Source organism: Adiantum capillus-veneris, chromosome 13 (genome assembly GCF_014529385.1).
Source record: "Adiantum capillus-veneris isolate H3 chromosome 13, ASM1452938v2, whole genome shotgun sequence".
Taxonomy (NCBI): Eukaryota; Viridiplantae; Streptophyta; class Polypodiopsida; order Polypodiales; family Pteridaceae; genus Adiantum; species Adiantum capillus-veneris.
The window spans coordinates 23,696,749-23,768,837 of record NC_140943.1 but is presented as its reverse complement, the minus strand read 5'-3'; the positions used below and the strand labels follow the sequence as shown (position 1 = coordinate 23,768,837).

General features: G+C 43.4%; 1 protein-coding gene across 1 annotated transcript; it reads left to right on the top strand.

Annotated features, from left to right (window-relative positions):
• The first annotated feature begins 17,085 nt into the window (after nucleotides 1-17,085).
• ATP3 (gamma subunit of Mt ATP synthase) lies at nucleotides 17,086-64,196 on the top strand. The gene is made up of 9 exons (XM_086526512.1): nucleotides 17,086-17,325; nucleotides 29,253-29,296; nucleotides 29,416-29,568; nucleotides 29,674-29,784; nucleotides 29,936-30,063; nucleotides 30,147-30,269; nucleotides 30,346-30,465; nucleotides 63,445-63,566; nucleotides 63,662-64,196. Exons 1-9 carry the CDS (start codon nucleotides 17,204-17,206, stop codon nucleotides 63,735-63,737), a joined length of 999 nt encoding a protein of 332 aa, XP_086382638.1. The 5' UTR covers nucleotides 17,086-17,203; the 3' UTR covers nucleotides 63,738-64,196.
• The last annotated feature ends 7,893 nt before the right edge of the window (nucleotides 64,197-72,089 follow it).

Below are 72,089 nucleotides of genomic sequence, written 5' to 3'. Positions count from 1 at the left end.
TTTGAGAGCTGGACCATGGGCACTGTGTCTTCTTCTGTAATGGTTACCTGAAAATCTTCTTCGCCACTCAGCTCTACTGTGGACTGTGTCTCCATTTCAGAAAATGATACTGAGGGGATCTCTGTTTGAGGCTACTTCAATGTGCCTGCCTCTTCTTGAGTTTTCGTCCTTCCAGTTGGTTAACTCGTTTGAGTTCAGCTATCTCCTTCAGCGGTTCATTTTCTCTTTGGACCCGCGTCAAGGCTAGGTCTCTGCACTGAGATTACTCTAACTTCAGCTCCAGCTCGAGGTCTTTATTTTTCTTTTCTAGTGCCTTGTAGACCTCGTCTGTTCCTTTGATCGAGGCAACGACTGGATTTTCTCGTATTTGCCGCTAGAATATCGCATGATCATTGATTCTTTGTTCTGAGTACTGTAGAGAGGCATTAGCTACATCTAGATGTACCTGGATTTTTTGAGCTGAGAGGGTGGTAGTGAGAAGCTCGTTTGTAACTTCTATCAACTGATCATCCTTGGCTTTGCACGCATCTGACAATTTGGTAAGCAGCTCACCCAACTCTTCCATTTCCTTTTGTTGCTTATCTCTAGCGAGTTGATGTTGTTCAGCTTCTGCTCTCAGTTTTGGCACTTGCCTCTGAAGATCGGTGATGACATTAAGTATGTCATCTAACTCCCCTTGGAGTGCGTCGATCACCATCTCTAACTCTTTGGCCCTTGTGCTACGGCCAAGTGCTGCTGAGTGAAGTCTTTCAGTCATCTCCTGCATTTGCTTAGCATATTTGTTAACCTGCAGGATGACTTCGTCATTCGATTGCTAGTCTTCATGTCGTGCCAATTGGGTTGATGTTTCTGCAGCCTCTTGTGTGTCTTTTGGCCATGTCAAGACGGCTGGTTGCTGTTGTTCTTGTAGCCGTGGCTATTCTTTTTTCGTGGAGGTAGAGGGTGGTGCCTCTACCTCTTGTTGTGCTGCGGTAGAGGGTGGTTCCTCTGCCTTTTTCTCCTTTGGCTACTCAAACTGTGTGGTGTTCTCTTCGGTTGCAGAACTTACTGCCTTTTTAGTCTCTGGCTCCTCCTCTATTGGTTGCTCTTGAGTAGATCCAATTGCTTGTTGTGTAGATTCATCTGCCTTTTGCTGTTCAAGCTCTTGTGTAGATTCAACTGCCTTCTCTTGTTCAGGCTCAGCTTCTTTAGTTGGTTCATTTGTGGTGTCTTTAACTGCTGGTGATGGTGGTGGGCTCGGCATGGGTTGATCTTGGTGTTCAGAGACAGGAGAAGGGATGCGGGGAGACACATCACCTTGGGCATGTTGTGCTTCTCCTTGCGCAGTGGTCTCCTCTACTCTCTTTTGTTCTTCTTCCTCTTTTACCTTCCTTGCCGCTTCTTTGGCTTCCTTTAGCTTTAAAGCTTCTGCTTCTTGGTACATACGGTCCATTTCTTCAACGGGTTCTTCAGCCTCTTTCCTGGTGTGATGCTTGGTCCTTGGTCCCTTAAGTCCACTAGGCACCCATTTTTCCAGGTCCTTTCCTTGTGCTTGTCGGCTGCGTTCGTATGCATGTTTCTCTCTTTCAAACCGGGCTTGCTTTTGCACGGGCTCTTCTTGGTGTGCTCCCACGGTTTTTCTCTTCATTTCCTCTCTTCGTGCTCTCTTTTTCTTCATTATCTGAGCTTTCACTGTTGTGCCTTTTCGGCGAGCTTTCAGTCGACTCTTCATCAGATATGTAGGATCTCTTGGCTGATCTTGTAGCTCGAGGAGATGGTTGAGCTGACAGTATCCAAGTGTTTTGGTCTGGGGCAGGTGGTAGGTTGTCGGCCATGCAGATGGCATGGTATGCAATCCTTGTCAATACCTCTGGTGCACCCAGGTAAGTAAATTTTCCTTCTTTCTTTGTGCCTTTCAGACTGGTCAAGACATATTGTGCATGGTCCTGCAGTTGCCTGGTTGTTGACTTGAGAACTTGCGTGAAAGTGGTGGCAACCTCATGATTTGGCGTGGTATACCTTGGTGGCCTTTTAGCCAGGAAGTGGAAGTGTTGGTGGTATAACCTGGCTGGCTCTTCCACCTGCTTGTGAATTAGGTCTGCAAAGGTGGCTGCGGCGGTTTCTTTGGTGAAAGTACCTGTCGTTTTCCTGTCCCTTGCACTCATTGTCATTCCTTCGGTGGGCAGTCTGAGTGCTTCTGCCACTATTTCCTTGGTTATCACCACTTCAACTTTATTCCCATGAGGGTTAGAAATCTGGGCAGTTCCATCTTCTTTAATCGTGGATAAAAGTTCGTAAGCTTTTTGGAAATCCACACCGCACGGCTCCTGTTCATAGAAATCTTTGAGTCCTAGCCTGCGGCGACGATTGGCTTCTTTGGTCTCAGGCTTCGTGGCGACATCATACACTTCTTTCAGTAGGAGTTGCAACTCTATCTGATGTCCCTCCTCACTCTTGAATTTGCCGGTAAACACTGGCTCTTCTAGCTGTTCTTTTGAAAGATAGGCTGCCTTGGCGGCTTTGACTGAATCTGGATCCAGTTGGTATGTGGGTAGCTTGTGCAACTTTTCTTTCTGGTTGAGCTTCTTCTTGGCCCTCTCTGTTGCTTGCATGGCTCTTGTGCAGTGAATGGAGTGTCAAAGTTAGCAGATTTGATGGATTTTTTCTCTGAATTGTCTTTTAGTCTGAAATGCTGACAATTTTGGTCCAATTTGCTTCAAATCAATTTTTGAACAAGCATAGATGCATAGAAACATGCAAGGAGCAAAATTATAAAGTCCAAACAAATTTTTGCAACCAAAGTAAATAATCGTGATTATTTACAGCTGAGTATGTTTTTCAACATTTTGCAAACTTGGCATCAAATACATGCTCTGAGTGAAATATGGGCTCATTTGGATACATAGGGTGAAAATGGTACCAGATTTTGGCTTTAGGTCTCTAAAACAGTAGATATAATGGAAATTTGAGATTTTGAGCTCCAAATTGGTTCAAACTTGGCTAGTGGGCTTAACACATCATATACTTTGGATGTATGATGGCAAAATATCAAAATTCCCCCATTTTGGCTAGAAAGTAAATAATCGCAATTATTAACATTTCTACCAAAATCAACATTTTTTGGTACAAATTGGTTCTAGGCATTGTATAGACCCTGTGTATGTGATATGAGGTCATTTGGATCAAGAAATGTGGTCCATAACCCAAAAATTGGCTTGCAAAGACTTCTTTGCGTTTTTTGGTAATTTTCCAAGTTATAGGTGCTCATTTTGGCTCATACTTGATTTTTGGCATGTTATAGGTGTGTACACATGATAGGTGAGGTGATAATACAATTTCTAAGCAAAAATAGTGCAAAAGTAAATAATTGCGATTATTTACAACAGTCACAATTTTTTTGTAAAACTTAAAATTTTTGACCTAAACACATTCTATATACTTAAAACAAGTCCTAAATTGAATTTGGTCATGTTTGGTCTTGCCGACATCACTTTGTGCTTTGTTAACTCTGAAATCTCTGATTTCTGTGACTATACTGCCTGTTGAGTTGGTCAGTCAATTTTGAGGCTTTGGACTTGTCCGCAACATAGTTGAAGCAACTCATCTAATTCTGATTTATTTGGAGTCAGTTTGACCCCGTATGTCGAATTTGACGTTTTGTAGCCTTCGAGCCGTTTTTTTGCTTTTCGAGGGCTTTGCTTGATTGATTTCACGAAACCAATCATATACATTGTATATGAACCTCGTAGGCAAGATGTCTGTGGAGTCAGATCCAAAATTTTGGCATCTGCCAAAAACCTAGCTTTTCTATTGGGGACCCCCTCGACCCCTGCCGAATGGTCAACTAATGATATAGAAAGGTTCCATTATGTTAAGGCATGCTACAGTTCAAATCCCATCTGATTTGGTCGAACTGACACGTCGCTATGGTCAGTTTTTGGTTGTAGGTCTTCGTGCACTGCTCGATTTCTAGGGTTTTTTCTAGGAGTTTAGATTAGCTACCGCCGTACAAAATGGATCATTGATGAGTAAAGAACTTACCCCTCATGTCTCGTGTGAGACGGCGCTGAAAACAAGCAACTGTAGACTCCGAAAAAGACGCGCAAAAGAGGTCTAAAAACTCTCTCTGCAAAGGCCACAAGTGGAAATGAGGTGGTTTTAGCCTACCTTGGATATCTATACTCGGACTTTCCGAACCAATTTTTCCCATATTCCCTTGTTAGTCCTACTAGGCCGTGAAATCTATGTTAGACTAAAAAATTTCCTTGATCGGATTCCTGTAGCTCATTCTGCAAGAATTTTGCAAAAGTAGGTCTAGCCGCCTAATTTAGGCTTCTCGCTTCCATCTTGTGATTTCATTGAAAAATTTTGTGCTTGTCTTTCTTATCACCATCGTGTCTTCCGTTTTTCCATTTGAGCTTCCTTGCTATTTATTATTATCTTTTGACATGTTTATTGAAAAATCAAAGAAAATAACAAAATACTCTAAAAAAGTAAAGTGAAAATCCAATAACTAAGAAAATCCATTGAAAAACACAACTTTACTGTTTTTTGTTTGATTTCTCTATTTTTAAGTCTCATTTTTTATAAAAATGATGAAAAATAACCAAAAAAACTATTTTTTGATAATTTTCTGATAGTATATACACTATTTACACTCATCAGAAAGATATTATCGATAAATTTTCCCTTGATGATGAATTATAAGGGTGTTATTAGGTAATTTTATAAAAAATCACACGTTAACATCGAACGTTTTCCTCCCTCTTCAAACATTTCCCTTAATTACTTATTACTTAGTGCCCTTCCACCCCTCCTAGATGGCATACTCCGGGACGACTGTGTTCATGGGTTGAACAATCGTGTCTATGCATAGCCGTGGTTGGCTCTACCATGCTTTGAAGATCAATGCAATTCAAACCACCATGTTGTGCAAGAGCTGGGTCTTGAGGAATTAAATCAAGGGTTTCTGATGTCGAGGTTTGTTGCTGATATCTTCCAAAGAGCAAATCTTGTAGCTTGTGTGCTCTCTATTTGATTATACCATCAGGATGCTTCAGCATGCTTATTGCTTGAGCTGTTGGTAGCACTTTTGACTGTTGTCGAGCTTTTTCTCACCATTGGTAGCTTGGTTTGCTTATTGTTGTATGGTGTGGTGGAGTCTTTTGAGACTCAACTCGCCACTGCTTGATTGGTTTTACGGTTTGTGGAGAAGATAAGTGCTCCTTTTTCTTCCAAATCCATTTCAAGTTAAGTTCCTTGCTCGGAGATGCTCGTCTCTATGTTTTTACCCTTGGAACCTTCTTTTATTTTATTGGTGAAGTTTTGGGCACCCAGATTTGAATCGACTTATCCTTAAGTTGAGCTTTTGGTACCCAAATTTGCCTGACTCCTTGCATGCTACTTGTAGCATTTGGTTGTCGAGGGGATGGAGAAGATTGATTACTTCGTGGTTTGGTCTGCTGATTGCTTTCTTTCCGTTCCTCCTTGCTTGGTGCAATTGGAACAATGAGTTGCCCGTCTTTAGGTGATAGCTTGAGCTGATTTGTATCCCAATCTGGTACTGCTTTGTATGTCCGCATCCAGGGCATTCCAAGAATCATCATCTCATTCATGTGTTCATATGGTAAGCATACAAACTGATGAGGACATGAACATCCATGTACTATCACGTTCAAGTTGACTACTCCCAATGTTGGGGTTGGGTTCTTGTTACATCCCTTGATTGTCGCTATTCCTGCTGTCAATGCTTGACTTGTTGTCTTCTTGTACATGGAATAACTGACTGCATTTACTCTAGCTCCCGTGTCAACCAAAGCATTGGTGCTATGATTGTTGAGCTGTACTTTGATGCGCAGGTCCATTCCGTCTAACCATTCATCATCCATTGAAACTGCATCTTTAGGTAATTCCCATTGTCGGTCATCTATTTCCAGAGTGTTGATGGAAATCGATATCTATTGATTCCTGAGAGCAGCATTCCATTTGAGTACCCAAAGCCGAGCTTCCTCTTGGGCTTCATCAATAACCTGTTGTCGTTTGATCCTCCTCTGCGTGGCTACATGCATTCTTTCTAGCAATTCATTGGTTAGTGGCAAATTGTATTTCTTTAAAAGACATCCACTAATCCAATTAACCATTGGTTCACCATCTAGGGTGGACAATTTTACGGCTCCACTTGGAGATACATCTTCAATGATAAATGGTCTGTTTCCCTTTTTCTTAAACTTGGGAATGTGTTGCTTAAGGGAATAGATTAAAACTGAGTCCCCTTTCTTGAAGACTTTTGTGATAAAGTGGGAATCAAAAAACTGTTTTTGTTTCTGCTTTTGTGCATAGATGTGAGCTGCAGCAGTTATCCTTTGCTCATCTAGCTTTTCCAAATATTCAAGTCTTTCTGACAATTCATGTCCAGTCCACTCAAGATTCCGTGCTACCCTTAACGTCGGCAATAAAAATTCTATTGGCAGTATGGCATCAAGACCATAAACAAGATTAAAGAGTGTAGCATTTAAAGCTGTTTTGAATGAGACTCGATAAGCCCATAGAGGAGCATGGAGATTCATTTCCCAATCTGTCCTTCCTGAACTAACCACTTTAGTCAGCACCGAGCTAAGAATTTTGTTCGTATGCTCAGCATGTCCGTTTGCTTCTGGGTGATAGGGAGCTGATTTGTTATGGATGACCATAAACTCATTAAGCAAATACTTGATTACCTCATTGAGGAAATGAGTTCCCCGATCACTGACAATTTCTATTGGCAGTCCATATCTCGTGAATACATACTCATATAAGAATGCAGTATTGGTTCTGGTATCATTCTTTTGAGTTGCTTTAGCCTCGGTCCACTTGGTCAAATAGTCCATAGCTACAATGATATATTGAGCTTGAGTTCTATAAGCAGGTGGTTGTACTGGCCCAACAAAATCTATACCCCATTTTGCGAAAGCTCTAGCCCCCATCATTGGTCTTAAGGGCATGCTATCTACACGTGTTGGCATTTTTGCTCATTAACAAGCATCACACCTTCGAACATATTCTTTGGCATCTGCAAAAAGTGTTGGCCACCATATGCCTGCCATCAAGATTGCTCTTGCAGTGGTCTCACTAGAAAAGTGACCTCCAGCTAACCCAGCATGTGCTTGTTCTATAATCGGAATATAGTCGTCTTCATTTGCACAAAGACGCAAATGTTGATCTTTACCTCTCCAATACAATTGGTTCCCAATAAGAGCATAGTATTATGCTTCAATTTTAATTGCTCTTTGACGACGTTTACTCATATTCTCAGGAAATGTTCGGCTTGATAAGTAAGTAAATAGATAGTTACTCCACTTAGGAACATGTGACATTTGAAACAATGTTACATGAGGTGTGGGTGTTTTTTTTTGACATTCAGTACAATCCTTTACAAAAGATTGAACATCACTCCTCATAGTCAACCAAAATACTCCAAGTCTCAAGATTCGTTGCATAGTTTGGTCTTCCGCAAAGTGAAGTCCTACTATGGTAACGTGTGCTTGACTTAGATACTGTTTTTTTTCTTCACGATTAATGCATAAGAGCAATATTCCATCTCGATTTCTTTTGTATAGCCTACCAGCTAGTAATTGATACATAGCGGATTGCTCGATTAATCCGATCATAATAGGAAGTGGTATTTGTGAATCCACTTGAGCTATTGTCATCAATGACACCATGTTTTTCGACCATCGAGGTATCATTTCCACGGAGAACAAATAGGTATCTGGTAGATCATCGTCTACCCCTTTAGGTGGTTCTCCTGAAACAATCCTTGATAAATGATCTGCTCGTTGATGTGTAGTGCCCTTTTTTACAACCATAGTGAAATCAAATTCTAGAAGAATGATGAACCATCTCACTATTCTTCTTGTGCTGCATGGCTTGTTGACCAAGTACAACAAAGCTTGGTGGTCCACAAAGAACACAAACTTGTTGGCTAATAGGTAATGTTTATACTTTTTAACGGCATAGATCATTGCTAATCCTTCCCTTTTGGTGGTGGTGTAACTCTTTTCCGCCATGTTCAATTGTCGGCTAGCATAAGAAATAGGAAAGTCAATTTTCTCGTCTCCTAGTTGAGCTAGTATATAACCGATAGCAAAATTGGAAGCATCTACATGTATGTGGAATATCTGATTCCAATCTGGTGCTTTCAATATTGGAGCTGAGGTGAGAGCTTGCTTAAGCTTCATGAAGGATTCTTCACATGCCTCGGTCCACTCAAAGTGTGTAATCAAGCTATACATGGGTTTTGCAATTATAGCGTACATGTAGATGAACTGTCGGTAATATCCAATCAGTAGCTATGCCATTCTTAGACACTATATGTCCAAGAATTTTTCCTTGTCTACCCATGAATGTGCACTTTTTAGGATTTAAGCAAATCCTATAAAGTCTACATTTTTCGAATACCTTTTTGAAATGTTCAAAATGATCAGCTCAGATTGATGAATGTACCTATAGATCATCCATAGATACTTCTAATAATTTTATAAGATATTCTTTAAAAGCATGGCTCATCAACCTATGAAATGTGGTTGGAGCATTAGTTAACCCAAACGGCATAACTCGATACGCAAAAATACCCCATTTGATTGCAAAAGCACTTTTATGCCGATCTTTTGAATCAACCAAAAGTTGATTGTATTCCTGAAAAGCCATCTAAGAAGCTGTAAGCTTCTTTTCTTGCAACTCGTTCTAAAACATGTTCAGTGATTGGAAGGGAAAGTTGTCTCTATGGTAGCTGCATTCACCTTTTTGAGGTTAACACACACTCGTATTTTTCCATTCTTCTTGGGTACTACGACAATTGGAGACACTCAATCTGTGTGTTCAATTTCGTAAATGAATTCGGCTTCCTTTAGTTTTTCAATCTCTTCTTTTATCTTCCTGGCAAATGTTTCATTATACGTGTATGGCCTTTGTCTACTTGGTTTCGCATCATCTCTCATGGGTATGGTATGTTGACAGATTTCTGGATCAACACCCTTGAGATCCTTGTAAAACCAAGCGAAGATATCTCGGTATTCTTTTAGCAAGCTCAGCAAGAGCTCTTCTTCTTTCTCTTTTAGGTCGTTTGCAATGTAAGCAGGTCTAAGCTCTTCTCCTAGTTCAGCCAGGTCTATCTTTTTAGCATTTTCAGGCCCTTCGTAGGACTCGCCTGTTTTCATAGTTCCCTAACAGGTTGTTCGACTATGATTTTTCGATCTTGGAGAGTATACTTTTGTAATGAGATGCAACACTCATTACATCCTTACCATCCTCTTCCGTGGTTTCCATTTCGGTCGTATATATCTCCTTTAGAGCTTTTTTCAACTCTTGATATTTCTTTTTCCGCTCAACTCGGGTCATGAGTGGTTTCTTATCCTGTGAGTTTGCTTGAGAAAGTTTCCTTGTTTTTCTCGATATTAAAGACTTGTTGAGCTTTCATCAAGTCCTTGGGTTCCTAATCTTCGTCTTCAATGTTGAGGGTTGAAATCACTTGGATGGGAATTATGATGTAGCCATCGTCATTGCAAAATTGAGTAGGCATAGACATATTCACACATACATCCATGGTCGCTAAAATTTGAGTCCACTCAAATGGCTCAAACAAATGCTCTGGAAAGGGTTCAGGTACATAGGTTTCATCTATGCAATCCCTTTCTAGAATACATTCTTTTCGTTTTAAGCTTCCGTTTTCTGAAGCTCCACACATACAAATAGGAGTGTCTTTGTTTAACCAGGATGGAAGCTTAGTTTCAACCGAAGAGACTGAATCAAACTCTTGTATGGGTGTTTTCAAGACATCTCTATAAGTGTGATCTTTTAGATTTACTCTTGTTATAGATCCCACTTGTTTCAAGTACAGATAATTGTTTCCCCAATCTTGGATAAGTTTTACATGTCGCATGAAAGGTCTTCCCAATATGATTTCATAATTGGGTTTTTCCCCAAAGTCTACTATGGCAAAAGTGTGTTGATATTCAATTCCACAGGAATTGACTATCACCTTTTCAAGCAGCCTAATGGTCTCTCAATGTGTCCATCAGCCAATTGCAATTTTGTTTGAGTTTTTCTAATGGCTGGTTGTCCCCAGGATTCCCATATTGCTTTTGTGGCTATGGCTATGCCTGCTCCACTATCCAGTATTGCCATGGTTTCAATGTCATTATATTTCACCGGAAGGGTGGTGTTTCCTTCTTCCCCTCGTAATACTCTCCAACTTTGTTCATTGGAACATATCGAATCTCTTTGTTGTCCATTTCATTTTTTAATTTTCCCAATTTTTTGAGATCAGTTCTGTTATCCCCACCTTCTCTAGGGTTTTCTCTAGATCATTCCATAAATAGGGTCTGAGTTTTAACAATTCTCCCAAGGTAAGAGTGCATTAGATGGGTGTAGATATGATTGAATGAATGTTGTCTACTTCTAGGGTCTGTTCAACTCTTTTTACTTGAGTGGTCTTACACACTATGGATTCATCTTCGTTATCTCCCAAGTAAGAGGGTAATGTTTTCAAGGTCAATAATTTTAATATTCCTGAAGATTCAAATCCGCAATCCCCATACAGAGATTGTACATTCATGTTCATATCAGTAGATAGGTTATCCAACCAAACTTCCTCTATAGGATCTGACTTTAGAGTTAGGCTCCCATCATTGATCTCTCTAACTTTTTTCCTTAAGTGTCCTGGCCAGTCTTCCTCTACAAATGGAATCCCGTCTAAGGCATCTTCACTGTCCGGCACTATAAGTTCTTGTTCTTTTGTTTCAAGGTGGGGTTCTGCCACCACATCGGGTTTTTCTTTAGTGTCTCTTACCACAAGCTCCTTAGGTTTTGCGATACTTTCAAGCTTGGGTTTTTGTTTTTCTAGCATTTCTTGCGTGATTCTTACTAAATTTTGATAAGCTTCCAGCTTAGCTGCTTCCATGTCTGGAGAAGGATAGTTTTTCCATTTGTTTTCCATGTTTTGGCCTGCTGTAAGTCCTGCTTGGTAGGCTTCCAAGGCGGCATTAATAGACTCAAAAATTTTATCAACCAAAATGGGTCCTCCAGATTTCACGGTTGTTTCCTTGATTTCACTTCTAGTTTCTTTCACCTTTTCCTGGAATAGCTTTTTTGCTTTCTCCTTGATTTCAACCCGTTGTTTTTGTTTTCTCATCTCATACCTTTTGCTTCTGCTTCTTTTGATCCTTTGAGAGGATACTTTTGTATTTTCCAAATCATCAGAGGAGTTGTGTTTCTTTTTCTTGGCTTGGGCTCTAGTGATTACCTTGATTGGAATAATCGGTCCACTCTCTGATGAGCTACTAGGTATCACTTGGACTAAGTTTACTACTGTTTTACCCTTGTTTAAAGGATTTTTAGGACAAAGTGTCCTCCCTTTTTGCAACATTGTATGCAATAGGCTTCAACTGGTTTAAGGTTTTTGTCAGGCTCTGGACATTCATTTTTCCAATGATCATCTGCACCACAGTTGTGACAGTTTCCCGTTCTTGGCTTAATCATGGGTCTTACCATGGGAGGTCTGACACCTTGATTAGCTACATAATACATTGGTGCGAGTTCTGGTGGAGCATAAGTCACGGTTTCTTCCATTGGTGCTAGATGTGAATTATACCATTCTCCTTCTACCATTACTATAGATGGACTAGGCTTCGCATAGGGTGTAACAGGCACTAATGCTTGTTCATCTATGACGCCTTCGGAGTGCATGTACTTTACAGGCACTGCATTATGTCCTGGGTACGGAGGTTGTTGACCCAACACAGGTTGAGGTCTTTCCATACCCATTGGTGGTCTTTGAGCTTGGGCCATATTAGGCTGATATCTATACATGGGTTGTCCTTGTGGCCTCATAGGCACGTACTGAACATTCCCATCATACTTTGGTCTGAAGTAGCACTCGTGGGTCTCATGGTTGGTCCATTTACCCTCAATCGCACACCATTTTTGTGGCCTAATTGGTTGTCCCTGTTGAGGTATCCCTTGTCTTGGTCCCCTCATAGGTGCTTTTTGCATGTTGTTCATCATGTCGTTCATCCTTTTGAGCATATCTTCTATGGCTGAAAGTGGTGCTGCAGCAGCCGTTCCCACTTTGTGCTGGTTTAGTGGATGTTGTTTTCTCGCTTTGGTTATCCTTAGGGACATCTTCTTCGTTAAAAATATCACAATTGTCTCCTAAGTCAATAGCATCTGATACACACACTCTTCTAGGGTAGTATGCTTTTTACTATAGAGTATAGCATGAAGTTCTTTGTTTAGCGGTCCCTCTAGAAACAAAGATACGAGTCGTTATTCTGCAGGTATCTCTAGCCCTGGGCATCTGGCAATGTATTGTTTCATTCAAGTTGCACAATCCCTAATAGACTCACCATGTTTCTGTTTAAAGCTGTAGATTTGAGCTATTGTATTATATTTGATCCCCGTGTTGGAACAAGCAACTACAAATCCTTGAGCTAATGTGTTCAAGTCCATGATTGACCTTGGTAGAATGTTTTGGAACCATGTCAATGCTTTTCCTTCTAATATCATTCCAAACTCCTCGGATTGAGTATGGAAATCTAATATACGTTCTGCTCTTAGCACTTTCTTAAAGCTTGCTAAGTGGTCGTATGGATCCCCTGATCCACTGTATTTTCTCACCCATTTTTGAAAATCAGCAGGTATGATGCGTCTATTTGGTTCAACTCCCAGTCTCCTGGCAGTTGGTCCAGTTCCGAGTCCTTCAAACCAGTTTGTTGGAAATAGTGACTCGTGTAGCCCTGGATTGGCCTTAGTGTCACCAGGTTTTCTACGCGATGAGGTGGTTTCTGGTTTCTTAACATTACTCTCAGATGATCTCTCGCGGTGTTCATCTCTTGGAATTGTTTCTGGTCCTTGTCCCAATATCCAATCCCTTATGGAATACCCTTGGTATTTGGTTTGTTCTACCTCCTCAGGAGTCATCATAACAAAGTTGTTGTTACAACGATCCCTAAACGAGTAAGTTGGTAGGTCTGCTGATCCCTTATCTTTGATCTTGAAGATATAGCTGATCTTCATGGCCGTTAGTTGCCCTAATTTGGCATGCGAAGTCCACAGAAGATCTTTTATGTTTCTATCCTCCCAGCAATAGACTCCGATCCTAGGATTATCCGTACTAAGCCATTTCAAAGGCTTCAAATCTACTTGATCGTATCCCTCGAATTCTAAAGTTGGTGGTTCTTCTTTTGCCGACATATCTGGGATTGTGGTGTACCCCCATTTGTCTATCACATCAGGGTTTTCAACTTGTACATACTGAGTTTCGTTTTAGTCCATGTACATTTTTCCTTGTTTGTTTGCCAAAATCTCTTCTTCGAACTCAATACCATGGTCATCAATGCGAATAGTATACTCCTCGTTAGGGTTCAGATAAACCTGAGCTCCATGGCGGATAGTCTTATAAAAAGAGAGTATATGCTTATAGCGCATTGTCGTTCTGATTTTCGAGTGAGTCGAGTAAGAAGACATTTCAGATGTTGAATCTGAAAAAGTGTCTAAGACTTCTTTAAGGATTGTGTGCAAGGAATTGCCTTGATTCACGCTTTCTTCGGTGGATACTCTACTGGAGGTTTCTCCGTGTATGCCCCTGATTTCCTAGTACACGACCAGATCTAAGGTTCATAAAGACTGGTGAAGCCCTGGATAGAGTACTTACTTTTAGATTGACTTGTCGTCAATTTCCACTTGACTTGATTGTAACCTCTGCTGAATTACCGATTCCTTGTCTGCAACCTGATTCCTGTACAAATTTGATCAAGTTAGCTATTCTTTTATAAAGACAATAGAGTTTTTGCTAACTGTCATGATTGGTCTATGTGTACCACTTCAAATCGAGCTATGGGAGTCAGCAATTGACTTTCAGATTCAACTTTAGCAAAAAATCAAAGGATTAATCTACAACCTGGAAACTGAGTGAACATGCACCAATTTGGATCCGATTGATTCCAAAATTGTCCAGTGGCTTTATATTATGATGGTCTAACACTTTACAAGTTCAAAAGTCAAAACTGATGTCCCTGGGTAGTAGTAGTAAATAATCGTGATTATTTACTTTTGCTAGTTTTTTGCACTTTTTGGATTGGTTTGGCAATTATACAACCTGTTAAAGTCCCTTGACAAGTTTCAACAAGCTTGGACAAAATCTGATCAAGTTTATCAACTGTTTTGTGTCCGCAAACTCTGATTTCAAGAATCTGGCTTAAGTCTCACTTTTGTGATCTAATTTTCACCAAAATTGATTTGTGAGATCTACTTGATATGCTTGACCTTGTGGTATACTCACATTTGCAAAATTTTCAAATTTTGAAGCAAATGTAAATAATTGCGATTATTTACTCCAACTAAATTTTTGGAAATTTTTGTCCCAGCTTTGACATAGATTTGTTAAGCACCTCAAGTTAAGGTCACTAGCCAAGTTTCATCAAGTTTGGACAATTTTTTGTCAAATGGTCATCAATTTTCTGTCCACAGACTAACTTTGCAAATTTGGTCACAATTTTCAATCCAGTGATCCAATTCTTACCAAATTTGGTGTGTGGGCTTATTACAACATGGTAAAACTAGTGGTATGTTGGCTTGGTCAAAAAAGTTGAAAAGTGGGACAAATATAAATAATCGCGATTATTTACAATTAATATCTTTTTGAATCTTTTTGGTCGACTGAGCATGTACACATGTTTATCACATCAATATTAAGCCTATGAATCAAATTTCAACAAGTTTGGACAAAATTTTCCCCAATTTACACTCAAGATTCAAAAAGCCAGTACAAATTTTAGTTTTTACCCAATTTTTTGTCAGTTTGGTGATCCAAATCTTTTGGTCCTTTACAAAAGTTGTTTGTATACATGCAATGAGTCAATGATATGAACCTTGGTCAAATATGAGCTGAAAGTTAATAATTACGATTATTAACTTCAGGCTTGAAATGAACATTTTTTTGCAATTTTTTCAAAAATAGTCTTTACATGAGCTATTTTAAGCCTATGGATCAAGTCAAAACTTAATTTGGTTTAAAATATCAAGAAAAAGTATATAATCTGAGTTTTGGCTAACTCTTGAAATTTTTACCTCAAAGTGTCCTCGAGCTTATCAACTAGTTCAAACAACTTTTAAGCTTACTCTTTAGTCGGATTAAGTGGTTTTGAGTCTTTTCGTGCTATTTCTAGCCGTAAACCTGAAATTCTGCAACTTCCAATAACAACTCACAATGATTCTTTCAGAGAGAGCAATGTTCTGAATTCCACGTCGGATACTACTTACCCTGCTCCTAGATTCTCATGCAATGGAGTTGTGGAAAGTGTCCACATACACTCGTTTTCTTGTCTTTTATGGTTTTCTGAGCATTGATCTTAAGACTTGTCTCGTCTACCAATCATCCTCAAAATCCTAATTTATTTCTACAATACTACAATCCTAAAGGCACTCAGTAAGTACGATTACTTCCAAGCTACCTCTACACAGCAAAAGACGACAATCTTAGGCTATGCGGTTTCTGAAAGAAAGTTTTGAACTCTAAGCGATTTTAAAGGGATAACTTCTTAAGACGCTCATGTTTTTTCTTAGTTTAAGTCTCTTCGATCCCCGGCAACGGCGCCAAATGTGGGACGCATGTCTAACTTCACCATCCTATCTTATTGCAGTATTAGCGAGAACCATGATTAAATTGTCAATCCATGGTATGAAGCTGTTTCGACTAGTTCATAGAGACTACAAGAGGTTGTCAATCTCTCAGAAAAAAACTAACAACTCGCATCTAACTCAAGCTACACTCAAGTGATTGAAATCACTAAAAGCAATCGCTCATCGGTAAACAAATCACATTCGTTACAACATCAAATGACATCCAAACGTAACGAAACTTCTATAACATGTTTATAAGACCTAAGCACACATGCTTATGGTCTCAATCTCCACTTTAGGTCAAGTTTCAAAATCGCGATTATTAACAGCAGTGGATTTTTGACCTAGTCGTTTTCGACCCAGAATGCATTTAAATGCTTAGCAATGATGCCCCAATATCCCACCTATGCTTAGTTTTGATTTGAAAGTGTAAATTCCTAGTTATGATGAAATTAAGCCGCGGGTCGGCGGCGCCAAAAGCTACGAAATACCATGATGGTTTTTAGTGGGGGAGGACCTCCAAAGAACCAAACTCAAGCAAACACGTCTTTTCATACACTAAGAAATATGCACAATCCATTATTTTTGAGTACTCGATATATGCCTCCTCTTTCCTAATACTCAAGTAAACAAGCAATACTGGAAACCAAGTACATTTTCAAAAGGTATGGAAACTTACCCTAGCACTTTATCACTTAATCTCGCTTCTCAACTGCTTGAGGCCTTGAGAAGTTCTCTCATTATTTAATAAACATGTTTTTCAAAGAAGTGTTGTAATTGTTTGACGATGTTGTGTAGGTTGTTTATAGATTGCTGCAGCGCTTTCATCACAAGATGTGGCCAAAATGAAGAGGGGGTGGGGGGCGGGGGGTGGTGAAAAGAGACTTGATTGTTTTCAAAGAAAGGTGTATGAAGGTCTCTTTCATGATGTAGCGAGCTACATTTGCATCATCAAAGTTGCACGTAGAATGATGGTTATGGTTCCATGACAATAAAGGTATGGTTGCGAGCTAATGTACCTTTCTAACTTGGATTTTGTTGACGTCGAGCAACTATACAACTGGCCTAGTTTTTGTCCTAGGCTGCCAAGCCCGTTTCTTGAGTCTCTGAATTGTGTCCATATTGCATGCAAGTTTAAAAAGGTTGATTTGCTCCTTGAGTGGGGATAGAAAAAGCTCCTAAGGCCTTACAGCACAAAGATTTAGGTACATATGGTATGGCATGCTATCTGCTTACTTATCACAACATCTGGTTCAATACAATTAGAGTATGAAAAAACGACCATTCATGAGACTAGTGTCACGTTTTTCATGCCTCTAATTTCGTGCACCATGTCTAAAACTTTTGTACATCTGTCATTATCTACTTCCCCTCCCACTCATTTGCAAGCAAGAAAAATCAAAGCATTTCAGTTTTAATCATGGTTTGCTAGGAGTGGCACACATTCGTTAATTTTCTTAGTGGGGAATTAGGGAAGGTACACAGGGCTACAATCACATTTCTGCAAGCAGCGAAAGCAGAGCGAAGCGAAGAATCAAAACATTGCAGAGCAACCTTGGGTGCTGTCGCCATGGCCTCCTCATCTGCGCGCAACGGCGTTTCTCGCCTTTCGCACCTTCTCAGTAAGGCCGCACCTGTCGCCGCCCCCTCCCTGCAGTCCCCGTCCTGGCAATGCCCCGGCCTCGCTCCCGGGTCAGTCCTTGTTATCCTCTCTGCGTACATTTCTTCAATCTTATGTTTCTATATGATTGGAACATGTTCGGGGAGATGGATCAGTATTGATTTCCTGATCACCTCGTTATTCGGACAAGTAGATTTGATGTAGCTCAGGCCATGCAACACATGCACGGCTGCTGAGAGAGAGAGAGAGAGAGAGAGAGAGAGAGAGAGAGAGAGAGAGAGAGAGAGACCCTGCACTGATGTGATGCCTGCGTGCGGAGGTGCCTCCTGATAAGGCGAAAACATGCAGCTGCCCCTGCTTCTCCTTATGGTTATGGTGTTGCCCGTAGCAGGCCCCTTCACACACTCACACGTATCTGATTTCTTTCGATGTATGTTTCTTTCTCATTGTTGTTTCTGGGGGCTCTTTCATTTTTAGCCTGTGCACCTCTTCTTCTCATTTTGTAGTGTCTAAAGGACTGAAGGGAGAGAGAGAGAGAGAGAGAGAGAGAGAGAGAGAGAGAGAGAGAGATTTTCTTATCGTCCTCGGTCAAATATGACCTATGGGACCAAAGTTACATGTGATGTAGTATGTGTGTGGTTGATGAGTGACTCTCGATGCTCCAAAATCAAGTCAAGCCAATCACGAATAGTCTCAATTTTCGTCGGGTCCATCTTTACCTATTGATGAGACGACGTGCCCCAAGAAATTATAGGCAAGAAAAATTCGCTCTTTTTTGCGCTTATAACCAATTTATACTTCCGCAATGGCTTTATTCTTGGAGAAAACAATGATATCGTCAAAGAAAGTGCCCACAGATGATCGATACTCTTTGAAAAGTCTATCTTGTTGGAGCATTTGTAAGACCAAAAGGCATAACCAAATATTCGTACAAACCAAAAGTTGTTTGGAAAGCTATCTTGTAGACGTTCCCTTGAGCAATTTGGATCTGATGATATCCACTCTTCATATCAATTTTGCTAAAACAAGAGAACTTCTGAAGTCTGTCGAGTTTATCATTGATCCTTGAAATAGGGAATCTATTCTTGATGGTGATTTTATTGAGAGCTCTATAGTCGATGCACATCCTCCGAGATCCATCGTTCTTTAGTACTAGCAACATTGGAAAACAGAAAGGTAAAGTGCTAGGTTGGATAAGACCTTTTTTCAAGAAGTTATTTTACTTGGTTCATTATTTCTTCATTTTGGGCTCGACTAACTCGGTAAGGTGGCCGGTTTGGTGGTGTACTCCCAGGAAGCAAATCAATCACGTGATCCTCAAGACGAGAAGGAGGTAACTCGCTTGGTAGGCCTTCAGAGAAATGGGTTCAGATTCAAAGGATTTTTTCAAATTTGTAGAAATTCTCGTCGTTCCTTTTCCAATTCAGACATATTAGATCATTGTTCATCATTTAGTTCTTTCAAGAAGATCGAGTAAACAAAAAGTCTCTAAAACCTAAAAAGGCACTTATCAAGTTGCAGATATGATCAGTTTTCAGTTTGGAAAAATAGTCTTGGTCAATAACAGTGCCATGACATGGGACTTAACAGAAAGAGCTTTGGATGCAGAAGCACTACAACAATACATTTCCTTCTCTCGGAGTTTTCTTCAACTACCTTGGGTTTTATTTAAAGAGGGAGGGAATGTCACGATTATGACTATGTTAACAACATTACATCTACTTCTAGTTGCAGATACGCGGAGTGCCATGCCAAGGAGGGCCCCTGCGCTTGGATGGTCACACCCCTTCGCCCAAGACACGTGCCTCTTCGCCAAAAGCCACACTCCTTCGACGAGTGGTCACACCCCTTAAAGTCATGTCTCTTCACCAAGAGACGTGTCTTTTCATTTGTGTCTCTTCGTCTCCTATATAAGGAGCCTATTGTATTCAGTTTCAAGCAGTCATTCATTCAATCAATCAAACATAGAGTCTGCTAAGTCTTGTCTCGAGTACAGTTCAAGTTTCTTAAGTCTTAATCATGAGTTTAAGTACTTAATAAAGGATTAGTACCTAGAATCCTCATTGAAAAAGCAACCTTGGTATGAGCGCAAGGCCGCCAAGGGGTGCGCCCGCGGAAAAGAGAAAAACTCGGGTGAAGAGATCCTTCTCTAACATAGATTGCAAGCTAAAGATGAGCCTCAAGAACTCAAGAACCAAGACCCACAACAACCCAAGTTCCTCGTGAACTTAAGAACCCACGACTTCAGTGTATGGTCCTCAACCGAAGTGGAATGAATACTTCGCATGGAGGTGATGGGCATGACAGTAGCGAAGAAGAATCTCACCATCAAGGAGGTTTTTCGGACCCTCCTCCTTCCCCATCTACGCCACGGATTGTACCAAATCCCTACTGTTGGGCACTGACGACGGGAGTAGGGATGTCATAGCTGTTGTCCAAGCTATGCATGATAAAGGTGATAATCTTATTCTTCTTGTTTGGACAAGAAGCGAAGTTAAGATCACATATTGTCAAGTTTGGTTCTTTGCTCTTCGTAGGTTTGTAGTAGTATTCATTTTTCAATTTTGTATTTAGCTTACGTGAGGACTTAAGAATGTGTTCCTTTAGAAGTTCTTTTGTGAAGTTTGATTTCTAGGATTAAGTTTTTAAGATGTCTTATCCTTCTTTGCTTAAAGTTGAGTACTTGTTTTAAGCCAAGTAAGTTGCGTCAATTTATTTTACCTTTTCTAAAAACATTTTTAAGTTAATAATGTTTTGTTTTATCTAGTTTTGTTTCGTAGCAAACTAAGTGATTTAGTTTGTTTGTTTTTGTTTTTTTTTTTCCTCTTTTCTTTTCTTGTGTCCCTTGCTTTTATAGTTTAATGAGTGCTTTATTCCCTCTTATAATTCGTGAGTTCAGACTATTCTGAACTTATGAAGGTTTATATATTAAATTTTATTGCTTGTCCACCCTCCTTGAATTCTTTGGTCTTCTTGTTCTCATCTTCGAGAAAATCATATTGATTGGCTCTCTAAAAGTGCTTCCTCTTTGAATAAAGCATATGGTCCTCAGAGTCCGAACTCTCAGAAGAGGACACATTTTCCTCATAATTGTCAGAAAATTGTCGGGATATTTGATGGGACATGCTTTTCTTGGTCTTCTTCTTGTTCTTTCTGTAATAGACTTGGACACTCCAAGTCAAGAATCAATCACGACAACACCAAATAACCACTTCAAAACAGTTCACAGTTCACAATAGATTTGCACTGGCCCGACGGAGTTCCGTGCCTAGAGATATTGGCCCCAAAGACTGGCACCCCTTTCGGTATTTCTTTATGTATTAATCAATGATCAAAGTACAAGAGAGCGGTTAGGGTTTCACTCTCAAACTCTGCGTCCAGATGCTCTGCAAAGTGAACCCAAAACCACTTATTTAAAGTTTTTACAAGGGATGCAAAAAGCAGAGCCCCAAAAGCTGCAGATCAAAAGCAAAGTATTCTCTCTCTATCTCACACAAGCTCTCTTGAGCTTTCAATAAAGCAATCCAATTCTCTCTATCTCTTCAACTCAATTTGCGTAGAAAAATAAAAGCAAAAGCTGCAGTTTTTCAGCGCCGCAAAATCCGGAGATTTCCGTACGATGCCACGTCATCATGCCAGTGCATTTCACGGAAAAATCATATGTTGCTAGGGTTAGGGTTAGGGTTAGGATTTAGGACAGGTTTTAGGATTAGGGTTAGGGTTACGGTTTATGGCAGATTTTAGAGTCGTCATCACTTTGTGACATACCCCCCTCTTAAAAGCATTGTATTCTAGGTACTAATCCTTATTAAGTACTTAAACTCATGATTAAGACTTCAGAAACTGAAATTGAACTCAAAGAAAGACTCAGATTTGTGTTTGATTGATTGAAAGTGTGATACAAGGGCTCCTTTTATAGGAGACGAACAGGTACAAATGAAAAGGTATGACACTTTGCGAATAATCCTTTAGGCGAATGGACACATCCATTCGATTAAGAGCCGCAACCATTGGTCGAAGGGACATGACTTAGTCGTCGAATGAGTGTGGCTTTTGGCGAAGAGGCACGTCTCTTGAGCGAAGGGTCGCGACCATCCAAGCGGAGGGATTCTGTTTGGCATGGCACTTCGCATATCTGCATCAATGAGTAAGTATTGTAATGTAGTTAAGTCACAAACGTGACATTCCCTCCCTCTTAAAATAAAACCCATGTGTCAAATGAAAGTCTGCCGTTTGTCGAAGAATTCTTGGAGGAGGTGAGGGTATTGTTGCATTTCTTCATCAGTTTGCCAAGTAGAATCTGACTCATCTAAGTCAATCCACTTAACAAGAAATTCAGTTATGATCTTTTGTCTAGTTTCTTTTTGACGAACGTTGAGAATCTTTTCTGGGACAAGAATAATAATGTGTTCATCTTCAATTTCTGGCACATAGAAAGATAAGTCTGCAACATGCGAATCTCCTTGAATATACTGTTTGAGCAAGGAAATGTGAAAAGTTGGATGAATTTTTCCCATGAAGGCGGAAGTTCCAACTTGTAGTTGAGAACTGAATTCTTCTTGATGATCTTGAAAGGTCCATAGAAGCGAGGTCGCAATTTTTGGGAAGACTGACTTCACTGTTTTGTAGCGATGAGGTGCCACATACAATAAAACCAAGTCACCTTCTTTAAATTCTGCATATCGACGATGCTTATTTGCTTGCTTCTGATAACTTTGTTGAACATGAACCAATTTATCTCGAATCTGTAGAAGGACATCTTGCATTTGCTGAAGCAATTGATCTGCTAACGCTACTTTGTGTTGTAGAACAAAGTTCGTAGGCACAAGAGGAGTATGTCGATATGCTGCTTGAAATGGTGTCATTCGAGTTACCGAATGAGGAGAGTTATTATAAGCAAGCTCCACAAGTGGCAAATAATCCTCCCAAGATGCTAATCGAGTCTGAATGTAATGTCGAAGCATCTCTTTTAAAATTTGGTTCACTCTTTCTGTTTGACCATCTATTTGAGGATGGTAGGATGAACTGAACAATAGATTGGTGCCAAGAGACTTGAATAGTGATGTCCAGAAATGTCCTGTAAACTTTGGATCTCTATCGGATATGATGGATTTTGGTAATCCATGCAATTTGAAAATATTTTGTACGAACAATGTTGCAACATCCGGGGCAGAAACTGTTTTCTTGCAAGATATAAAATGCGCCATTTTGGAAAATCGATCAACTACCACAAGAATTTGAGCATTGCCTTTAGGTGAGCGAGGCAAAGTGGTAATAAAATCCATGCTGATACTTTCCCATCTTTTGTTAGGTACGGGTAAAGATTGAAGTAAACCCTGAGGTAACTGTCGAGAAGCTTTCATGATCTGACATGAGTGACAAGCTTTTACAAACTTAATAACACCAGCTTGCATGCGGCCAAAAATATGTTGCTGACAAAAGCCGATATGTTTTGTTAACTCCAGGATGTGCAACAAAAGGTACTTCATGATGTTCCTGTATCAAAATCTTTTTCAAAGATCCTTTGTGTGGAACACAAATACTATCCTTATAGTAGAGTAACTCATCCACAATTGTATATGCTTCAAACATATTCATCTCTGAAGGAGTGGGACTTAGAGATTTGAGGGCTCGAAAAACATCTCCAAAGTCTTTATCTGTCAAATATCCATTCCTGAAACGCGCAAGAATTTCCATCTGCACAATTTTTATGGCAAAATTGGTTGCTTGAGGCATGCGGCTCACAGCATCTGCTACCACATTTTGTAGACCAGGCATGTACTGAATCACCATGTGAAAATTTGCCAAAAATTCAACCCATCTTCCTTGACGAGGATTCATCACTGGTTGAGTAAAAATATACGTCAAAGACTGATGATTTGTTTTAACCACTGAATCTGCGCCAAGAAGGTAATGTTTCCAAGTGCGGTAAGCATGTACGATAGCCAAAAATTCCTTATCATAGACTGGGTATCGCATTTATATTGCTGAAAATTTTCGACTGTCAAAAGCAATGACACGATCATTTTGCATGAGAACACCACCTGATGCTTGATCAGAAGCATCGGTCATCACATCAAATGGTTGAGTAGGATCTGCAATTGCTAAAACAGGTGCTGTCGTCAAAGCATGCTTGAGTTCATTGAAAGACTTTTCTGCTTCAGGAGTCCAATGTAGCTTATCCTTCTTTGTCAATTCCGTCAGAGAAGCAATATCTGAGAACTTATGGACTTTGGTGTGATAAAAATTAGCAAGACCCAAGAAAGATCGCACATCTATAATAGTGAGAGGTAAAGGCCAGTCAACAATGACCTTAATCTTCTTTGGATCCACAACAAACCTTGTAGCAGAAATCACATGTCCAAGGTATTCCACGTGATCCTTGAAAAACTCGCTTTTCTTCTTGTTGCTGTACAAGACATTTGTACGTAATGTCTCAAAGACAATCTGTAAGTGTTCTTTGTGATCTGCCATGGTTTTATTGAAGACAAGGATGTCGTCGAGGTATCCGATCACAAATTTATCCAAATAAGGGTCAAAAATTTCATTCATCAAGGTCATAAAGGTTGCTGGGGCATTGGTTAACCCAAAAGGAATGACTAGAAATTCATAATGACCATACTTTGTCCGAAAAGCTGTTCTGTATTCATCGCCAATTCTAATGCGAATCTGGTGATAACCTGACTTTAGATCGATCTTGGAATAAACTCTTGAACCCAATAGTTGATCAAAGAGTTCATCGATGCGAGGCAAAGGAAATTTGTTTTTGATCGTCAGCTTATTGAGAGCACGATAATCAATGCAAAGACGCATGGAGCCATCCTTCTTTTTGACCAATAGGATAGGAGCACCAAAAGGACTTTTGCTGGGACGGATATGACCTTTATCCAATAAATCTTCCAATTCTCGCTGAATTTCTTGAGATTCTGAATATGAAACGCGATAAGGAGCTCGAACTGGAGGAGGTTGTTTGGGAATCAAATCGATTGTATGATCCACAGGACGACAAGGAGGTAATGTAGTTGGGAGCTCATCAAGAAATAAGTCCATGAATTGTAGAAAGAAGGGCTGTTGCAAGTAAGCAGTAGGTAATGTTGATGTCTCGTCCGTTTCTGCTTCTTGTTCTTGCAACATAACCAAGGCTTTTGCACAATCACGCCTGCGAACCAAGTGCTTAACTTGTTAAGCTAAGACCAAGGTGATAGGCTTTGCATTAAAAAGACCACGGAGTTCCACTTCATCATGATAAAGCCGAATAGAATGATCTCTGAAGCTGATGACTGGATCTTACTGGTACAGCCAAGATTGACCAAGAATCATGTCTTAGTGTGATAATGGCATTACGGCAAAGCTTAATTGATCTTGGTAATCCTGAATCTAAAACTGTAATTGTTGAAGTTTCTTGTTGCAGTTCAAAAATGAACCATCTGCAAGTTCCACTTGAAAAGCTTCCAAACTCTGGTGGGTTGGTAGGTGAGGCTTGCTGACTAAAGAAGTGCTGACAAAATTTGTGGAACATCCACTATCCACGAGCACATTGATTGGATGTTGACCAATGAAACCAAGAAGGTTGAGAACCTGGTTAGAAAGATTAATAGGAATTGAGGTGCGATTGTGGGCATTTAGCATGAAGGCGCTAACCACTTTGGATACTCGAATCGCACGAACTACCTGTTTGCCTTTGTCCAGTACAGGAGGTGGACACTATGCTGTATCTGTGCATGACTCCATATTTTGACTTTTCGGGCATTCATACCACTTGTGTGATCCACCACAAATTGTGCACAATCCTGTGCGGTTGGGATGAGAGGTGGAAGAATCCGAGGAAGAGGCTTGCTGCTCTGCTCGACCATTACGACCGCCATTACGTCGGCGGTCGGACCAAAACTGTCCATGATTGCGATTGTTGTTGTTGGAAGAGTAGCCAAGGCCGAAAAGACTGCTGTCTGGAAAATTGTTGTCCAGAAGATTGAGGCTGCTATAGTGAGTGCCGATTAGGATTAAAGTTGCTTGGGCGACCACTGGTTGAAGATTGATTGCCCGAAAATGAGGTCCGGGTTTGACGGCGATTGTCTCCAAGCCGTTCAACATAAGCAATACTAGCATCTAGTGTGGTTGGGTTAAACTTTTGCACATCGTCCTTCAGGTTGGGTTCTAGTCCGTCGATAAAACTGTGTAGTTTCTCCAAGGAACTGAGGGTCTCTATCTCCAGAGTTAGTCTTTGAACTCTGTGATTTACGCGGCTAAGGAACCTGTCTGGTTCAAGCGGCGGAGAGCAGACTGGGCATGAAAATCTGCATTCGCAAGCTCAAAGGCTTTGCGAATGGAGCGCCGGAATTTGTCCCATGAAGGGGTGCGTTCACCGTCAGCAAGTCTATGTTGGAACCACAGGAACGCTATACTTTTAACAAAGAACTGGCCAATGCAACCTTTTTGCTTTCCACCAAGTCCGTATTGGATAGGTAGATAACCATCTTAAATAGCCATTGGTCTAGCACACGCTTGTCGCGGCGACCATTCTACGGGTCTGGCAGCTTAACATCGACTTTCTTTTTCTGTGCGGCATTAAATTATTTATAAAGAAGCTGAAGTTCATTATTGTCTACCTCTGGTGTAGGATCTGGTTCGTCTTCGTGTGCGTCCACTGAAGCTTCTGAAGAAGAGGGTGTAGCAGTAGAAGGGTTTGCTCGAGAAGAAGTGTGTGTGTGCTGCATTTGCTCCAAACGAGTGTTGAGGGAAGCAAGACTTGTTGTAAAAGTCTGTTGTAAAGCTTCCATTTGTTCCTTGAGGAGAGCAAGCATCAGTGCTTGCTGGCCATCTTCTTCTGCTTGGGACGTCGACATAGTTCTGCCTCAGAGAGAGTACCGAGGAGAAGCTGGAGAAGTATGGGGCATGTAGACAGGAGAAGCTGTTACTGACGATTCGCCAAGCTCTGCTAGGAAGTCGGAATCGAAGTCCGAATCCCAAGATCCTCGATCTCTTCCATTGGAGGTGTCTCTGCTGGAGCGGGCAACAGAGGTGTGTACTCCGGAAGGCGTAACTCGTGAACACGTACCAGGGGCTGGAGGGATATAATATTGTTGACAACGTCCACTCTGCACTCTGCCAGTGAGTAGGCAAGATGGGGGTAGCGCCCAATTATAAACTCGTAATGCTGAAGGTGTTGAGAGTTGCAGGTGAGAAAAATATGCCACACCACCCAAGTCTGGAACTGTGTCTTGTGACGGTGGGTGACGTAAAGTAAATATTCCCGTTGAACCGGCACAGCATGTGGCGCGGGAACAGGTGTAGGTTTTGGAATGGATCGTGGAGAATCCGGAATAATAATGACCTTTGGTGCGGGTGCGGCCAATTGTTCGGGCTCTGGAGTATCGGAAAGAAGGATTACTTCGAGTGTCGGGATCGGGTACGTCGGCAAAACTGCGTTGGGAATCTCGTCTGTATATGAGAGAAAAGGCATTGGAACGTCGAAGGCGTCGTCTGTCATGTTGGCGAAGAAACCCGCACGCACAAGGAACCCCTAGAGCCAGTGCATAACAGCAGTGCAGAGAGTAGCGTTGGGTGATTAAATCGCTGGCTGATGGGCATTTTTGCACGCTGGGTAGAATGGTACGTATGATGAGAAGAGGCCAAGAGGTGTAATCCCAAAAGGGGCAACACACTTGAGTTAAAAAATTTGGGGCCATGGGCAGCCACTTAGAGGTAATGTGAGGCTAAGTTCTTTAACGTAAGGAGTAATTGGTTGTAGCGTAAAAATGTCATAGCGTATGAAAATGAAGCAGCCAGCGCGTGGAAAAAGAAAGGCCAGCGAAGAGGCACTCGAAGGGGCAATCAACGCTGAGAAGCAACGCTTGGGAGAGGTGCCTCTTGGGAAAAGGTGTGATGCGGGAGGACACCAACGAAAGGGTGCAAGGCAACCCGTATGCAACTCAGCCCGGATGTGTAGAAATTCCGCCAAAGGGTACTCACACCAAGGGGTACTCACATGAACAGGTACACCTTGTAGCTTGAAAAGGCACACACTTTCGCTCTTATCCATGCAACAGCACAAGCATCACGCGTGCTCATAGCGATGCTGCTGTCTTCGGTGGGTTGTAATATGTTTTATACGAGAACATAAGTAAATTATGTCACCTCATGTGGAGATGTGTGCGTAGGCCACCGTTCTTCAGATTCCATACAACGCCAGGAAAGGGGTAGAGTGTAGCGTCAAGGGTGAGAGGCTCACAACCGTAGGGTCCCGGGATTTTTTTTTTGCTCTGATACCACTGTGAGGATTCTAGGTACTAATCCTTTATTAAGTACTTAAAACTCATGATTAAGACTTAAGAAACTGAAACTGAACTCAAAGAAAGACTCAGAAGACTCTGTGTTTGATTGATTGAAAGTGTGATACAAGGGCTCCTTGTATAGGAGACGAACAGGGACAAATGAAAAGGTATGACACTTCGTGAATAGACACATCCTTTAGGCGAATAGACATGTCTTTAGGCGAATGGACACATCCATTCGATGAAGAGCCGCAACCATTGATCGAAGGGACATGACTAGTCGTCGAATGAGTGTGGCTTTGGCCGAAGAGGCACGTCTCTTGAGCGAAGGGTCGCGACCATCCAAGCGTAGGGGTTCTACTTCGCATGGCACTTCGCATATCTGCATCAATGAGTTAAGTATTGTAATGTAGTTAAGTCACAAACGTGACACAGGGCCCCATCGAACGAGACCCTATAAGTTGGAAGTTGTTCCAACTTATAATATGTAGATGTCTCTGGGCAGACATGCCACGTTATAATTTTGTGACAGTAGGAGTGTCTAGAATCCTAGGAGGATTAGGATCGACAATTTCATGAGCTTGTTCGCAGGGCCTGCATGTTCGGACGAGTCCATTAGATTAGGTTTTCCAGTTTAGGAACCCTCTTGCATAAATGGATTGTACAAGCGTTTTGATAGATGTTACACTACGGTGGGCATCTGGCATGACATACATGTAGTTTTAGGTTAGAGGAATCCGATGAGCCATTCCTCACGTCAATTTGATTCCCGGATCAACAAATGTGCGACAGTTTCACCTGAAACTTAGCCCTTGTCAAAACTTATAAATTAAATAATTTAATGATTTAATTTGTTGGGTTGGTGAACAGTTTGCCCTACCTTACCTAAGGAGTTTATAACTAGCAGATTGGGCCTATAAAGGGAGCATCAAGCCTAGCATTTACATGCATTGCAGCAATTGGCAGATCAGCCCAGCGACAGCAGTTTTCAGCCCAGCGCCATCTTCATCTACAGATCAGCCCCTAGTGTTTTCAGTTTTCAGCCCTTCCCTCGCCGGATCGGCTCGGGTCTGCTGTTGCTAGCCGTCCCCGTTGCGGTCCGGTATTTTGGCTGCCATCGAGCCTCTCCTCGGCCATTCCCTCGCCGGCATCGAGTGCCTCCATTGCTGTCCATCATTGGCATCATCGAGATCTGCGTTTTCAGCTCTTCATTCCTCACATCTGGAGTGCAATTCAGCCCCAGATCTACCCCTTGGTGGCCATGCGCAATCCCACATGGAGAAGGATCCAAAGGTGCATATTGAGGAACCTTTGGTTGTAGTCTTCCATGGTTTGTGGCAAGCATTTTCATGTAGTTGTACACACAGCTTGAGAGCTTAATAAAAAGTACTGCAAATGGTGCCTACATTAGGGGCCAGTGCATCTGGTCTCCGTCCGACTGCGTCTCTTCTAAGTGTTCAGTTCTATTTCAAGCTCAAGTATTCTGTTTTCAGTTCAGTTTGTGGTGGTGGCGTTGTCTTACCACCTTGTTAGGTGACTTTCTGGTTACACTAGGCCCGATGATTAACAAAAACATCGAGCCAAACAGTATATGGGAAGTAATTATAGCTTTTTATAATTGTCGTTTTTGAGGTTTTCTCTTCCTGATAGTGAGAACTTGTATTGATTTGAGAAGGCATGCTGTTCAGGGTTTTAACAAGTATAACTTTATTGCTTGTTTTTCCCAGTGAATTGGCACCCTTTGGAACCAGAATGGCATCTTCTCAAATTGGTAAGTACTTGTTTGAACTCACAATGCTTCTTAAGGAGGGTAAAATTTTATCTTCCTTAGTGTAGTTTTAAAAGTTGCCTCAGGTCTCAAGCAATTGAAATTGCTGACCATTTTTGCAGTAAGAAACAGAATGAAGAGTGTAAAAAGTATTCAGAAGATTACCAAGGCCATGAAGATGGTTGCAGCATCTAAGCTTAGAGGAGTCCAAACCAAGACAGAAAATTCCAGAGGGTTTTGGCAGCCTTTTGTAGCTTTAATGGGTGATCATCCTGGTATAGTGAGTGATGTTTAATATCTTGTTTGAGCTTGTTGTACCATGTTAATGTCGAGTCCATCTCACATGCATTTACTATGTTTTCATTGGGAGCCATGAACAGACATAGATACCAAAAAGAACATAGTGCTTACCATTTCAAGCGACAGGGGGCTTTGTGGTGGCATCAACTCAACGGTCGTGAAACTAAGCAAAGGAATATTCAAACTGCTTGGTTGGACAATCCTTCTTTCCTCATTTTGGTTTTCTCATGTTTTTGGCTCAGACTACAGTTTTGTCCTGTCTATTTTAGGATTCTTCTAGGTTGTTTCACCTTCAGCAGGTGTAAATCTGAATGAACTACTTTTTGAAACTGGTGTATTCAGAGTCTGAGGAACCGACCAAGTACATTGTCATAGGCGAGAAGGGAAAGGTACAGTTGCAGCGTGATTCCAAGAAGAGCATTCAAATGACAATCCAAGATATTCAGAAGACACCCATTAGCTTCACGCAGGAAAGGGCTATTTCATCTATTTCTGCGAAAAATTAAAGCTATATTTTGTTTTTAAATAATTGATCTTGGTTTGTGCACTGCAGATGTCAATGATTGCTGATGAGATTTTGAAGAATGTTGAATTTGAGGCAATCAGAATGGTTTATAATAAATTTGCTTCCGTTGTTTCTTTCATACCGGCTGTCGCAACGATTATGGCTCCTGAGGTGTGAAATCAAAAGCTTGCATGTCACAAATCTTTCCGGGTTCTGCATTTTGTGATCATTATAATCTGTTCACCAGCTCATAGCAAAGGAGTCAGAGGCAGGTGGCAAGCTTGCTCAGCTAGAGTCTTATGAAATAGAAGGTGGCGATTCCAAAGCGGAGGTTCTTCAAAATCTGAGTGAATTCCAGTTTGCAGCGGTATATATACTTTCTGATCCCATACAATTTGGCATTGCTTGTTTCATTTGAGTGAATATGTAAGATGCAGGCTTCCTTGTAGAAAAGCATGAGAGTGAGGCCAAAGCTCAAAAATCAAGGCTTGTTTGGTTACTAAACCAAAATATTGTCCGTCTTTTCGCTTAATCTGTTATGGATGTCTTTGAAGCTGGATTAGAAGGATGGCATGGTGTTGAGCTTGTTAGGCAAGGAATGACAAGCTAAGATTATAATCTGAATCATTTCTGTAATGGAAGTGCTGTTTGAGGAGAAGCTAATGACGAGATTTAGTGCATCAAGATATCCATGAGCGCGGCTTGGATGTGATAGCTAATTAAGTCATGATGCTCATGGTTCATGTCTAAGATCTGACGGGGATAGTGATGTGAATGTGATTATGATTGTTCGATGACTTGTGTCTTTGTGCTAGTGCTTGGCTTGATTGGTCAAATGCATGTATGTATAGAGGTAGCGTCTACTGAGTATTTTATTGTCCACTATCTGTTTTACAGGTGTAATGGAGTGTAGTTACTCTTCTTTGAAAGAGGTGGGGGGGGGGGGGTTATGTCACAAAGTGATGACGTGGCTACAGAGACCCGAAGAGGAAAGAAAGAGCGAGTCGGCTATGCATAGAAATTTCAGAAAATGTGCCGCGATTCACGGGTGATGATTTGACAGTCCGTATGTATGCTGCTGATGTGGCAATCCGTATGATGATGACATCGGTTCCAGATAAGGCAATTAGTAGCTACTGGTCTTGGTGATGCAAGCTTTTGTACCAGTTGCTTTTGGGCCTAGTGCCTATCAGTGCACTGGGATCACTTCTAATAGACCAGTGCATGGGTGCATAGCTGCATAGTGACTCCCTGGCAGTTGTTCTCCTTGACTCATCAATGTAAAAAGAAGTACCGAAAGGGGCGTTGGACTTTGGGGCCGGTACACCTGGAAGTAAAACTCTGCAACTTCGTGTCTTGGCAACAGATTGTTCAAGTGAATCTATTATCATTTCTTTTCGTGTTTCTGTTGTGGATTTATTGCATCGCTAGTGGCTTGCCGATTACACATGTTCCAAGACTGGTCCAACACATTAAATGTGGCTCTGAGTGTATTCTTGTCCAGTGAATTAATTAACTATGTCTGTGATATATGCATTGCATAGATTTCATCTATGAATTGCATTGAATGTTTGGAAGTATGTCTTTCGTATATTTTACTCGAGAACTTTAGCGCATTTGAGTTCCGTTTGCATGAGATAATCTCATGACCGTAAGTAAATGTGGGTGCTGATCTCCCGATCCACTGTGGGTGATCCACTGTGGGGTGATGTTAAACACCATTACCTTGGTTTTACCAAGGTTGACAGACAAACCATTGTCGTGGGCAAACCTATGTAAAGCATCCAGGTGACACTGCATCCCCACTGGGGAGTCGGAGATCAACACAATATCACCAGCATCTAACAGTAGTGGAATTCATATCCCTGTCAACTATGCTCCTCTATCACCATCTCTCTCAATGTAGTCAGAAACCTCATCCACATACATACCGAATGGTGTAGGAGATAGCGGGCAGCCCTGCTTCACCCCGATAGTGGAGTGAACCAAAGTAGATAACCCTTCTAGAGTGCATACATGCTCCACTACTGACCTGTATAGTGCCATGATCCCCCAAATCAACTTTGTGGGTACTCCTATCTCGTGCAATCTGTGCATCAATCTAACTCTGGGCATTGTGTCAAATGCTTTGCGAAATCCACAAAGCTACAATAGATTCGTCTCCCATGTGATATGCCCTCCTCAATAATGGCTCTGAGTGTCTGAATGTGGTTAAGGGTAGAAATATCCCTCCTGAAATCTGCGTGCCTTGTTGCTCGTATACCCTCCCTCTCTGCCCATCTACTCAACTGCTGCTCGAGAATGGATGCGTACAACTGTGCCAGTGTGTGTGTCCAATCATGATAGTGTGATAATTCCCAAGTTCCATAGGGTCTCCTAACTTGAAGATAGGTACAATAGTAGACAAACTCCAAGTATCAGGTAGGTCCTTACACATGGCACGGTTGAACATCACTGCTAGAAGCTCTGCAAGCAGATCTTTGGCATGTATAAAATGCTCTGCCACTAAGCCATAGTGATCATATGCTCTCCCGGTCCTCATCCTATCAATGATCTTCTTCACCATGTAACATATGTGTGTGGGCATGGTTCTGGAGGGTCGCAAAGAGGTGGCTGCCCAGGAACTGTGTGTTGGGGGTAAATGCCTAGAGGTCACTCCCGATCTCCTCCGAACCATTTCTAGCGTGTAGCTTTGCTCGAGAGCTTCACAGATATATTTTGTAGTATATTTTTAACCCACTGTTTTAGGCTTGTACAGGCATTATACTTCATTTACTGGCCTTTGGGCCACTTAAATTAATTTTAAAGGTTTCACATTGTCCAACTGGCGAAATGACACATTTTAATAAAAGAGTCCCAAAAACCTCATCATTTGAGTTTTTGGACTTCTAAAACTTACGTAGCCTCTTCTTTGCAACTAGCACTACGTCTTTCTGCCTCTCTGCACTCCACCTACGTGCACACACTTCGCTGCCTAAACTCAGCCGACCTGGGTTCGCGAACCTCCTCTTTCAAGTGGTTTGAGAGCCTCGTGCAAATTCCTCGCAAGGAGTTCGTTGCGAACAGCTGAGTATTTCAGCCCTATACCCTTGAGAAGCTCTCTCTCCCATTTTAGGAAGTTTTCATCACGGGAAGTTTCTTCGATAAGGAGATTGTGAAGAGCAAGTGTTTTTTGGACAAACTTTGGCATTTATAGGTCAATTTCAGTAGTGAAATTGGGCGTTTTGATGCACATAGCTGCCCCATGTATTAATTTGCGGTTTGCGCCTTGAAATTGTGAAAAATCCTCAAATTTTTGGGGGAGAAATTTGAAAATTCAGCGTGCTATAATTTTTTGCAAATTTTTTTAGAAATTAATAAAATTTTGAAAAATTTTCAGAATTTTACGAAATTCAAATGGGGAGCTTCTAGAAGTGTTGTATTACCTGCATGACAAACACTGGCTGATCCATGCATAAACGTTGGCTGACCTGTAGGGAAAACGACAGCCTGCCAGCATGTACAAAAACGCTAGCCTGCCCCCTGGGGTGCCCAAGGAAGGGTGCCCCTGAGTCGGGCTTATCTGCACTACTAGGAAGTGATCCCCTTGCCTGACTATATAGCTCTCCCAAGAAGCTGCCCGACCCAAAGATCCCATCCCCACGACCTTGGCAAGAGGGGAAAACTGGAAGAATAAATAGGAGAGGGCACCTAATGCATGGGAAAATAGGGTGAGCTTGAGATAAACTATCCCAGGCCTCCAGGAGCCTATGTGGCCATGGAACAGAGCCAAAATCCGAGCTAAACATGGCTAGATATGACCCGACATGAGTGAAAAACCTCACACTGGCCGGACACAAACAACCACAAAACAGCCCTCACTCCCTAATCTGCTCCTGGGAGATACCGGAGCTACCACCGGACAGGAATATGAACTCTTAACACTTTTGTCCTTGTACATGGACAATCTGGAAGTGAAATTGTGACAAGATGTTAGCCCACCGCAATTGCTTTTCCGAAAGCTGCTTCTGCGACAAGAAGTAGCGTAAACTTTGATGATCAATAAAGACCGTAAAATCGGCTCCGAGTAGGTAATGTCGCCACTGAGTAAGAGCATGGATAACCGCCAAAAGCTCTTTCTCATAAACCTGTGCTGTCAATGCCGGCCTTGAAAACAATCGGCTCTCATAGGCAATGACATGGCCTTCTTGCATTAAGACCGCACCCAGGCTACGACCACAAGCATCACAATATACTTCAAATGACTTTTGCAAATCCGACAAAGTCAAAACTGGTCACGTAGTCAATTTCTCGTTCAAAGTTTGAAAGGTAGTCACCTCTGTGGGTCCCCACGAGGAAGGGACTCCTTTCTGTGTCAGAATATGCAAAGGGGAAGTGACATGTGTAAACTTTCTAATGAACCGCCAGTAGTAAGAATATAAGCCCAAGAAGCTTCTAACTTCATGAACATTCTTCAAATCGGGCCAATCATGTATAGTGTCACCGGGTCCATCTGTACTCTTGCTGCTGAGACGATGTGTCCTAAAAAGTGTATCTCCGGTAAGAAAAATTCACTCTTCTTGGCATTGATTACTAACTTGTGATCTCGCAATGCCTGAAAGACCTGTTGCAGATGGTGTCTATGTTCTGCCTCATCCTTGGAGAAGACTATAATGTCATCAGAGAAAGTGGCAACAAAAGATGTGTACTCTCTGGAAATCCTATCCATCATTCGGTTGAAAGTTGTTGGAGCATTGGTAAGGCCAAAAGGCATCACCAAAAATTCATATAAATCGAAGCTCGTATGAAAAGCTGTCTTGTAGACATCTCCTGGCGTGAGGTTCGAATTTGATGATATCGGCTTTTCAAATCGATTCTGTTGAAACAAGAGGATCCTTGTAATCTGTCAAGAATATCATCGATCCTCGGAATAAAAAATTTGTTCTTGATGGTGATTTTATTGAGAGCTCTATAATCAATGCACATCCTCCAAGATCCGTCTTCTTTAAAACCAACAACACCGGAGAGCAGCAGGGTGAAGTACCCGGCTGGATAAGACCCTTTTCCAAGATGTCTTTTGATTGGTTCATAATCTCTTCATTCTGGGCTCGGCTCACACGATAAGGTGGCCGGTTCGGTGGAGTGCTTCCAAGTATTAGATCAATAGTATGATCCTTAGGACGAGATGGTGGCAACTCGCCTGGCAGGCCCTCAGAAAAGCAATCGACATGAGTGTGGAGAAAATCTTGGCGTTCTTTATTAAGTTCAGACATATTCGTCCTGTGTTCATCATTTAACTCTTTCAAATAGATCTAGTAAACAAACAGGCTGGATTTCATTAATTTGGAAACGGCCGAAGCCGATACAATAGGGAGAGACTCGTCCTTTAGTTTCACATCAAGTATCATTTTTTGGCCCTTTTCATTTGTCAATGTCGCTTTCTTCGCCCGATAATCGACCACGGCGTTGTTCTTATGGTACCAAGGGACTCCAAGGAGGACATCACAACCTTCCAAGGGCATTATGTAAAAGTCCTCGTGCCCCAAATACCCCTGACAATGCAACCAAAGTTTGCCAATGACGTGTAATGGCTATGTCTTGTCCGGGTGCCACTAGAACTATCTCTGCTTGTGGTCCCATCCGATCGGGTGTAATCTCGAGCCGTGCCGCCAATTCAGGTGAAATGAAGTTGGCCTTGGCTCCTCCATCAAAGAAAATCAGGGCTTCTTGATCTTTCACTTTGCCCCAACCTCGGCAAAGTTCTGTACTTTCATCAATCGTGCTTGGGTCAGCACCCATGCAATCGGGAACCGGTCCTGCTTTCATCTTGCCTTTTCTGCCACGTTCTTGAGCTGCTCTCGAACTCTTTGGCCTGTTGTTATGTCTCGCTCATAGGAGAGGGGATCTAGCCCAGATGTCGTCGGGATGTGTGTCCAGTGTTCGGGTGGACGTAGTGTGAACCCAGCCAGTGTGGCCGGCCATTATTATAAAAGGGAGGCCAAGGCCTCATTTGCAGTTATCGACCCCCACTGGCAGAGTGGTAGTGGTTAGCCCGCGAGGCTAGGAGTGCGCGAGGTCACCTCGAGGAGGTGAGGCCGGGTGGTATGGGACGCTCGGTCTTACAAGTGCATGCCTACGTCCTTGGATGCTGGCCCCAGCACGGGGGAGCTGTCGGATGTGGCTATGGTGGGTGGTTTGTCTGATGCATGTCTGTAGGCAGTCCGTGTAGCCGGGAGATCTATTCTCTTTGTCCGTTTCATGGTATCAGAGCCGGCTTGGCTGCACGAAGGACTGTGTGCACACCTATGGGCTGGTTAGAGTTGGATAATCATTGTTTCATGCAAGTTTTGATGAAATAACTGTTTAACTGATTATTTTCTTCTCATGAGCATGTTTGTAGGTAAAATTTAATGTGCTTCTTGCTGATTTTTGATAAAATTCAGCAATTCAGCAGGTGGAAGTGCTGAAAATCAGAGGATATCTATAAATTTTACTGGTCCTTGATGAAAATCAGTGTATTTCTCATTAACTTGCTGATTTTAGATTAAATTCAGCGTATTGTACTTTTCGAAATCTCTCTTTATAATGCCCTCTGCGCGAAGCACACATAGAGAGAGAGAGAGAGAGAGAGAGAGAGAGAGAGAGGTACCTCTCTCGGAGAGAGCATGGGGGCACAAGCCTTGAGGGAGTCCTTGCTGAGCGTGGAATAGTAGCAGAGAGAAAAATCGCAGGCTTTGTGCTGATGTGGAGGCTGCTTCCAACGTGGGCGCTCCCTTCGCGTGTTAGCCACAGGCGGGCATGAGCCTTGACGACCCCTCTTAATCTCCATGCGTCATGAGTTGCACCTGAAGGCCTTCGATTTCTTTTTTTGCTGGCAACTTTGCGTTGGATTTTTTTTTAATGCTGGTGGGATGATTTTTTTTAGTTTATTAAGTGGTCCTTTTGTTTTTAAAGTGGCCAGGACACTTAAGTTTTTTTTTAACGAGTATGAAACGTGTAGTTATTAAAAACTCACTTACAGAGACTGTAAAAACATACAGAGAACTCATTTTCAAGCCCTCTGCTCCTCTCCCTACGCTCCTCTCTCCCATCTACTCGCGCTCCCGCCACCACCTACTCGCCTTCGGATGCTCACGCCGACGCGTAGAGCTCCTCGAGTTCAACTTTTCGCGACCGAAAAGTGCAGAAAAAGCCCCAGTTTTGCGTGAAACCTTTAGTTTTTCACGGATTTCGCCATGGATTTCTCCAGCTCGGATGTGCAGCGTCACGATGCGCCAGGTAAAGTTCAAATTCCGTTCACGCATGCTCTATACACATGGATTATGAGTACTTTCCAGAGCTTCGGCTAGCGTGTTACCACTCTGGAAAACGCGAACGCTCAGACGAATATTTGCTTGGTCTCTCTCTAAGGGGTCGTGCAAGGGCTTAGTTCTCGACTTACTGCTCTGGAAAATATGGCTCAATCGACGACTACGCGTATTTCTGAGGATGAAACCCATCTCCAGCAATTGCGGACGCAGATTGCTGCTTTTGGGCGTTCACAGGGTGGTCCAACTGCCACAGTTCCATATAAAACTACAAATTTCTCAGGAGAGGAGAAAGAATGTACGGAATTGGTTGTAAATAACTGGCTGCATCAGTGGACCACATATTTTGACCTTCATGGGAGCATGATGAACGGAGGATTCAGACGATTCCTCTCTATCTGCGCAGTAAGGCACTTACCTGGTGGCGCGACATGACAGAGAAGCTTACGTGGGCCGACTTCTGTGTGAAATTCAAGAGGGATTTCTCCAAAATGGATCCTTTGAAAGCTTATGCCAAACTACAGAGTCTTTCGATGAAAGCTCTATCTTTTGATAAGTATACAACGACTTTCAAAGAGGCGCTCACCTTTTGAAATGTGGATTCTACGCACGTTGTACACATGTACCTGTTGGGATTGCATGAGGATTACCGTTGGGCCTTAATCAAGGACAAAGCCCCGACTGACGTCGAGGATGCAGTGGCAAAGTCCATGACGTTCTATTTGATAAATGGAGCGAATTATGAGAAGAAAAGAACTGTAGTCCATCAATCCGGTGAGGGCGCTTCGAGGAAGGAACCACGATTCCAGCAAAAGTCCAAATCACCGCCGAGATTTTCTTAGGAAAAGAAGAAAGCCAAGAATGCTTCAGTTGCTGATGCAGTGAAGAAGGGGGCTTGCTTTGGATGTGGCCAGACAGGTCACCAAATCAAGGATTGTCCCAAGAAGAAGACAACACAGAAACCGCAAGGTTGTTCTTCGGTTTAGATTCACGAGATCTCAGGTACTGTGATGTCATTGAAGTTGAAATTTATCATCTAGCGCGCAGTTCATGCACAAATTGTACTTATAGCACCAGAGTGTTTGATAAGCACGATCTTCTCTGTTTCCCCAGGAAGATCAATGGTCACGACGTGACTGTACTCCTTGATATTGTAAGCTCACACAATTTTGTGGATGCAAAATTGGTGCAGAAACTGAGCTTGCCGATGCGGGACAGTGACCATGAGTATCGCGTGAAAATGGCTCGTGGCGAGGACATGGATGTATCTAATCGGATGGTTCTAGATTTGTCGCTCGAGCTAGCTGATTACAAAGAGAACCTGGATTTCCACATCATGCGCCTGGACAAAGCATATGTTATTTTAGGAATTTCATGGTTTTATGATAAACAAAACTCATTGTATATAGACTATGTACATCACTCTCTTGTTTTGTTAAGCAGGAGATGCCTCATGTATTTGTGTTGCTTTGTAATCAGAATTCTGTAAATAATGGTTTTGCAATACCATTGTTACTGCTTTGGAAATGTATAAAGATACGAAGTCTTCTGATGTTGACTTTTATCAATGTGTACCATCTGTTTGGTTTGATTCATTAGTGCTTGGTACTTCTGTCACTGAATTTCGTAAAAATGTTTCATGTTCTTCTATTGAACTTGGGGTTTTCTATGAATCCAACCTTATCCGAGAAATCATGACTGATTTCAAGAATGTTTTTCGTGATGATCTACCTCTTGGCTTGCCGCCTTCGAGAGGAGTAGATCATGGCATTGAGTTGGTGGTTGGTAGTCAGCCCTTCTCAAAGCAACCATATCGGTTTAGTAAAACCGAGGAGGACGAGATTCAGCGGTAGCTGAAAGATTATCTTGACAGGGGTTTTGTTTGTCTAAGTAACCCCGTGGGGAGCACCGGTGTTACTTTCTCGAAAGAAGGATAACACTATACGCTTCTGCGCAAATTACAAAGGGTTTGAATAAACTCACTGTTAAGAACAAGTATCTGCTCCTGCACATGGACGATCTGATAGATCGGCTCCATGGAGCGTTGTATTTTACGAAGATAGACCTACGATGAGGCTATCATCAGATACGAATCAAACTGGAAGATATTCCTAAGACAGGTTTCCATACACGTTATGGTCACTAGTAACTACGAGTTTTGGGTCTTGCCTTTTGGTTTGACCAATGCTCCAGCTGCGTTTCAGCAAATGATGAATGATCTACTGAGACCGTTTCTATGCAACTTCATTGTTGTATTTCTCGATGATATCTTGATCTACGACCGAAGTTTGTCTAAGCACTTAGCGCATATACGCGCTGTTCTCGAAGTACTGAGAACTGAGAAGCTTTATGCTAAGGCTTCAAAGTGTGAATTCTTCAAGAAAGAGCTTTTGTATTTGGGTCACATCATTACTTTCGATGGAATTCGCGTTGACCCTGGAAATTAGATAAAGTGCGAAATTGGCCCATTTTGAAGAATGTGCTCCAAGTAAAGTCCTTTTTAGGCTTTATAGGATTCTTTTGCAAATTTATCAAGGATTACTCTAAAGTTGGTGCTCTGCTTACGCAACTTTTAAAAGGAGGGGTGAAAGGGCCGAAGACTTCGGGTCCTCATCGTAAAGATAATCCCCCTGTTGTCTTGAATGAGGGTCTCGATGAGAGCTTTCGGACACTAAAGCACTTTGTGACTACTGCGCCAATATTGCACATTGTGGACCCTAGCAAACCGTTTGTGGTTGAAATGGATGTTAGTGATTATGCCATTGGTGTGGCATGATACCAGGATGGACGTCTTGTTGCGTTTGAAAGTAAGAAACTTTCTGATGCTGAGATATGTTATCCAACGTATGAGAAGGAGCTTTACGCCGTAGTCCACGCCTTGAGGAAATGACGACACTACTTGTATGGCTCTACGTTTGTTGCATGGATAGATCATCACTCCTTGCGCTGTTTGTGATTAGGGTGATCTCAGAGGCCGGAAGTCTAGATGAGTTGAGCTTATGCAAGAGTTTGACTTTGAGATCCGTTATGGAAAAGGATCCAGCAATCGAGTTGCCGATGCGCTCAACAAGATTCTTGAGGTTAATGCCTTGTCTATGGTTGAAATCTCGACGGACTTCTATCTCTCTCTTCGAGGGCTATGTCGTTTCGATAGCTATTTTGTCAAGATATGGAACGAGGTCGAAACGGGGCATGACTCGCGTACAGGCTTGGGTGGTCCGGAGACCCAAGTGAGTCGTGCCGGAGAAACGAGATAGCGACAATATTCCATTAGAGGTGGGCTATTGTTTAGAAATGGAAAAGTCTGCGTGTCGGAAATTGATGAGGTTCGACAAAGGATTTTGTGCGAATGCCACGATGTTCCTAGCGCTGGGCACCCAGGCATCCAAAGAACTTTGGCTTTGGTCAAGCGACATTTCTATTGGCCAAGAATGCGCTCTTACATAGAGAGCTATGTGAAGAGATGCGCTTAGTGTCAAGTCAATAAGACAGAGCGCCTTAAGAAAGCTGGCTTGCTACATCCATTGGAAATCCTAGATGCCGAGTGGTAGAGTATTTCCATGGACTTCATCGTTGGTTTGCCAAATACTAGTCGGGGCAATGATGCTATTTGGGTTGTGGTCGATAGACTCACAAAGATTGCGAAATTTATACCAACGAAGTCGACAGTAAAAAGCCATGAGTTGGCGGTTTTATTTGTCGATCAGCTTATAAGCTGTATGGTTTGCCAGAGGATATCGTCAGTGATCGAGATACTAAGTTCACTCGCCGATTTTGGCTAGATGTGTTTGCTCATCTTCAAACGAAGTTGAGTATGTCGTCTTCTTACCATCCTGAGTCTGACGGACAAACTGAGAGGATGAATCAGACTTTAGAAGACATGTTGAGAGCTTATGTCTCTCACAGGCAATTTGATCGGAAAAGGTATCTTACACAGTTAGAGTTTGCCTATAATAGTAGCAAGCATTCTGCTACTGGATTTAGCCCGTGTAACAAACTTGGACACTCCCAAGTCAAGAATCAACCGCGACAGCACCAAATAACCACTTCAAAACAATTTACAGATCACAATAGATTTGCACTGGCACGGCGGAGTTCCGTGCCTAGAGATATTGGCCCCAAAGATTGGCGCCCCTTTCGGTATTTCTTTTTGTATTAATCAATCATCAAAGTACAAGAGAGCGGTTAGGGTTTCACTCTCAGACTCTGCGTCCAGATGCTCTGAGAAGTGAGGCCCTCATCACTAATTTAAAGGTTACAAGGGATGCCCAAAAGCAGAGCCCCAAAAGCTTTTAAAATCAAAAGCATCAGTTCTCTCTCTCTCTTAGAGAGTCTTTTCTCTTTTTTTTTATAAAAAAAAAAGCAAAAGCAAAATTCGCGTCGCTCATCATTTTCCAATTTTTTTTTTTTTTAAAATAAAAATAAATAAATAATCCGCCTCCGCGATTTTCGGAATTTAGGGTTTTTGGCAAAAATTAGGGTTTGCAGGAATTTTCGGGTTTCTGGCAGAAATTAGGGTTTCTGTTGTCCGCCACGTCATCACTTTGTGACATACCGCCCTCTTGAAAGCATTGTAATCGACCGCGATTACGCCTGCAAAACCGACAAAAACCATAAACCGTCTTAGCAGACACTGACTGTTAGTACCTACGTACTAGGAACACACATCTAGCACATGTACAAAATCGACAGTCACATCACACGACATCACAGGACATCACCAGACATCACAGGACATCACATGACATTCAACATTCATTCGGATCTTAGACCATGATTTATCGGCAATGTAGCTAGCAATCACATCTAGGTCCAATCGGGACCTCATCGATGTCCGATTGACTAACCCCTATTGCAACCATGTCTATTCGAGATCAATCAGACCAAAATGCTGCAGTCATTTCGGCTATCAGTTCCTGCACTCACAAGAAGTCAAGAACAAATCAGTATCATAATCAGGAATTCCATTTCATAAAGTCATCCAGCAGAATACTGTCAGCTCTCAGTATCCCTGAAGCTCAAAGAGACATCAGTGACTTTAGTATCAAAATCAAGGCATCTGTTGACAAAGGAGCGGAGTAACTCCCCTCTTGTGCATCCCACTGCACCAGATCTTCGGCCAAGCTGAGTTCTGGGTTCCGTTTGGAGTAGACTATGCTAAACCAAAACATCGAGGTAAAGTTTCACAATTCGAGGAGTATCTGCTAGGTCCTCCTCCTCCATCCACTTCGCATCAAATGCAGGAAAGTTCTTGAACTTAACCAAGAACCGCCTTCAGACTTTACCTTTCTTCGTATCATTATGTGCCAAAATCTGTTCAGGAACAAGGATCTCCTCGTTTTCTTCCACTTCGGGTTGCTCATAAGGCTCCCCATCATCAGGCACATCACCCTTAACAGGGTTCAAGAGACTCACATGCAATGCATTATGAATCCTCCAAGTATCTGGCAGGTCCAATCGGAAGGAGACATCATTTATCTTGTCAGTAATCTGGAAAGGTCCGTAGTATCACATACTAAGCTTTGGAAAAAGCCTCTCCTTTCCCTTTTTTTTTTCTTAGGCGTGCCTTCTCAAAAGTAAGAGCACCCAATCATCCTCCTTCAGTTTCCAGTCGCGACGATGGCGATCCGCTGCCTTTTTCTGTCGTTCTTGAGACTCCTGCAAAGTCTCGCGAACCTTGGCAAAAGCTGTATCCAAATCTCGCGAATATACATCCGCTTCAAAATTTCTAATCTTTCGTGCTCAGGAAGGATGGAACCTTCGCAGCAGTTTCAACAATCTCACATGGCATCTTCCCCGTCGAAGAGTGTATCGTGTTATTGTAGGCAAATTCCACCAAAGGTAAGTTCTTTTCCCATTGAGTCTTCTGATGCGAGATACAAGACTTCAATAAATCGAAAATCACTGAATTGGCAATCTCAGATTGCCCGTCAGTTTGCAAGTGGAACGATGACGAGAACTGCAACCGCGTGCCAATGTTCTCCCAAATTGCCTTCCAAAACCAACTCATAAATCTGGGGTCTCTGTCGGAGAGAATCGTCTCAGACGTGCCATGTAATCGAAAAATCATCGTGATCATTCTGTATTCTCGGGAGATCAAAAAAAATGAAATCCATTTCAATATTTTCCCAGGGGCGGGTGGGTGGGTATGGGTAAAGGCTGTAACAATCCCTGTGCCTTATGCCTGTCAAACTTGACCTTCTAGCATACCAAGCAACTGCGCACAAACTCTTCCACATCCTTCTTCAGTCTCCGCCAAAAGAAATCTCTCTCTACCCCTTTCATGGTGGTAGCAATGCTGCGGTGACCCGTAAAAGGTGGACAGTGGCAATCAGTCATAACCTTTTCCCTCAACGGCTGTGTAACGCACAACATAGTCTTTTTCATCAAGTAGCCTTCCCGAAGGGAGTATCCAGCTACTGTCTCCCCATCCCGTATCCGTGTGAAAATATCTGCAAAATCTGTATCTGTGGCACACTGATCGACCATATCCTCGAAGCTCCTATGATGTATCGCGGAAATAGCCAGAACCAACGGTTTCCGAGACAAAGCATCTGCCACCACATTCTTTTGTCCCTGCACATGGACAATCTGGAAGTGAAATTATGACAAGATGTTCGCCCACCGCATCTGCTTTTCCGAAAGCTGCTTCTGTGACAAGAAGTAGCGCAAACTCTGATGGTCTGTAAAGACAATAAAATCCACTCCGAGTAGGTAATGCCGCCACTGAGTAAGAGCATGGATAACCGCCAAAAGCTCTTTCTCATAAATCTGTGCTGTCATCTCCGGCCTAGAGAACAAACGGCTCTCGTAAGCTATGACATGGCCTTCTTGCATCAAGACCGCACCCAGACTACGACCACAAGCATCACAATATACTTCGAATGACTTCTGCAAGTCCGGCAAAGTCAAAATAGGTCCCGTAGTCAATTTCTCTTTCAATGTCTGAAAGGCAGTCACCTCTGTGGGTCCCCACGAAAAAGGTACTCCTTTCTGTGTCAAGATATGCAAAGGGGAAGCAACCTCTGCAAACTTTCGTATGAACCGCCTGTAGTATGAACATAGTCCCAAGAAGCTTCTAACTTCATGGACATTCCTCAAATCGGGCCAATCACGGATAGTCTCTATCTTGGCCGGGTCCATTTGCACTCCTGTTGTGTTGCTGACACAATGTGTCCCAAAAAGTGTATCCATGGAAGGAAAAAATTCACTTTTCTTTGCATTAATCACTAGCGTGTGATCTCGTAATGCCTAAAAGACTTGAAGCAGATGATCTCTGTGTTCTGCCTCATTCTTCGAGAAAACAATGATGTCGTCAAAGAAAGTGCCAACAAATAGCCTGTACTCTCGAAAAATCCTGTCCATCATCCGGTTAAATGTCGCAGGAGCATTGGTTAAGCCAAAAGGCATCACCAAAAACTCAAATAACCCAAAAGTCGTCCGAAAAGCTGTCTTGTAGACATCTCCTGGCGCTATCCTGATCTGATGATATCCACTCTTCAAGGCAATCCTGCTAAAGCACGAGGATCCCTGTAACCTGTCGAGTATATCATCGATCCTAGGAATCGGAAATCTGTTCTTGATGGTGATTTCGTTGAGAGTGCTATAATCGATGCACATTCTCCAAGATCTGTCTTTCTTCAAAATCAACAACACTGGAGAGCAATACGGTGAAGTACTAAGCTGGACAAGACCCTTTTCCAAGAGGTCTTTCACTGAGTTCATAATCTTTTCATTCTGTACTCGGCTCACACAATAAGGTGGCCGATTCCGTGGTGTGCTTCCAGATATCAGATCAATGGTATGATCTTCAGGCCCTCTCAAAAGCAATCGGCATGAGCGTGGAGAAAAAAATCTTGGCGTTCTTTTCTTCAGGTCAAAACATATTCAACTTTTATCCATGGTTCAGTTCTCCCAAAAGAATGAGTAAGAAAACTGAAGTTCATCAAGTACAATCTCTAAGCCCTTCATTTATCAAAGTCGCTTTCTCGGCCCGGTAGTCAACCACGGCGTAGTTCTTGTGGTACCGAGGGATCCCGAGTAGAACGTCACTCACGTGCCCTGAACACCCCTGTCATTGCAAACGAAGTTTGCCAATGCTCGGTGTAATGGCAACATCCCATCCGGGTGCCAGTCGAACTACCTCCGCCAGTGGCGTCAGTCTGTCGGGCGCAGTTCCAAATCGAGCCGCCAATTCCAAGTGAAAAGAAGTTGGCCTTGGCTCCTTCAAAAGAGCTTCTACATCCTTCACTTTGCCCCAAAAAAAAACGGCAAAGTTTGTACTTTCATTCATTTGATTCGGTGGAAGTCCCACGCCATGTGGTACCAGTTCTGCTTTTCTATCTGCCTTTTCTGCCACATTCCTCAGCTGCTCTCGAACTCTCAGACCTGTCGTCGTCTTTATCATTCTGTTCTTTCTGTGGCTTATCAGGGCACTTTGCGGAAATATGTCCATGTTTCCCGCATCCAAAGCACTTCCCCTCTCTGATGAAGCGAGCTCTCTCCTCAGGAGTAAGCTTGGGTCGTGCATCCTTTTTTTTTTCTCTGGGTTGCTCTTTTTCATTCTACTTTCATTCCCAGAAGTCTGTTTGGCTCGTTGTGTCATGGCCTCATCTGTGGGGTAAGTCAGACTGCCAGAGTGAATGGCAAAGCCCCGCTTCGCATGACTCATCAACTCCTGAATAGAAGCTGACTTCTGTTCCAAGCAGTGATCTCGGATCTCTGTAGGTAGACCCAAGGTAAACCGCTCAATTTGTTCTCTGAACGAGATCTTCTTGAATGAAGAGGCGGGTAGAAAAGAGCTCCAGAATCTTTCACAATAAGAATTCACTGTATCGCTCTTGGTCATCCGGAGATGGTTCCAAGCAGCTCGTATATCTCGCTCAAACTCTTGAGTCAACCAAGAAGAAATAAAAAGCCTCTTGAATTTCAGCCATGTAACTGGCACAGTCTCGCTTAATAGAAGCGTGGACCACCAAGTAGGAGCATTCCCCTTAGAGTAAGAGGCAGCTCTCCGAATCTTGGAGTGCTCTGAATAGCGTCCTCCCGCGAAAGCGATGTCAAACTGCTGTATAAGAGACAAAGCCTTCGAAGCATTTGAGTATCCTGAAAAGTATCAAACTTGATCGAGTGGCCACCTTCCTTAAACTCTCGGACTTTCTTGCTGTTATCTTCGAGAAAGTCATACTGGTTTGCTTTGTAAAAATTCTTCTTGTTCGCATAAAACTTTCCGTCATCGGAATCTGAGCTGTCTGTAGACGAGTCCTCAGTAGAACTGTCAGTCTCTGGGCGAGATGTAGCCTTCTTTGCCTTTTTCTTGCCCGTTCCGAAGCTTTGTGACTTGCTTCGCTTTTTGCTTTTTTTTCTGTCTTCTTCGCTCTAATCCGAGGAGCTAGAAGAACTGTCAGAAGAAGAAGAAGAAGAACTGGGTACTCCTTCAAATCGAACACGCTTCTTCCGTTTCTTTGCTTTGTCGAATGTCGACTGACGACCCAAATATCCCGGGAAGTCAGTACCTTTGTTCTGCTTTTTGCCGTGCTTTTTGCCTTTCTTTTGCACGTCGAAAAGCTGAGCAATCCGTGCATCAACCACGTTCTCCAGTTCCTTCTCCGTATATTTCTTGGAGGTAGAAGGTTTCTTGAGAGCGGGTTTCGGGAGTGGTGTTGTGGTTCTCTGCCACTCCATCTGTACCTCTTTCAAAGAGGTCTGGTTCATATATTTTACCATCTTCGGGTCCTTGGCAAAATTGAGCATCATCTTTGTTGCATCGCCAATCAATTGACGACGCTCCATCTCTGTTTGCTCCGCCTGAGTAGGCTGAGGCGGGCCATACTCTCTGTCTGAATCTTCGTTGTGATCCCAGCCCGCATCTCCAGATGCAGAGGGAGTCGACTGATCATTGCCTGAAGCCATAGGTGCCGCGGAAAAAAATTCGGGGATCGTATTTCCCGTAGAAGAGAAATCGGCCGTGCTCTGATACCATTGTAACAAACTTGGACACTCCAAGTCAAGAATCAACCGCGACAGCACCAAATAACCACTTCAAAACAATTTACAGATCACAATAGATTTGCACTGGCACGGCGGAGTTCCGTGCCTAGAGATATTGGCCCCAAAGACTGGCGCCCCTTTCGGTATTTCTTTTTGTATTAATCAATCATCAAAGTACAAGAGAGCGGTTAGGGTTTCACTCTCAGACTCTGCGTCCAGATGCTCTGAGAAGTGAGGCCCTCATCACTAATTTAAAGGTTACAAGGGATGCCCAAAAGCAGAGCCCCAAAAGCTTTTAAAATCAAAAGCATCAGTTCTCTCTCTCTCTTAGAGAGTCTTTTCTCTTTTTTTTTATAAAAAAAAAGCAAAAGCAAAGTTCGCGTCGCTCATCATTTTCCAAAAAAAAAAAATAAAAAAAAATAAAAAAAAGTAAAAAAAATAATCCGCCTCCGCGATTTCCGGAATTTAGGGTTTTTGGCAAAAATTAGGGTTTGCAGGAATTTTAGGGTTTCTGGCAGAAATTAGGGTTTCTGCTGTCCGCCACGTCATCACTTTGTGACAGCCCGTTCATGCTGACGTATGGATTTGAGCCTAAATCCCTAATTGCTATTGGCTTAGAAAAAGTCAAGGAACGCCAAGCTCGTGATTTCTTGTATGACATGCAAGAAATGCTCGAATTGACTAAGGATAGTATAAGAACGGCTCGAGATCGAGTCACTACTTATGCTAATCAAAAGAGATCTCCCAGGACTCTAGAGGTGGGACAATGGGTTTATCTGAAGATACCCAAAGATTCCAAGACTATGCAAACGGGAAAGCATTATAAGCTTTCAACTTGATATTGTCGTCCATTCTTGATCACAAAGAAAATTGGCCAAGTTGTCTCTAAACTGGCTCTTCCTTCGGATGTTAGTGTACATCCAGTGTTCCATGTCAGCCGCCTTAAAGTAAAATTGGGCGAAGCCGACGTTGTTGTGCCTGTCGAGGAAAATGTATGGCAAGATATGCAAATTGAGTATATTCCTCGAGAACCAGAGGCAGTTTTAGATCATCGTACTCGTCATTCGCTCCAAAAGGCTTATGACGAGTATTTAATTAAATGGAAGGGTCAATTTGAAAGGTTTGCTACTTGGGAACCAGTTAGAGCTCTGAAAGCTCAATACCTCCACTTCATTGATGAGGAAATCAATGGTTCTAAAGGGGGGAAGTATGTTATGTCCTGTTCATAGGAGAGGAGATCTAGCCTAGACGCCGTCGGGATGGGCGTCCCGTGTCCGGATGGATGTAGTGTGAATCCGGCCAGTTTGGCCGACCATTATTATAAAAGGGAGGCCAAGGCCATTTGACTTTTGTTTCAAGCAGTAATCTCGGATCTTTGTAGGAAGTCCACAGCAAAACCGCTCAATCTGTTCCTTAAACGAGACCTTCTTAAATGAAGAGGTTGGTAGAAAGAGTTCCAAAATCTCTAAGCGTGCAAAGAATCTCCCTTGGTCATCCGAAGATGATTCCAAGCGGTTTGTATATCTCGTTCGTACTCCCGAGTCAGCCAAGAAGAAATAAAGAGCCTTTTGAATTTCAACCACTTAATTGGAGCTTCCTTCCTTAGAAGAAGGGTGGACCATCATGTTCAAGCATTTCCCTTGAAGAAAGATGTAGCCCTCCTAATCTTGGAGTGCTGTGAGTAATGCCCTCTAGAGAAAGCTATGTCAAACTGCTGTATGAAGGCCAAAGCCCTCGGAGCATCTCGGAATCCATAGAAAGAGTCAAACATAATCGACTGTCCACCTTCTTTGAATTCTTTTACTTTCTTGCTTTTATCTTCGAGGAAGTCATATTGGTTGGCTTTGTAAAAATGCTTCTTCTTTGCATAAAACATGTGTTCGTCGGAGTCGAAATTGTTTGAGGATGACTCCTCTGTAAAACTATCAGAAAGTGGGCGAAATCTAGGCTTCTTTGCCTTTTTCTTGCCCTTTCCGAAGATTTGCTTTTTGCTTTGCTTTTGCCTTTTGTGTTTTCTTCGCTCGAGTCAGAAGAGCTAGAAGAACTGTCAAAAGAAGAAGAAGAAGAAGAAGAACTGGGTAGTCCTTTAAATCGTACACGCTTCTTCTGCTTTCTTGCCGATGCAAAAGAAGATTGACGACCCAAATAACCCGGGAAGTCAGCTCCTTTCTTGTGCTTTTTATCATGCTTTTTGGATTTGTTGTTTGCGTCCAAAAGCTAGCTAATCTGTGTCTGAACCACCTCTTGTAATTCTTGCTCTGGAAACATCCTCGGAGAAGGAGGTTTCTGGATTGTTGGTTTGATGGGTGGTTCTTTGGCCTTCTGCCATTGGGTGTGTACTTCTGCGATCGATTGCTGAGACAAAATTTTTGCAAGTTTCGGATCCTTCGCAATTTTAATCATCTGCTTTGTTGCCTCGTCAACCAATTGTCGACGTTCCATCTCTTCAATCTCGAACTAAGTAGGCCGAGGTGGGCCATACTCTTCCTCTGATTGCTCATGAGAATCTTCTTCATGATCTCCTCCCGCATTTGCAGATGGAGAAGAAGTCGACTGTTTCTTGTTGGAATCCGTAAGTGTAGCGAGAAAAGGATCGGATTTTCCGGTAGAAGAGAAATCGGCCGCGCTCTGATACCACTGTAACAAACTTGGACACCCCAAGTGAAGATTCTACCGCGACACAACCGAGATTCACTTCAAAACAGTTCACAAAGATGACACAGGCCGACGTAGTTCCGTGCCCAGAGGTATTGGCCCCAAAGATTGGCGCCCCTTTCGGTATTTCTTTTATATTAATTTGTGCTCAAAGTACAAGAGAGTTGTCGGGTGCTCACTCTCAGACTCCGCGTCCAGAGCATTCTGAGAAGTGAGGCCCTACCAACTTATTTATTGGTATAAGAGATGCCTAAAAGCAGAGTCCCAAAATCTTTATCTTAAAAAGCTTTTAACTCAAAAGCAATAGGCCCAAAAGCTGCCATAAAAATCAGCCAGCACTTTTTACGCAAATCGGTATGGAATGCCACGTCAGCACTGCCATCGCAATCTGCGTCGTAAATTCCAGGTTGCCACGTGTCAGGCTGTCAGCGCAATCTGCGGCGCATTTTCCGGGCAGTTATCCGCAGGGTGTGTGTGTGTCCGGGGCTAGCCACGTCATCAATTTGTGACAAGTACTTTGAGAAGACTTGTTCTCCTTAGGCTTTCCTTTGTTGTGATTCATCTCCTGCGCGAGAATCGCTACTCCCTTGTTGAGATCTATTGGTTCGAGTACTTCGACATCAAACTTGATATACTCGTCCAATCCATAAAGGAATGCCTCTTTGCGCTCATCATCCGATTTGTGTAATTGGGTGTCGAGCTGCAGAACACGATTAGAGAAAGACATAACTGGGATACCATTTTGCTTGAGACTACACCAATCGTCCCTCAATTGCGCTAGGTACTGAGGTGCGATGAACCGCGCCTTGAGCTTGTCTTGGAAGTCGGCCCAATTGAAAGAAAGGGGCACGCTTTCTTCGGCTTCATCTATGTGCGCGGTCAACTATGACTTTTACCAAATTAATGGCATCACCAGCAAGATACATGGCTGCTGTCAATACCTTGCTATTTCTTGTTTTTTGAGTTGTCGCAAAGTAAGCATTAAATTGATGCAACCAAGAATGAGTAATAGTAGCACCCATCTTACCGTCATACTTACTGAACGTCAACTTCTTAGGGACGGGGTTGTTGGAATCCGCTTCTCGACTTGTGCTACCTGATGATTCGCCCACGTCCTTGAGTGGCTAGGACTTCGAGGTGAGTACCTGTAGGACCAACTCTTGCATGCATTGGTCTCTCTGCACCTCACGTTCTAATTCCAATGCCGCTCGTCTTTCTTCGGCCGCCAAGCACGCTTGCTCACGCTCACGCTCCCAGGCTACCCTTCTTTCGTCGGCTGCCAAGTGCGCTCGCTCACGCTCACGCTCCAAGGCTACCCTTCTTTCTTCGCGCTCGCGATCCAAGTCTGCCTTTCTTTCTTCGCGCCCCCGATCGAAGATCGCCTTTCTTTCTTCTGCCGCCAAGCGCGCTTGATCACGCTCGCGATCCAAGGTGGCACGTTGCGCCTCTTGTTGTAGCATCATGTCCATCATCGACTTGACCAAAGCCTCCATAGGATTTGGTGCAACCCTTGGCGTAGATGGGGAAGGGGGAGGGTCGGAAAAAAATCCTCCTGGTGGGGAAGATTCTTCTTCACCACCTCCATGCTCATCACCTTCACGCAAAGTATCCATTCCGCTTCGGGTGATGACCATACACTGAGATCTCGGGTACCTGAGGAACTTCTTGATGTTCTTGAGTTCCTTAGCTTGCAATCGGTTTTTGAGAAGGCTTTTCTCTTACTTGAGCTCGACTCTTCCCTGCGGGCGCACCCCTTGGCGGCCTTGGCTCACACCTCCTCACATCGTTTGGCCGGCCGCTAACTGCATGGTGCGCTCTCAATGAGTGAAAAGAGGAATAAGGGGAGGTTGTACAAGCCCTTCTTTCTTGGGTTACCTGTCACTCTTCGAAAACACGATTAGGAATTGACACGCCCAAGTGGACTTGGGTTATGTGCGACCGCAACAAGAAAAAAAAATAATTCTTGTGGTTCTTTCCTTGAGTGATACAGAACACTACCAAAGCTCTGATACCAATGTAAGGTGCAGCGGAAGTTATTGTTGATCTTGCTCAAGATGAGTGCTTTGAATTGTGCTCAAGGGTTCCTTTTACTTACGGAAGGGAGAGCCTTCCGTTCCTTTAGTGAGAGAGAGTGCAATGATCACAAACAAAGTGAATGCTACTGTGAATGAAGGTGTGGAGAGAGAGAGAGAGAGAGAGAGAGAGAAGAATACGACACCAGACAGTTCTCAAGCCCTCCTCCAAGGGCCCCTCTGTCAATGGCGAGAGGTCTATGCTGTTGATTGCACAAATCTGGTACAATGGTCTAGATGCAATGGACTTGCCGATGATGTTGACGACAATAACGACGACGACGAGAACGGGCTGAAATCTGAAAACGCTAGGGCTGAAATCTGAAATCTGCTAATTGCTGACTCTTTGCTGAATACCGACACTGTGTCGGCGAGGACGGCGACGGCGACGACGCGAGGACGATTGTTGAAATCGCAGATGCTGAAATCTGCGAACAGCAGGCTGAATGTGAAAACGTTGGCTGATCTGACGGTCGGCGAGGATCTGCTGCGGTTAGGTGAGATTTGCGAGGCTAGGGGCTGTATCTCCTGTGTCTAATTGCTGAAAACTGAAAACGCTGGTGCACTAGGGCTAATCTGTCGCCGGGAATTACAAAACGCTAGGCAAGGTCTGCAACTGAAAAACGTTGGTCTTGATCTCTAGCAAAAACGTTGGTCTTCATCTGTAGCAGAAATGCTAGGTTGAATCTATAGTCAAAAACGCTATCTTCTCTGTTGACTGGAAACGCTAGGCCTCCTTCCAGTCTTGTTGAGAAGGTGCACTGCAAGTTGCTTGAACTTTTTCTGCCTTTTCTGCCTCTTCTGCGAGAAAGTGCTAGCGCTAGGTTCCTTTTATAGTAGCTTAGCAAAATTGCCCTACCCAGTTTTCCAACAAAAGTCACTTATTAAATAATAAGTGAAAAATGGATAAATTTGGAAAATGGGTTCTATGCACTGTAAAATGCTCATGATGGGTACTGAATGTCATGCTGATGATCATGCTGTGTCCAACCAAAGGATATGCAACTACTCTACGTGCCTGGACATGCACGGCCTACGCACAGGCTCATAAAGGTGCCAGAACACTTCCTAAGCTGACCTGAACCCTAGACGTGAAGTAGCTTGTCCAGATGTACATAGGGTTAGATGTGCATGTAACAATTTATGCACGATTGCCGAGGCAAGAGCCTCTTGCATAGGTACCGGATTAGCTAATTGCTAATCCCCTGGAAGTACAGATTGATTCGGAGAGATTTCTCGCGAGAAATCTCGTCCGAATCAAAAGGCAGTAGCCCTATAGGTGTCGGAGCTCGAGGGCTTGCTACAAGTGCGACTGGCACGCAAAACAGAGCCCAAAACAGAGAATTACAAGGTTTTGATCCTTTTTGATCCTTAATAGTCCCAGGAGCTTCGAGGAAGGTAGGGATTTGCGAAATAGGTGATCTGGTGCATTTTAGAGGTGAAAAACAGAGATTTCAGCGTGTTGCATTTTCTCGCCAGGTTTGTGAAAGTGCTTGAAGGCGACCCATATTATAGCATAGTAGATATGGAGATCTTTGTGGGAAAGAGAGAGAGAAGAGTGAGCCTTTTGAAAATCTGGTGATAGCTGATCTGGTTGCTCGTTTGCTGCTGCTCGTCATCCACCTACGCCCCTCCCCCCCCCCCCCCCCCCCCCCCCCCCTCCTTGTTTGGTTCACTGCCATCTTCCCCCCGCGTTCATTGCCATCTTTCCCCCGAAGGCTTCTTTCGACTTGCTCCTTTTCCGCACAACAGCAGACACAACTGGAGGCTCATGCTCCACCCCAAAGGGACTCGTAAGAAGGCCCCTTGCTCGACCCTGCAGAGCCCACCATCCGACTTGCTCTTTCATCGGCAGAGCAAGCGAGCCTTGCAGTAGAGGTGGAACGCCTTCAGGCGACTTTCGTCATCTGCAAGATTCTCGGCACCAGACCCAACAGAGGAGAGCTGCGTGATCTTCTCCATGCCCGCCTTCTCGCAGAGGTAGGCAAGATCTTGGATGTTCAGTTCCTTGGACGCCGCTACTATCAGATAGAGTTCGAGACTTCCGAGATGGCGTCCAAGGTCATTGCGATGAGCCCTTGGCCATACGAGGAGTTCGAGCCCACTCTCAACAGTGGAGGCATGGTTTTGATCCAGCTACAGATGTTTTGATAGTGGAGGCAGACCTTCCCATCTCCGTCTGCTTTCCCGGTTTGAGGAGGGAGTACGTGCCACTCTTGTCCAGGATAGGCTCAGAGATTGGGATTCTCCTAGAGACACCTCGCACGACAGCCTCTGTAGCTGCCAAGGCGATGGACATCCCCTCAGTACGTGTTCAGGTTTGGGACACCCACTCTTCCGAAGGTCATTCTATTACCTCGGGTAAGTGGGGGTTGGTTCCGTCAGAGCATGGAGTATTTGGGCCTCCCGAATCAGTGTTTCATTTGCAGACAGATGGGCCATTTGGCAAAGTCGTGTCCTCACAGGAGACCTCGACCCACAGTGCATGCGCAGCCTCCCAAGACTGAGCAAGCCCGACAGCCAGACACACAGGACACACAGGCTGGTACCTTGACTGAGACCAGCGATCAGATAGCTGACGGTTGGCAGCAGTTTCCTGGCCGCCGTCGGCAGGGGTGGGCTCGCCCCACTGCTCCCTCTGGTGGCCGACCTTCTGCAGCTCAGCAGCACTGGGTTTCGACTAGGAACCGTTTTGACCCCCTTCAGCAAGACCCGCCCAAGGAGGCCTTGTCCACTTCAGTTCCTCCACCACTAGCTTCTCCTCCCTCAAACGCCCCCCCCCCCCCCCCATCTCGCACCTTCTCAAATCCCGATGAGACATACAGCCTCATCTCCCGACTCCTGCTCCACTCCTCCTCATACACAAGGTACTGGACATGCTGCTGCTGCGAGGGGTTCTCTTGGTAGTGCTTTCGCTACGAGCCATGTGGCTCGAGAGGGACAACCCCACCTGAGGCCGCCTTTTTGGTCCATACTTCTCCTTCTGTAGCAGTCCCTAGAGGTTTGACTAGCTTCGACATTCGCAGATGCTGGGACTTCTTCGACTACAGCTTCACTCGGTTTTTGGGTGACTTCTTCCGACCTGGAGGAGACTAGCTTTCGAGTCCACGTCCTCTTTCTTGCAGCTAGAGGCAGTGAGGCTTTGGACACATCGGTGGGTTCCTCCTTGCCGCTGTGTGGTAGGGATCTCACAGAGTGGACCCAGCACACAGTCCTTGACTGGCTCCAGCTTCAGGCTACTGAGTTCTCTCACCACACGGGGGACTTAGGGGTGACAGATCTGGTGCAGACACTTTGGCCTCTTGCCAAGTTCAGCCTGACGCCTCCGGATGCAGCGGGTTGCAAGCACATTGTGGTGCATTTGTTTGCAGACACTCAGAGCCCTTCTTGTTATGTATATGTGCATGAGGATTCTTGGACATAGGAAGTAGCCCTTCGGACTGCACGCTCGGCTTGGGCCTGGGCCGGATAGTCACTTCTTTTGCGCTTGTCTAGAGGTCGTTCGGATGCGGATTACTCCCCATCCAAACCGGCCTCAAAGATAGTGAGGTTGGCTGTTGCGGCAGCATCTGTTTTCGCTCACCGACTCCATGAGGATCATCTCATGGAATGTGCAGGGATTAGGAGGGCCCCAGTTTCGGTGTCAGAGGGGTCGGCTGCGTCAGGAGCTTCAGAGATGCCTTGTGGGTGGTGAGATTGACATTCTTATGCTACAGAAGCATCATCTTTGTGAGAGCCGCATTCGACGGTGTGATCAGATTTCTGAAGCTCACCGACTTCATGAGGATCATCTCATGGAATGTGCAGGGATTAGGATGACCTTTGGAATTGACAAATGCATGGTCACGGTGTTCCACGGCGACCTACAAGACCTCTCTATGAGGATCTTTACTTTGGGTGGTGAGATGGTTCAAGTAGGTGAAACGTACAGATATCTTGGCATCGACGTTGACTCGACCTTTTCCATTGAACGTATCGTTAAAGAGCGAGCGGACAAGGGGAGGAAAAGTCTCTTCGCATGTCAACACCTACTGGCGAACCGAGCCATCCCTATTTGGTCTCGACTGACTGTTTTTAAGGCGTGCGTGTATCCAGTGATTTGTTATGGCGCGGAAATTATGGGGGCCCACGACCAGCGTGTCCTTCACTCTCTGCAGCGCCTTGTCGCCACCGGGATGCGAATGTTACTCGAAAAGGGAGCAAGGTCAACCTTTGTAGGGACGGCAACTCTCCATCACGAGTTTAACATACCACCCGTACTTGCCTTTTGTGGGGGACAACGAGCACGGGCTTTTGATAAGTACCGCTCGGTTTCATCTACTTGGATAGGCTCCTTGGTAAACAAGAAGCCTAAGAACCAACCGTTCAAGAAGTGGACTTGGACGACAAGAACCGAGAATTGGATGAATAAATATATCCCAGCGGTTGACTTCAGCTCAGTATGCTACCACGCATGGGACAAGTGGGACGAGAGGCATTTGTGCCTGGCGTTGGAGCCTTATAAGGAGGCCGGCTATGAACAAACACGTGGATACCTGCTGTAGCTCAATAGGAGCACTGTAGTCACTAGGAAGGAGGAGAGAATGCTGGCTCTCGCGAGAGTAGATGGGGCTCAAACTGGCTGATAGTTATATGTGCGGACACAGCATTTGCACGTTGTGCTCCCAGTTAGAGGGTCGTTCGCTTTCGCATTTGCTGGTGAGGTGTCCGGCGGTAGATGATTCTAGGGGGAGGTGGCTAGACCAATTCAACTCCACCTTCAACGCTCTCGACCCTTCGTTGGACCCTGAAGAAAGGACCGTTATCCTCCTTGGTGGGGAGGCTCGCGGGAAGCGGCTGCCCTTCTGGGTACGCCGTGATCCGCACTCGAGGGACGGAACTGTAGGGCACGTGCCTGTGGCGAAGTTCCTCGATGAAGTTGTACCCCGGTACTTAGGTGCTCTGCATAGGCGGATGGGGAGATAATGCTCCCCTTCGTATGCCGTTATTTGAATCCGATCCCTTCCGGGGGAAATGACGTAATTCTCCCCAAGCGAAGCCAAATGAGCTACGAGAGCATCCAAGTGCCATTCCCCCCCGGGGGGTCAACTTCACCTAAAAGGGGTTGGGAAATGCACAATGGGAGACATTACCAGCCTCAGCGGACGCCACCTGTGAGCCGACGCCCTTCCAAGCGGGTATGGCATTTCCTAGGGGAAAACCGTCAGGTTTCAAAGGCAGTTTATTGAGGTGAGCGATAAGTTACCTGGAGGAGGCAACTCCGAAGGGAAGACCGAAGCAAGTCCCGGAGTACATGGGCATCTGAAAAGAGGTACTTGGTCGTTGTCACGTCCATCAAAATGGGTCTCTCAAGGGAAAGTCATCGCCCTAAGAGTGTAGATAATTCTGGTCTCCCGAGTCTAGAGGAAACTAGTGACAAAAGCGTCTGCCTTCTGTTTCTCGGGGCACAGTCCTGGTCGTTCTTCTTGTCCACTTTTATGGTGGTTAAGGGGAGTGGCCAGGCTTGCCCCACCCGACTCCGAAAACAAAACAAAACAAAATTAGGAGGGCCCCAGTTTCGGCGTCAGAGGGGTCGGCTGCGTCAGGAGCTTCAGAGATGCCTTGTGGGTGGTGAGATTGACATTCTTATGCTACAGAAGCATCATCTTTGTGAGAGCCGCATTCGACGGTGTGGTCAGATTTTGCATGGTCGCTATGAGACGTTTTGGTGAGCTGCATTTGGACCTAGAGGCATCCAGGGTGGGGTATGTATGACTATTGCGGATTCTTTGCAGTAGGCCATTGTGGACAGAGGGATTATTGTGCCAGGCAGGGCTTAGTGGATTACTATGCAGGTTCAGGGTTGCCTCATGGGCTTCCTGAACATCTACGCGCCCAATGTGGCGAGTGCACGTGCAGAGTTTTGGGCTCACATTGTAGAGTCTCTGCCGCCGCAGGCAGAGCAATGGTGCATTGGGGGTGACTTCAACATGTTGGAGGACTCCTCTGACAAGATTGGAGGTAGCCATACTACTGTGCATGGAGTTGAGTTGGCAGCTTCGGAGAGGTTATGTATGACTCTGCGGGTTTCAGATGTGTGGCAGCATTCTAGCTTTGTGAGGCCACCTGACAGCTTGGCCTTCTCTCATTCGGAATGTAGAGTGGGACGGGTGAATCTATCTCTGATAGATCGCTTCTACACTATTGACCACTTCTGTGACTTGGGTGGGTCAGTTTGCATTCTACCTGGGACTTCTTTTTCGGACCATGCACCAATGATCCTCACAGTGACAAATAGACATAGGAGGGCGAGCATGATGGTTCGCATCCCTGAGAGGGTCTTGTTGGCTCTGTGCTCAGAGAGCGAGTGGTGGCTCTTTGGACAGAGGGCTTAGACTTGCTGGACTCTCCTGCTGTCAGAAGTGGCCTCTGGACTTGCTCAGCTTAGTCGGCTATTTCTCCAGGAGTCTACGGCCCTCCTGGCTGCAGCGAGAGAGGAGCAGCAGCATCTCTGACGAGGTGTTGCTTCCCTATAGAGGATGCAGGAGCAGCATCCAGACAGTCCTTGGTTGGAGGAGCAGTTACAGCAGGCTTGCCAGCACAAAGGAGAGGCGCCAGGAGTTTGCTTTTCACCGTCTGGCATCTTAGTGGACCCAGGTGGGTGACAGAGTGACAGGGGCTTTCTTTGAGACGATGGGGCCCTGACAGGCGCATGCCAGGGTCAGCCAGTTGAGGAGGCCTGAGGGTCAGTTGCTTTAGAGCCAGAGGACATGCGTGCAGTTGCCATAGGCTTTTACCGTGACTTGCTGTCAAACAAAGCCTCAGTCAGAGCGTCAGGATGCATGCAAAGAGCAGGTGTGGGCATAGATGCCTTGTCTTGTGACTGAGGAGATGCGCTAGAGTCTTGAGCTGCCTCTACAATTAGAGGAGCTTCATGCGGCCCTCAAAGAACTTCCCCGTGGTAGCTGTCTAGGGGAGGATGGTCTGACTCCCAACTTTTTCTTAGAGTAATGGGACGTGCTTGGCTCATATTTCTGCAGCGCTTTTCAGTACATCCTACACATAGGAGAGATGCTTGACAGCATGAGTGAGGGCATGATCTACCTCATTCCCAAGGAGGGTGGCTCTTTGGATGAGATTCGACAGTGGTGGCCCATCACCATCCTCAACTCAACGTACAAAATTCTTGCCAAGGCTTTGAGTTTGAGGATTCAGCCACTTCTAGAGAGCATCATACATGGGACACAGACATGTTTTGTCAAGGAGTGTAGTATCCTTGACAACATCTTTACTTTCTGGGAGGTGTTTGCCGTCGTGGGCCTCCGTGGTGATGATCTGGTGATACTTCTTCTCAATTTTGAGAAGGCCTACGATAGAGTTGACTGGGACTTTTTGGAGGGCACTCTATGCAGGATGGGCTTCGCAGATGCCTGGATCAGAGGTGTGTCGGCTCTCTATAGACGGGCATACAGTCAGGTACTTTTGTCAGGTGGTAGAGGAGATCGTTTCATACTCACACGTTCGGTCAGACAGGGCTGCCCTCTTGCCCCCTTCCTCTTTCTGCTCTATGCTGAGGCGATGAGCAAGTTTTTGGTTTCACAGCAGGTTGACCTACGTGGCTTAGCGCTCCCTATTCGAGGAGATGAGCTACTAGATGCTGAGTTTGCTGATGACTCAGCCTTGTACTTGGAGGGCCAAGAGGCCAACCTTCACAGGTGTGAGCAGCTCTTGAGACCTTTTGTTGTGCATCAGGCGCACTGATCAACTAGAGAAAGACAGCGGCTTTCTCCGTTGGTAGTGCTCCTACGCCTGATTGGCTGCTGGGTGAGGGTTTCAGATGGATTCTCCCAGGGACTGCAGTTTGTTACTTGGGCTATCAGGTTGGCTTGGACTTGTCTCCGGAGCAGCAGATTGCTCCCCTCCTCCTATCCATCAGGAGGAAGTTGTTACATTGGAGCTCCGCACGACTTTCTCTGGCAAGCAGCGTTGTAGTGGCCAACCAGGTGTCGTTGGCTACTATGTGGTACATCACTTCTTGTTAGATCTTTTCGAGCTCGTGCATCAGCGAGGTAGAGAGGCTGATCAGGAACTTTCTTTGGTCAAGACGTGACACCCAGATAGCCCAGGCCAAAGTGGCCTGGTAGGTCATCACTCTTCCTTGTTCTTAGGGAGGGTTGGGGATCATAGACCAAGCACAACAGAGTCGAGCCCTTCTTGGGAAGTTCGTTGTCTGAGGATTACTTCCAGGGGAGGAGCCTGGAAGTAGTTTTTGCTTCAGCGGCTTAGTGCTAGAGTGCCTCAAGCTGGAGGCCCCTGGCGACCTTCGACCAGATGGATTTTCACAGAGATGTGTAGAGTTGGCCTGAGCACGAGACTGGAGGACCGTTTTGCTGTGAGTCTACTCCGTTCCAGGGAGCAGCTGCGGAGAGGCCTAGAGCAGCATCAGCTCTTGCACGGAGGAGCGCCTGAGACAGCCCCTGGTTTGGAACCCCATGGTTAGCACTCAGAGAGGCCACTTGGTTGGTAGTAGGCCTCGTGTTTCTTGGGGTCCCATGGCAGAGGGTCCAGCACGTAGGCTTGTTAGAGGAGCTTCAAAGCATCCAGCTTTAGGGCATGAGGGGTGCAGAGCATGTGTCAGGGGTACCAGATGAGTGGCTCACGCCTCTCGAGTCTGCAGTGCCGAGATGGATGTGAGCCTTCACGCGACTGGAGGTTCTCATCGTAGTTCGGACTTGCTCGGAGAGTGTCGCCTCCCTGTTTTTCGAGCTACAGGGTGAGGGTTGTTTACACCATGTTTCAGTAGAGGCCCCATAGGTGGCAGAGTGCTGTTTTCAAAGGATCCGTGTTGTGGGCATCTGTGGGAGGACTTGTGTCATAGATCCGGACCCAGCAGCTGTTGAGACTGGCCACTGGAGGCTGTGGGCTTGGGAGTGTTGTCCACTTGCACAAGTGCAGTGGGATCCTGGAGAGTGGTTTTGGAGGGACCATTTCTCCTCAGCCGACCATCCAGGTGTCCCTTTATTTCAGTACACTGTTCATACTTGCAGCACGGAGAGAGGCTCGTCCTACTGCAGCACCTCATTGGCAGGAGGAGGGTCTCACAGCTGAGTTCTTGTCAGCTTTTTGGGCGAGGTTGTGGGACTCCAGATAGCCGCGGCGAGTCACCTTGTTCCAGTGGCTGGTTGCACATCGGGCTACAGCAGTTGGGAGCTGGCTTGTACATAGCGGTCTCTCGGCAGCATGCGCAACTTGTGACCATCCTGTGGAGAGTCAGCACCATTGTCTTTGGGATTGTCCTTCGGCACAACAGATTTGGCTTCGTGTCCTTCGGCTGATGCCAGCTCTTTCCACAGCACAACAGTACACTTGGGGGGCAGCTGCTTGGTCCACTCTCACGGGTCCGGTGCTTCAGTTTGAGCTGTCCTCCACCAGCAAGATGATAGTGATGCAGGGGGGTCGACCTACACCCCAGCCTTCTACAGAGCTTACTCTACAGGAGTGGTGCAATGAGAGAGAGGAGTGTTGGGAGCTCATCTGTGGCCTGATACTCTGGTTCATTTGGCGGGCCCGCTACTCACACATCTATGAGGCTTGCCCTGTACCACCAGCAGAGAATGTTCGAGATCTTTGGCTAGAGCTGGTCCATACTCTCAGAGGACACTTCGAGAGACTCCAGAGCAGCTCCAACCACATGCGGGAGTGTAGAGAGGCTTTCCTTCGACTTTGGCGCCCTTGGTGTGTGGCTTTTCCCTCCTCCCATCTCTTGATTTAGCCTCATTGTACATATCTTGTTTTTTTATTGGGATTCTCCCCCTTATGATTGTTGTAGCCCTCTCTAGTAAAGGTGGTTGTAGCCCTGTGGGCAGTTTCATTAACTAATAGAAGGATCTTTTTCTCGGAAAAAAAAAGAGTGAGCCTTTTGAAGGGAAGAAGCCTTGATCTTTTGTAGGTTTTGATTAGCCTCCTAGGCGGGAGTAATTCACATTTTTCACCAACATTTGCTCCTCTATTTGAAAAGTGTTTAATGCAAAAGTTGTAGATCTTTTTGTTTTTGGTTCAGAACATGAGCAATCTTTAGAGATCGGCTCTCTATCATGAGATTTTTAAAATTATTGTTGTAGGTCTCCTTTTGGTACTTTAACCACGTCTGGACCTTTTTTCTTTTAGTTCTTTACCAACCACTACTTTCCTCTTGACCCACCACTCTTCCTTACAAGGTCTGTGCATGGATAATGACAATCCTCAAGCTTTGTTCAAGCTAGACCACATATCCCTTTTAGATTGAATTCTTATACACTTTTGGAGGCCTTCAAACCCCATTTCTCCGGTTTCAACTACTGTGAGTCTACACCTTACACTTTCCTTTAGAGGTGAATCTGAACTTATCCTGGATTCATATCTAGGTATTTATATGGGCTAGGAACCACTTTCTACAGTTAAAATCTTAAATTTCTGTCACTAGTAAGCTTCTTTAGCCTCGTGAAACAAGAGCCCTAACCCTAAAGACCATCTCAGAATTAGTACAAGATGGGCATTCTCAACCTACCTGCAGAAGTTGCTATGCCAGTAAACAGTGTCATACAGGATGGATTGATAAGTGCAAACGTTGTTTCACGCTTCGTCAAGTCAGCATTCTATGCAATTTAAGGTAGAAGCATGTCTTTTTTGGTGAGTCAATATTAAGCATGATGGGTAGTGTTAAGGACTACCAGGAAATTCCATGTTCAGATTTCCATAAGGTGACCGTGGGCTTTTCCTGGATTTATGTAGATATATATCTTTGCCGAGTCAAGCTCTTTGAGGGTTTAAAATTACATATGCTGCGGGCCATAAATGAGAAAACATGTGCACAAAAAAATCTGTAATGCTATTTGATGAAGTGATGCTTGATTACCTTCAGATCTGTTTTACATGTTTCTTGCACTTGAATAAAATCCCACACCCAAGATAGTAAGGTTTTTCCTGCTTACTGTGTGAGAAGTCCTCAACTGAAAGGCATCTTTCATCTTGCTGATAGTTATACTAGGGAAGATAACACCAAGTAGTGCTGAAATGATTAGAACATTCAAAGCACTTAATCGATGACCGTTGCATATTGCCAAGATCTTCAAGCATAGGCCACATTTTTCATGAACGATGCCACACTAGTCATTTTGGGATGTACTTCCGAGAGGAAGTTTCTACTGTCTTCACAGATATATGGCTATTTTCGCATGAAAGAGTACTGTTTGTGTCATCAATATTTAGATGACCTAGTAGCTTTGTAGTTTTGGCATCCATGTGTTGCGTGAGTTTTATACAGATGTGATCTGCATGCCTTTGTTTGATAACATCTTTCTTGCACTATCTTTTCATATTATGCAGATGCTTTTCAGTGCTTCCTTGGAGAATGCTTGCAGTGAGCAAGGTGCTCGAATGTCCGCAATGGACAGTTCTACGAGGAATGCTTCTGAGATGTTGGAAAAGCTTACCCAGAAATACAACAGGTTCCTGTTTTCGACTTCCCTTCACGAATTTTTAATTTTACATTATTGTACTATCCTTTTTGTTGTTTGATTCTTTGATTTTATGACGACTGCAGATCTCGACAGGCCTCCATCACAACTGAGCTTATTGAGATTATATCAGGTGCTGCAGCTCTGGAGGCTGCATCTTAAACAAGCCTCTGCAGGTTTTTACAATGCAGTTTGTGTTGTACCTTTGATGTTTGTAAATTCCTGGGCTTTGAAGGCAGAATGGACAGAAAGGTGTGTTCAGTACGCTTCACTTTGGTGAGTCGTAGATAAGACTACACGCACTCCTCGCTGCCCAAAATAATGGAGGGGTTGTTTTACAGAGATTCTCAGTGGTCTGCTTGTTGCTTCATCAAATAATATTTGACTGGGCTAGTAAAGTTTTCCATTTGTCCAGTAGAGGGCGCAAGAATGCCTCATGTTTCTGGTAGGTTTCTGGTAGACCTCTTGCCAATTTTTGATAGTTACCCTCTGATTTCTAGTGAAGGGTTACCTCTTTGTTCCATACAATCATGAATTCTGTTGATGTTTCTCCTACTTCTGGCTCTGCTGAGCTATAATACCTTTATTTTCTTTCAGTGTGGTAATCTCTGTTTAGCTGCTCATGAGTTTTATATGGTTGTAGAATAGTGAGGTGGATGGATTATGTATGCGTGCAATATTTTGAAAACAGTGCTCTCTCTCTCTCTCTCTCTCTCTCTCTCTCTCACTACACCCTCAGTCTGGTACTGGATGGAGCTTGTAGTCATTTTCATATCATGGTTATACCACCCTGCGCAAATAGTTTCACATCCATTGCAGTTAGAACTCCATCTCCCTCATCCCTCACACACATACACCCCATGTCGCTCTATTTTGTTGTGTGGCATGCCAGATTCATTACTGTTTCCTTTTTTTCTTTTTTGGGGATACCTAGAGAACACACATGTACACACTGTTCGGTCTCATAGGCCTAGTTTGGCCTCTAGATGACGCTAATAAAGCAAGCTCTCTCTCTCTCTCTCTCTCTCTCTCTCTCTCTCTCTCTCTCTTCCATCAAGTTTTACAGGTGAGGGTAATGATTTAGCTTTGATAAAGTTCGAACCGAGTTCAGGGAAATTGGTGGACAATGTAAACAATCTGTCAGTAGTGTGAATGAGAGTAGGGCTTTAAATTGTGCTTTGTCAAGTGATTGAGCTGCAGGTTTTGGCTCTGTTGTGATATGCTGAGCTCTATGCCTCAGGAAGAAGTAGCCTATAATGGTCATATAACAACCAAAATGCTGTAAAACTTGTAAACTTTCCCGAACCCTTTAAATTTCAGAAATTCCTGGACACCTTTGTACTAATTCTGGATTGTTGTCAATGGTAGACACAGATAGCCTCTATTTGGGAAATATTCCTCATTCTACAAGCTCCCTCGTGCGTTGTAATACTACTCCGAGAGACATTCAGAGAGAGAGAGAGAGAGAGAGAGAGAGAGAGAGAGAGAGGGTTATTGGTTGATGTTTCCGGAGAATGGAAAGCACCCAGGCGATTGCAAGGAAGGCAAACAAAGGACTAGGTTTAACTACTAAAGTAGGGGTAAGGTCGGCCAGCAAGAAAAAGAGACCTTGAAAGCCAATGAAGATTTTGAAGGTCCCAAGGATGAGGAAGATGCAAAGAAGCGTAAAGCTATTTAGATCATGAAGTCCCACAAGTGCATTGAGCTATACGTAGCAAAGCTGCCCTTTTGGCGGCTTGTCAGATCAAACTGTGAGAAGACATTGAAGAGATTAAGGTGAGGTATGATAAACTACTTTTGCCTAATGAATTCATAGAGAAGAAAATGAGGGTGATTTTTCTCGAACCTCTAGCATGCCACAATCACATGTAAAATTGTACAAGTCACCCATGTTGTGAACACCAGAGTCAGAGATGAATAGAAAAACTGCATGCAGAGGAGTCCAATAAAAGAAAGAAAAGGTCGCAGTTGTTGTAGGAGCAGAGAAGAAAAGCTACGACATAGTAACTTGTAGAAAATGAAATCTTATCATCAATGAAAGATGGAATGCTAACAAATAGATCACTAGCAAATGGGTCAAGGAGACTAGCAATTGATTTTATCGATATTAATATATTGCAAGATCTAGATGCACAAATAAGAGATTCTATTGTGTATATATGCTTAAAGTAAGTCACATTCTCTAGCTTTAGCATACTTAGTTGTTGGATGAAATGGAGAATAATTTCCATTAGCTGTTTGTAGTTTGATCAAGAGCCAACTTCCTTAACAAAGTCATTCAGTTTGATCAAGAGCCAACCTCCTCAACAAAGTCATTCAAAATATATATCTTACATCCAAAAATGTTTATGCTTTTCATCTAATGAAGAATACCCCTCATGACACATGTACCCTATGCTACAAGTCACAACAATTACTTTTCCATACAAGAGCAACAATCACTAGAGCCTCATATGCATTGAGTTTAACAAGCCAGTGGTATGGACTCTCAACTCAATTTGAGGAACCCGTACAGAATTAAAGCTATGAGTATTCAGATTTTGAAATTAGTTTTATGGGGGATTAGGTCTGCATGCAGTGATTGTTATGGTTGAACAACAAATTTGTATGTTTGCAGATGCATAAAATGATTATGGCATGCTTATGGCTAGCTACGTGGCAGTTACAAACTATACAAGGTGAACATAAAAGATGTCATAGTGCCAAATCCAATGGATGCAAACTCATGTGGATGGAGATGCCTCTTACATGCTAAGTATATACTACAGAGCTTCTTCGCATTTTGCAAAGCATTAAAAGGCCTAGGAGGAAGAGGAGAAATACCAAGCACATGAAAGGGCTCACGAGAAGAGAGATCATGTAGAGGAGTGGTTGAGCGGGAAGAGATGCATGTTGTCCTGGGATATTCTAATTGGTCTTTATGCAAGTTGCAATGAGACTGAAATTGCATTGCTGCGTATAGAGTTGGAGTCGAAGATTATGCATGCGGAAGATGAGATGGACACTTTCCTTGCTGGTGTCAAGGATATTGATGAGCAACTTATTTCTGTAGGCGAAGTCATTTCTCACAGTTCCCCTTGTGCAGATTGTTCTTGATGCTTTGCCAGATTCTTACTAGACTTTTTCTAGTACTTGGAGACTTATGACTTGAGGAAATCTAGGAGTGGTCAAGTTTGATGCATTATGCACATTGCTGCTGCAAGTGTCACTTTCTAGAAAAAACAGGGCTAAACATTGTGCAGTTGAACATGCCTTTATTATTGCTCAAAGAAAATATGCTAACAACAATGTAGCCACTTCTCATGGTTCTTCTGTGAGTGGTAAATCACTTGTTTCTAATGCTTTTGTTGGTAGCAATTCATTTGGGAATTTTGATGAGAAGGACAAAAAAGAAGATGTCTTGCCATTATTGTAAAGCTAATGATTACTTGATCTAGCAGTGTCCTAAGTTGAAGGCAAAAGCTCGGGGAGTTCACTAAAGTATATGTAACATAGCACGAGTGTTCAACAGAAGGGATTTTAATTTCTTGTAATTTTACAAATACATGTGTACAAGAGGGGTAATTAAAATCCGTTTTGGTGAACGCACGTAATATAAGAAAAATTTTACTTCGTGAATTGTAGGCAAAAGAGGCTAAGAAGAAGGAGGCTAGTTCCACTACAACTGCAGCTATTGTTGAGTCTTCTGTGAAAGGAGGTTGTGATGCTGATGTTGATGCAAGATTGGCTTTTAGTATAGAGTGCACTTACGATCCTTATGTCCATGATGCATATATGTTAGTTGGTTTAGATGCTCATGTGTGGTATTTTGACAGTGATTCTACAAAGCACATTACCTCTCATCGTGAATTGTTTATACCTCTGGAGGATGTGCCTCGTGGGAATTCAGTCACTTGTGCCAACAATGCCTCTTATCCGTTCAAGGGAGCTAGAAAGATTGTGCTGATTGCTGCCAATGGCAACTCTTTTACACTTGTTGATGCACTTTATGTACATGGGATCAAGAAGAACCTTTTGTCTGTATCTGCACTTGCTAGAGTTGGTCTTATTGTGAAATTTGTGGATGAAAGTTGTACAATTCATGATCTCAACTTTGGTGATGAGATTTTTGCATCAGGCATTTTATGTCGTGGGCTATATAAGCTCACTTTGTATGACAAGTGTGGGCAGAATTGCAAATGTAGTTGTGGATCGTAAGGCTATTTCAAATGGAAAACTTTGGCATGCAAGTTTGTACATGCAAAGTTGGCCAAAGCTAGAGATGGTGCCAAGCCATGCTATGGGTGCATATAGGTGTTGGAAAAATGGTATAAGCGGGTATGGAGGACCTGGGTAAGCAAAGGCCAGTGGAAATGTATGGTATATACGGCTTTTTAGGTCAAAGAGGCTCCAAAGTGGGCCACTTGGGATGGCAAGTCCAAGTCTACAAAGTAAAAGAATAGTGCCTGAGAATGTAGTGCTCGAGATTCTCTAGAAGCCCGTCCAGACGTCTCGTCAATAAACACATCCGCGGTGAAAGTTAGAGGGATGCTAGGGAGGAAGGCAATGCGGAGACAGATGTCAAGGGAACGGTTAAGGAGGAAGATTGTGAGATCCCCAATCCAGAGATTGGGGCGACTTGATAGTTGGCCTTCCTTTACTCTCAAGTTCCATTCACGCACCCTTCTCCAATTCGCCAAAGCAAGGATACGAGCAATAGAAGAGAGGAATTCCTCTATCCATTACGTTTTGTGGGATATAAGGGTCATACACCACAAGCCACATTATAAATCAAAGGATTATAATGGAAGCTAATTTCTATATCATAAAGATAAAATCTCATTGACGTACCTAGGATCTATAAACAACACCTTTTCCCCCATGTTGAAGAGGCATGGCAGCCCTTCAAACATCACCCAAACATTCTTTTTCAAATAGGGTCTAATGAAGACAATTCTATATTTCAATAAAACGAATTATCCAAAAATTTTATGACTTTCCAGCTATTCACAGACTTTCTCTATCTAACCAACAAAGAATTTTCAAATGATCTACGTATTCGCTAACTGCGAAATGTGCAAACTTTCTCGATTGCTAACAGCAAGGGACATCTCGCTAACTCCAAGAAACAAAAAAGAGAGCTAATAACCTCAGCTTAATCTCCGCTAACCGTGAAATCATTTCACTAACGGCAAGTTCCATATGAGAAAAAGATATTCCTTCAATAATTTTTCTCTTTAAGTGATTCTTTAGACATGATTAACTAACTTCTAATATCAAACAATAACAATTTATCAAACAATTCTTTCACTACTCTACGGAATCATATGCTTGTTTCTTGTGATACAATCACGTTTTTTGGATGGTTTAAGAAAATTTCTAAGCTTAACTTACCAAGTCAGCATGTATAATGATAGAGAATTATAAATTTATCTTACGGCATTACCAGCGTGTTCGACTACCTTCTGCGTTAGAGGTTAGACGGCTTCAACTTCTTTCAGAACAACTGATACCTCCGATTGAGCTATGATTAGAGTAAAGGACACCTTTCTTTATACCTTCTTTGGAAGTGGAACCGTAGGAGCGCCTTTGGAGCTTCTTGTCACTCATTTAAGAGCCATGGCGTTGAGATGGAGAATATAGAGAGCTTTGCCATGAAAAGTAGAGTTATTGCTTCCCAACTTCCCAAGAAGATGACAAGAGAGAGAAAAGAGAGCTCTATATTTTGAGGGATAGCACGACGATGATAGATATGGATATAGAGATATAGGTTGAGGGAGAGAAGATGCCTCCAGCGTCAAGGCAAGAGAGCTTCTGCTTCTGAGAGCCTCTGTGTATCGTTGCGACTGAGGAAAGAGGGCCCTTTATATAGGATCTCAAGGATAAAAGAAAGATGTAAAAATAGGGAAAAGCAAGAAGATAAGTTCGTGCGCATTCACAGCTTTTTTTTATGCGTACAATTTTTGACGCACGGTTTAGAAGACTTTCATTTTAGGAGAAAGCTTGCCTATTTTTAGGAAAAGAGGAGCTCTAATCTTGTCATATCTCTCTTTCGTTTCTAAAAATACTCTTCCTTTATTAAAAACACTCTTTCAGCTTTTCTAAAAACACTCTTTCTTTCCCAAAACTTAGCTAAAAGTTTCTCTAACTTTCCCCATGGGTCAACTCTTATCCTCAACCCTACTCCAATTCAACAAAGCAAGGATATGAACAATAGACGAGAGAAAGTCCTTTATTCATCATGTTTCGTGGATGTAAGGATCATACACCACAAGCCAGGTCGATTAATCAGAGGATTATAATGGGAGCTAGTTCCTATATCATAAAGGTAAAATCTCATTGACATACCTAAGATCTATAAACGTCTTTTTTCAGAGGTTAAAGAGGCACGGGCTCCATTCATAAAGTCCTGAATGTGATATGAAACTTATTCTTAACTAACAAGTAGACTTGTGAAAAGTACCTGACTAATCAGGTCCACCCGTCCATAGACATAGTTTCGTTTGGATACTAGTCTTCCACTTTCCACACCGTACTCACATGTTCCTCGTGTTTTTTAAGTTATTACCACATTGTTTTACCTGTACAAATATGGTTCCTTTATTAATTCTGTCCACAGGTTCTTTCATACAGCCCTTCAAACATCACCCAAATAATTCTTTCTCAAACAGGGTCTAATGAAGACAGTCCTATATTTCAATAAAAAGAATAATCCAATTTGCTTATGAGTTTGCCTCTACCTGTGATCTTTATTTCTCTAATCAATAGAGCCTTTGCAAAAGATTTACTTATATCGCAAAATGTGCAAACCTTCACAATTGCGAACTGCACGGGACATCTCGCTAAAATGTGCAAACCTTCACAATTGCGAACTGCACGGGACATCTCGCTAACCGCAAGGCATCTTGCTAATCGTAAGGGACAAAAAGAGAGCTGCTAATCTTAGCCTATTCTCTTCTAACTATGAGTTTCATCTAGAAAAAAGATATTCCTTTAGTAATTATTCTCTTTAAGTGATTCTTCATATATGATCAACTAACTTCTAATATCAAACAATAACAATTTATCAAATAATTCTTTCACTACTCTACGAAATTATATGGTTGTTTCTTGTGATACGATCACATTTCTTGGACGATTTAAGATGATTTATAGGATTAACTTACCATTTCAATATGTATAACGATGCAAAATTATAAATTTATCTTACCAAATTATCAACGTGTTAGACTACCTCTCGTATTGGAGGTTGGATGGCTTCAACTTCTTTCGCATCTGATACCTCCACTTGAGCTACAATTAGATTAAAGGACACCTTCATTTATACCTTCTTCGAAGGTGGAACAAGGAGCGCCATTGAAGCTTCTTGTCACTCATTTTGGGGCCATGACGTTGAGATGAAGAAGAAAGCTTGAGCTTCACCGTGAAAAGCACATTTATTGCTTCTTTACTTATCGAGAAGAGAGAGAGAGAGAGAGAGAGAGAGAGAGAGAGAGAGAGAGATCTATAATATGAGGAACAACAGGATGGCAATAGAGATGGAGATAGGTTGAGGGAGAGAAGATACCTCTGGCATCAAGGCAAGAGAGCTTCCGCTTTTGAGAGCCTGTGTGTGTCCTTGAAACTGAGGAGAGAGGGCCCTTTATATAGGCTCTCAAGGGAAAAAGAAAGCGCTAAAAATAGAAAAAAGCAATAAGATAAGTTTATGCATGTTCGCAACAATCTTTTTTTTGGCACGTGATTCTCAATGCACGATTTAGAAAACTCTAATTTTAGGAGGAAGGTTGTTTATTTTGAGGAACAGAAGAAAATAGGATCTCTATCTTGTCTTACCTCTCTTTCTTTCCTAAAAATACTCTCTTTTTAAAAATATTCTTCCTTTGCTAAAAAATACTCTTCCTTTCTCAGAAACACCTTTCGTTTCCTAAAAATACTCTTCCTTTGCTAAAACACTCTTTCTTTTCCAAAACTTAGCCAAAAGTTTGTTTAACTTTCCCATGGGTCAACTCTCATCCTAAACAATAGTCACTAGGCATTAAATTGCCTCTAACCTTAACAATTTGTTGTTCCCAAGTGAGTAAATGTCACAATTAATAGACCCGAAGTTCAGACGTGCTGAAAAATCCTAGAGCATGTCTTAGAAGTCAACAAACTCATTACCAAGGTTAATAATCTTATATCTTATCATCCTCATATCGTAATTTAATTAAGGTTAGTTGCGATTTTCAGCATAACCTTTGTCTCTTCGAAAAGCTCTTAAACAAACTCCAATTTTTGATCTAACTGTTTCGTTAGAATCTTTATAATTTAACAAAAATGCAAACCTCAATACTTTTGCAAAGTAATTGAAATAGTTTTTATTGATAGATCTTGGGTATGGACAAAGATCATGCAGAGGGAGGGGCGGAGGAGGAGATGCACATTGAAACTCCCAATCCTCAACCAGATCCCTTCACCATTCAAACAAAAGACGTTGAACATCCTCATCATTCAACAATGCATGAGTCTCAAGAAAACCATGCCACTGTAAAAGCC

Coding starts and splice junctions, on each gene's coding strand:
- ATP3 (XM_086526512.1), top strand. CDS start 17,204: ATGGCCTCCTCATCTGCGCGCAACGGCGTTTCTCGCCTTTCGCACCTT. Junction 29,569..29,673: donor TTTAATGGGTGATCATCCTG/GTATAGTGAGTG, acceptor AGCCATGAACAG/ACATAGATACCAAAAAGAAC. Junction 30,270..30,345: donor CAACGATTATGGCTCCTGAG/GTGTGAAATCAA, acceptor TCTGTTCACCAG/CTCATAGCAAAGGAGTCAGA.